The sequence below is a fragment of the Papaver somniferum genome, chromosome 7, assembly GCF_003573695.1.
Source record: "Papaver somniferum cultivar HN1 chromosome 7, ASM357369v1, whole genome shotgun sequence".
Taxonomy (NCBI): domain Eukaryota; kingdom Viridiplantae; phylum Streptophyta; class Magnoliopsida; order Ranunculales; family Papaveraceae; genus Papaver; species Papaver somniferum.
Genome location: NC_039364.1, coordinates 249,438,102 through 249,510,190, shown reverse-complemented (window position 1 = coordinate 249,510,190; position 72,089 = coordinate 249,438,102). Strand labels below are relative to the sequence as shown.

At 36.9% G+C, this 72,089-nt stretch overlaps 1 protein-coding gene and 1 long non-coding RNA gene across 8 annotated transcripts; both read left to right on the top strand.

The window, feature by feature from the left end:
- The first annotated feature begins 23,789 nt into the window (after nt 1-23,789).
- Nucleotides 23,790-30,950, top strand: LOC113300104 (serine/threonine-protein kinase BLUS1-like). Of its 5 annotated transcripts, none has more exons than XM_026549282.1 (22): nt 23,790-24,150; nt 24,703-24,797; nt 24,912-25,117; nt 25,451-25,705; nt 25,912-26,036; nt 26,410-26,454; nt 26,557-26,638; nt 26,746-26,814; nt 26,892-27,062; nt 27,161-27,226; nt 28,298-28,366; nt 28,492-28,560; nt 28,643-28,713; nt 28,805-29,080; nt 29,279-29,364; nt 29,453-29,529; nt 29,659-29,769; nt 29,851-29,893; nt 29,987-30,054; nt 30,143-30,204; nt 30,301-30,352; nt 30,522-30,950. In XM_026549282.1, exons 3-22 carry the CDS (start codon nt 24,950-24,952, stop codon nt 30,582-30,584), a joined length of 2,028 nt encoding a protein of 675 aa, XP_026405067.1. In that variant the 5' UTR covers nt 23,790-24,150; nt 24,703-24,797; nt 24,912-24,949; the 3' UTR covers nt 30,585-30,950. The 5 variants fall into 5 exon arrangements, with proteins under 5 accessions (XP_026405067.1, XP_026405066.1, XP_026405069.1 ...); XM_026549281.1 differs by having other exon boundaries at nt 23,791-24,150; nt 24,915-25,117; XM_026549284.1 differs by having other exon boundaries at nt 23,791-24,150; nt 24,703-25,117; nt 30,005-30,054.
- Nucleotides 30,951-56,193: 25,243 nt separating this feature from the next.
- Nucleotides 56,194-59,522, top strand: LOC113293621. 3 transcript variants are annotated; one of them, XR_003332405.1, is made up of 9 exons: nt 56,194-56,577; nt 56,785-56,989; nt 57,073-57,212; nt 57,509-57,612; nt 57,983-58,047; nt 58,165-58,368; nt 58,770-58,965; nt 59,107-59,213; nt 59,373-59,522. It is a non-coding gene; the product is annotated as an uncharacterized LOC113293621 (long non-coding RNA). The 3 variants fall into 3 exon arrangements; XR_003332404.1 differs by having other exon boundaries at nt 59,365-59,522; XR_003332403.1 differs by having other exon boundaries at nt 59,107-59,522.
- Nucleotides 59,523-72,089: the final 12,567 nt, after the last annotated feature.

Sequence of the window (72,089 nt, the reverse complement as noted above, 5' to 3'; positions counted from 1 at the left end):
TAAACAAATCTGTCTCCTACAAATAAGTTTATTCTGATAGATAAATCTGTCTCCCACAAAAGTACATATGAATTTTTGTTCCGTCTTTTGATAAATCAAGGTGAACAAGAACCAATTGATAATCCGATCATATATTCCCGAAGAACAGCCTAGAAATATCAATCACCTCACAATAACTTAACTATATGGTAGTAGAAGAAGTTATTGTGGAATCACAAAGAATTAGACGGAAAAGCTTTCTGATTACTTTTTATATCTTACCCATCGGAGATAAATCTCGAGCAAATATTAGATAAGATAATATTCAATACGATAGAACAAGTAAGATCAGAAAACGCAACTACATAGAAAATAGTTGGGTCTGGCTTTACGAATCCCAAATGAAGTCTTCAAGTCGTTAACATATAATGGTTTTGGAAAAACCTAGGTTAAAGGAGAATCGGCTCTAGTCGCAACTAGTATCACTCAGAAGTGTGGGGATTAAATTTTCCATTTGCTAGAGTTCTCCCTTATATAGTCTTCCAATCAGGGTTTGATAGCTTAGGAAAAAACAACCAAGATTCACTGTTAGATGAAAATCTGATTTAAGATTCAAGCTAAATTTACTTAAAACCAACGCAATATCTCTCCACCGTTAGATGGTCTTAGCTTGTTACACAAATGAAATATACCTTCATTTAGATATGAGTAACCGTACCCTAAACGTGTATATTGAGTTGGCTCAACAATAGTTAACCGAAAAGTTAGCCATATGAACACTTTTGTCTTAACCACATTCATCTAAAACTTCTAGATCAAATATGATGATCAATAAAACATGAAAGATAATCAAATGAATCTAATTGTGTTACTCATAGAGTTGTTCAATTGTTTATATTCTCATAAAAGTATGCAATACACAATTGAAACAAAATCGGATTTGATTCATGATTGTACAAAGTACTTTTTCAAGAATCAATTCATGAACATTAAGCCATGGTTTGCAAATATTTCTTTCCTTAATTTATAAGTGTATTTGTTCATGAGTATGAAGTCATACTTAACCGATTTTAGAACTTTAACCACTAAGTTTGCAAACGGGCACGCAAACTTTAGTTCCAGAATTTGGTCTTGTACAACAGTTTGCGAATGGGTACGCATACTACTGTTCCGGATCATAACTCAGGTAGAACCGTCCGCATACTGGTATGCAAACTTGGTTCCCGGACTTTAACAGTTAAAATTGTTCGCATACTGGTATGCAAACTTGGTTTCCGGACCTAAATCATACCACAACAGTTTGCATAATGGTATGTATACTGTAGACAAAGGTTAATTGTTTTAAACTCCCATTTCAATCATTGAAACATCCTTAGAAGACGACAATAGCTGTCTCACACAAAGTATTAGCTTATAAGTAATTTTTAAGTGATCGAATGATCAATACGAAACATTCTGAGTCGACATCAAATGACTGTCTCACACAAATCATGTAAGATGTTTCAAGAAAATTCTCACATGATCATCTTTTGACTTATTATTTAGTTTCAAACAAATAAATTGTTTCCAACTAAACTCGTCAAGAATAATGATGAACGTAGCTAAAGCAAAAAGCTTCCAACACATATATCGAGAAATAGATAACCAAGTTAAACTCAGCTCGAAATATCAAATGTGTATAATCTAAAAGTCTATATAACTATACGACTTAGTCTAATTAGGAGATAGAATAAAATAGACTTCTGAGTGATAGATAAGTTTTAGTCTCCACATACCTTTTGTTGATGAAGTTCCTCCAAGCTCTCCTCAGTAGATCTTCGTCTTCAATCGATGAACGTCGTGAAGTTTAAAGCTCAACTACACATTCTATCCTAATCCGAGACATAGCTATAAGTAGACTAGAAATCAAGACTTATAGTTTTGATCACCTAAACTCGACAAACAAGCTTGAGATAGCAATGCTTGCGAGTTCGACCGAGCCTCTAACATAAACGAGTTGAAAGCTAACGATATAGAAATGGAAACAAGTGAAGTCATGTATTACTAACCTTAATTGGAAGTATGATGTTATCGTCGTTGTTGATATGTCTTCGGAATCTTCAGGTCTTCAGAGTAATACTTGTATGTCTCAATATTTCTAGACTTCATAGTCTAACCTAACGAAGTTGACTCTAGTAATCTAATCAGGCGACTTATGAGTTTTGATAGTAAAATATGACAACCAACCTTGACATACTAACACTTGGTGGGTTCAATCGAGCAGTGCTCTAACACATTCTTATCTTCACCGTCACTGCCAACCAACCATCGTTCATCACTAAGATACCATCAATCTCTGTTAATATTCACTACCAATTATATAGAATTTCATCATTATTAACCAAAGTCTCACCATCAACACCGAGTAACTCTGCCATCAATCAATTACTAACTAAACAACGACAACAACTCTAGTTTAGTTCATTATACTCTAATTTATCTCAAATCTCCCTATTTGTGATAGTTGAGTAGAATCCAACAACATTAAACACTTCAGCTTCATCACTCACAATAAGTTGCTGCAACTACCATCGATTTCACAATAGAAAGTCACCATTATAACTCATTGTTAATAGCATCAGCCTCCACCATTCTCTGAACTCATCCACAAACTCAAGATCCATCACCTCCTTACTTCTCAAACTGTAGCTGCTAGTCATCATCTCCCCCAATCACCTATCATCATTGATAGTCAATGATCACCATCATTTCAATATTTTTCTTTCGCAAGAAGTACATCTTAGAAAACCAAAACTTATGTTTGCTTCTCGAGCTTAATGATTTCTTCATTCTTCTTCGAACAGGGTAATCGACAACAATAGTACCAAATTTGGTTTTATGAAAATGATGAGAAGATGGTACTCGTAACACAAATGTAATTGTACAACGTTCTTCCTAACTTGGTTCCATGCATCCTGATTTATAGTTTTGGTTACATGGCAGTTGAATTTCTCACAAAGAACGGTTTGAAAATTTAAAATATCGAGTAAGGAAGAAGATGTTGGAAGCCAAAAATTGTTCCATGGGTGCCTTAAACATGAGGCTTCCCTGGGTAAAAATGTCATGCCTTGGTGGTTTCTCTTAGTAAAAACATCTTTTGTAGACTTTTCACTTCTTCTCTTGGTCTCGGGTCCTTCGGCACTTGTAGTACCTCAGTCCCTTGACACTTTAAGAGCCCTTTTTATTTCTATTCTAAGATGTAATAATATGATGAAACTTAAAACGACGTCTACAATGTAGAGGCGGCAAATACAAATTGAACCCATAGGGAACGATGGAAAATACAATATCTAATATTCTTAATAAACTAACTAAAGACGATATTTTGGAATATTTAGGTATCAAATACGAAAGACTTAATTAAAGTAAATTAAATAACTTTAATATAAATAATATAATACGGTCGGTAATTATGGTTTACGGATTCCGCCATTGTGTCAACTAAAGAGTAGAATGAAATCATACATTTTAACTATGTTTGTTCCATGTTCTATACTAGGATATAACTCATGCCGTAACGACACGGGATTTGTTTGTTGTCCGATACTTCGCAATGTGATGATCACTTCTCAAAGTATTCGTCGTTTGTCTTAATAATTTTGTTTTTGGCATTCTTATGCTATATGTCCAAAGGTATAGTTGTATATAGCTAATCCCTCCTTTTGTTTTTGGTATTCTTATTCTTATGCAATATGTCCAAGGCCTGCCTTACGTGACCACCTACCCTTTAAATTACTAAAACCAATACACCATGGGTATCTATCGTATGAAGTACTCCTGCAAATTTTGATACTCACACTAAGCCAGTGAGGTAGCTTTCTGGACTTGCAAATGCTGATCCTCATGCAAACTTGCCAAGGGGTAAAAGGATGGGGAACGGTAATCCATAAATGCTGGTTTAAAATTGCTAAATATTAGAGATCCAATCCGATGACCTCATACAGTTTGTAATAAGACAAACAAATTAGCCTAGTAGTATTATAGTCTATGGAAGGTCTAAGAAACCATTAAAAGCATGCAGATCAACCCATGAACTTGAGCTCAAACCAAAAGAGGGCAAAAAAAGAACAGTATATTACACTCACTGTAAAGAAATATGGCGAACTTACAGAAGTATAACGAACTTACAGATTAACATTATATTTGATTGACCTTTACTATGAATGAGTTTAATCAAAAGATTGGTAAAAATAGTCAATTTGGAGGTCTCTGTGGTGGGGAAAACTCATTCATTCATTGATTCCAACTACCAAGAGTTACAGCATAACATTAACTCAAGTAATATGTAAAAATCAAACTTAACCCAAGAAAATATCTAGAATAGAAAAAAAATAAAAATAAAAAACTATCAAGAATAACTTAATTTCATCTCTTTCTTTTCCCTAAAAATGATTGACTATAGTGACACCAACTGATCATAGTTTTTTCCATTAAATGCAAAAATGAGTTCTGTGACCTGCAAACATAAACACATGGTCTATCCCATTAAATTGACATACAAACACATTGTCCATCCAGTTTTTATTGCCTTTGTTCAGTTTATCTGTGTCCTTTGCTATTGCCAGTTGATCACCTAAGAAATCACCATTGCCTATCGGTAATAAGAATACAAAAAACTTTAATTTCGTAAAATAATAGTATAATTATGAAGACAATTACTGCCTTGATAGTGGCAAGTCGACTGAGAAATAGTGGATCAAATGAGGAAAGTAAATAACAATGCAAATAGTTCTGATAAGAAGCTTTAATCATGAGTAATGTGGCTCCCTACAAATATTTACTTCAATTGAACATGCAGTAAAAAATACTTCTATTAGAGAGCCTCAACGGCGATCATTTTAACATTCACACCAAGGTTATGAGTTCTTCATATTGTCTAATCACTGTTATGTTGAGAAGGATGGAATGAGGCAAGAGACCGATGGATTGTCATGGACCTCCAAGGCTCTCCTGCCATTTTACTGCAAAAATGGATCGCAAAAGAACGCGAGTACTAAATGCCAAAAAAAAAGAATCAAGTAACGTGAAGATGAATTTGAGATACAGTAGTTTGGACACAATAACCAATTGAGATATTTGGGACAATGGTCTAAACCATTGGTGTTTAGGACTATGGTCTTCACCTTATCCATCTATGAAACTGAGATGCAAAAATCCTAGTACTATCTTCCCCAACACCCATTTTAATATGCGAGGATGCAAACCCTTATTTATAACAAATTGAGACAAAAAGCTAACAAATTGTAGCAATCCACCATTCAGCTAAAAATAGCTTTCCTCTTGATAACAATGCTTATTGCATACCTTTGATCATGAGATCTTCAATAGCTCGCATGTTCCTTCATTTCCTTTCCCGTGCAATGGATATAAGATTCATCATCTGTCGAAGTACAGTCTTGATATGCTAAATTCATATCTGCAGATAAAATAATTACAAAATAGAATCATTTAAAGTAGAAAACATGGGGAAAAGTATATTTATAAGCAACAGAAGATACAACTGTGCCAAAAATTAACAATAAAAGCATTAAAGATATGTATATTTGTTAAAGAGGAAAGCAATAGCAAAGCGATACACAATTGAGGAAAGCATATGTATACGGTTAAGAAGGAAAGCAATAGCTACGATCAAGAGGAAATCCAACCATTACAACAACCAAGTTCAACAACAGTTTAAAATGGAAACATAGTTTCAGGATGTCCATTTCAATGCTTCATAAAGAGTGAAAGCTTAACCTTCTAATATGAAATTTTCACCACCATGTCTACTTAATTTCTCAAAAATTGAAGATGCCAAAGAAACCTGATTAGTCTCTTAGAACTATGCACTTCTAATTTGAGACTATACATATTAATTTGCTCAAATTATTAGTCTATGCACTTCTCTTAGAACTATGCACTTCAAGTTAACCAATATGTTTATTCACCTTGCCGGCGTCAGAAATATTAGCTGAAAACCCGTGCAAGGCAATCATAGTTTTACGCAAACAAATATATCTGCATCCTTGTTCTCTTAATGGACCATTGGTCATTTGCTCTCTTAATTTCTTGTAGAGTCGTTAGGCTTGTCAGAACACCGACCACATCTGCTCCACCACAATAAGTATTAAGTGTAAATAATTTAAAAAATTAGGAATATCACTAATGCTATGCATAAGGTGAAGTTTCAAAGTGCTTACCTGTAAGGTATGTGTTTGCAGTACATGATTCTAGTTCTTCAAAAGCAGTAAATGAGAATTTGTGGCGTGATAGTTTCACAGCGGTGGAATCCAGTGCTTGGACCTCAGTGTTCCACTCGAAAAATGCACGGGAGTCATTTCTAGCTGGGCGAATTTTTTTTTTCCGCCGCGAGATTCAACTTGCTAAGTGAATAAGCTGCTCCCTCGTGCAGTAGCGGCTCAAATTTCCATATAATTTTTTTCGGAACAACTCCATGAAGCTGATCTCCCTGTGACAGTAAAAATGATAGGTAAATAGTTGGAGGAAGGGACTGACAAAGTTGTCATGGTGTAGAGAACATTTAATTGGCGTTACTTACATTTTTGTCTATCATCAAGAGGTCCAAGCTTTGGACCTCATTGGTTCCCAAAAAATCCACTTCGTTCCATGTTCGGGAAATCATGACTCTCGTCATCCAGTTTTCCCCTTCCGCCATATCACGCAGTTGCTTGAAGCTCTTGTAGGTGCTTCTTGGAGGGGCTACATGTGATTTGGCTCGCCATTAGTGTGTTCTGCATGGATTGAATGAGAAAACAGGATTAGCAAGACATATTTTTTCTTGGTCAAAACAGACTGAACCAAAGTGGAATACAATACCTGGTGTCTGAGCAATAAAAGTATAACAGTAGGAGTGGGCACCAAAGAAAACAGTGGTACCACAAAGTGTAAAGTTTGCTCTGGACTTGGGAAACGAATGTGAACAGAGGGGAGATTATCGTGAACTTTACACAGGACAAACCCTGGGTATCACAAATAAATGGAAATTTTGTTATATATAGAAGTTTAAATTATTTTCAGCAGCAAATCTTGGGAATATGGGTATAGGGTTTGAATGATTATAGCAATCAAATAATGGAAGGATTATCGCAATCTTGAATAGGAAGGATTGCCATCAGATATTGAATAATTTTTTTTTAACTAATGTCGATTGATCCAAATAAGGGAGGTCATACCCCGAACCAAAAATCAACAGAAATTAGGAAAAATAATAACTACTTTATATTGAAAATCAGCGAAAAGAAGTTAGATATCCATTGTCAATTATTGATGAGATTCATTAATCGCTCCAAAGAGTAACGCCTTTGATTGATGAGATTCATTAATCGCTCCGAAGCGTAACGCCTTCTACATTAAATTGTAAAATTATCAGGCGAACGTTTCAAGGAGAGATTCGGGGCCTAGTTAGTAAGTGAATCATTCGCGAATTTTTCCGTATCACGAATTTTACCGTCTTATTCGCGTACGTTTGCAACTCCGAACCCAAGTCGTGTATTATGTGGCATTCCCGTATTATTCGCGAACCGTTCACGAATTTTACGTATTCCGAATGATACGTCCGCTTAATTCGCCATAAATTCTTTAGGTTTTACTTTTCAAAGACTCCATTTTTTGGGCTTTACTGCCTTCCGAGCATACACTACCGAATATTAGACGTGTTGTAATTTTTATGAAACAAAAACGACTGAAGAGATTTGAAGGTGAAGGTGAGAGAGATCTCAACTCACTAACCAAGCATCTAAACCACCATACGACGTCCTCTTGGATAACTAATGTTGTATATATTATTAATATCATCATATTAAGTTTATTTTTTCTTTAAATAACTCACAAATATGCATAAAAATTGGTCTATGACCTTATAAATACAAATTATTTGTTATATATAGATACCGAATTTTCAGAGCCAACTCACATTTATAAATCGAATTATACACGTACGTATGCCGTTCCGAATTACTGACGAATCACGTCCCGTTGACCGAATTTTGGACCGAATCTGGATTTTTCAAAACCGTATAATACTCGTACGTTTGCCGTTCCGTAAGTTTGCCGAATCCCGAATTGCTAACTAGGATTCGGGGTGTCTTATATCAAAGAAAATTTTATTGGAGGTTCTTTATATCAGTGGTTAGATCGTGGCCGTCCTTTAAACGTCTAAATTGTATATCTCAAAACACTTTTAAATGCTCATTCTGGACTATCCTTTATGTGTCTCAACTATAGAGAGCCGTCGATGTAAGAAAACACCACTGTCCTTTATAATATAGATAGATGGCGACACCTATCAAATGTATAACTTCTCAAATATTACTAGTACCCATTAGCATAACTCATCAATAAAGTCCTAAATATGAATTATCAATAATAAACAAATAGTGTGGTGAGCCGATTAAATGAATTTAAGATTGTGTTTTTGTTTTATGCAAAACGATGAAGCAACAACATACATTCTATATAAAATCGATGGACAAAATTAGAAAAAACATAACTTTAATTTATGAAAATCAATGGCCAAATATTCATTTTGTTATGGCTTATTGCAAAATCACGGTTTCTTGTGTAAAGCCCTAACTACAAAACTAGCATATCAACATGCATTTCTAAAACTCATAAAAATAATAATAAGAGACTGAAAAACTAAAAATTATTTACGTATCTCCCGTAAGACAATTCACATTTTCTCCCCCTCCTCCTCCTAATTGACTCAGCTCCAAAACCTTCACCACAAACACCGCCCTCCCCTCTCTCTTTGGTCATCACCCATAAGAGATGATAGTTCAAAACTCCACCCAGAAAAACCCAAATTCCCCGCTTTCTATTGATCCTAGTTTAAAAAACCTCATCTCCCCTTTGATCAGCATACTTTCAGTCTACCCTCACCGTAAATACGGTCCATATAATGCTCCATCTGTTTTAAAAAGGTAGACTTGTTTGGTTTTGCACAAGAATTAAGAAAACCAATCATTTGAACAATTCCAATTCTATGTTTTTTCCTAATATATCCTCGAGAAAAAAAGTGGTCTCCTTTATATTTTAAAGAGAAAACAGGAGAGAGAAATGATCCCCAAATTTTGTTAAAATGAGAGATGTGGTCCTTTATATGGGCAACATAGTATTCCTAGAATATTTGACTTTCCTTTTACGGAAACAAATTAGTACTCGTGTACGAGGGTTTTCATACATAGTAAATATATGACTCCATAACTAATAAACTATGTTCAATAGTAGAGACGTTTGACCCTTAAAAAATCTCATGTGATGAAATCTCAACCGGTTTAATTGTATTTTAATTAATTACAAAAAGTCAAAAATATGACATGGAGGTCATTTCGAAGGTCTATATAAGACTTTCTTTAAAACCTTCAAAATTTATATTTCATCCCACTTGTTTTATAGGATATACTGTTGGAGATGAATTTAGTTAAAATGAAGGTTTAAAATCCTACGTGTCATTAAAAAATAAATCTTCCACCTTTTATTGGAGATGCTCTAAGAATGCAAACTCTACTCAGATAGTCATTGACCTTTCCCATATTTGATGTGAAATGGCTCATGATGCTCATAATCTATCAAATTCAATTGCACGAATAAACTAGAAGATGGATATGGAGATAATGAAGTGTGTACATATTGGCTAAGGTGAATATTAATGAAGTGTGTACATATTGGCTAAGTGTGTTTTCCAAAGTATATATATGAATATTAATGCGAGGGTGACTCCTAATAGATTGAAGCCCGCTCTCATTTTTCTTAATAATTCTATAATAAACTCATCTTATTAAGCGATTGAATATGCAGTCGATTTTATTTATTTATTTCTTTGTGCTAAAATTAAATTATTTTATACTGATTCTGTTTATAAAAAAGAAGTTAGTTTAGTTATTAAGATTCGTACAAAACCTTGGTTGGTAGCCTAGCAACAAGCTGAGTTCCAACACCTTATTTTTATGACTTTTTTTTTTTGAAGTGAAATAAAATACTAGTGGGATTTGATCTTTTCTTTTTATTCGATCAATTAAAATAACCAAATTATTAGGATTACAAGATGTTTCAGAAACATAAATGCAATATATTTCATCAGACTGTTCAACTAACAAAGATCGCCTAATAATTTCTGGAATTTACACCCACGTTTGTCGAGAAAAGCTAGACAGTCTAGCCTCCTTCGCGAGAAAATAGTGGGATTTGATCTCAATCACTCTGATTCATCTGGCTGCGACAGTAAGATAATATTAGGGCCAACTTAAAGAAACCTATAAATCCTATAACTAAAAACAAAAAGTGACGGGGTTGCGCAGTTGCAAAACAAATTCATAACCCAAACTATGTATTGTTAAACCTGGCCAAATTGGGGTATATCCAGATTAATTGGGGTATATCCATTTTGTTCCCAATCATAATAGAGGGTTAAGGGGTGTTTAATATGTGTAAAGTTACCTAATTACCCTTTTCCTAATAATAACCAAAATCACCCCTTTTGGGTTTTAGATCAAAACCTTATTAATTTATTTCCTTCTCCGTAATCATCAATCTAATGATCAATTCCTTTCTCCTACTCTATATTTCATCGTTTTCAAATGGAAAAATATCGTTGATTATGATTTTTTTTTATTGTCGATTAATCCTTTCAAACTCATTCTAGTACTTTGTTTTGTTATTTGAATGACAAATTAGATCAGAAATTTTGAAATTGTTGAATTGTAGTTACACAGTCGGCATGGTATTTGTTTGTCGAGCATGCCGACTTTTCATATTTATTTTTAGTCGGCAAGCTTATAGGATGAATAGCATGCCGACTTTTCATATTTATTTTTAGCCGGCAAGGTTATAAGATGAATAGCATGCCGACTTTTCAAAGAGTTTTGTTTCCGAAAGTAATATTTACAGGGTTGACACGGTATTCATCCTTATACCTTGCCGACTAAAAATTTGAAAATTTGAACCTTGCCGACTATAGTTTAGTCGGCAAGGTTATGAAATTAAAACCTTGCCGACTAATTATGCATTTGTAACACCTTTCTCTGTATGTCAAAAATCTTATAGTCGGCAAGGTTTTTTTTGTCGACCTTGCCGACTATAAGATAGCCGGCAAGGTAAAAAATCAATAAGATGCCGACTAGTGAAACATTTACAACAGTCTCCTGTGTGTCAAAAATAATAAAGTCGGCATATTCTTCATTCGCCGACCTTGCCGGCCGGATATAGTCGGCATGTTATTCATCTGTAGACCTTGCCGGCCAGATATAGTCGGCATGTTCTTCATTCTTCGACCCTGCCGACTTTTCATAGTTTCAGAACTGAAAGTGTTGATTTCTTCTTTAATTTTGAGTATGATTTCACACATCAGCTTTGCAATACCCTTTTTAGAAGTGTTTGGGTAGTATGTTTTCATTTCCATTGCAAAAAAAAGTTCTCAAAACAAAATTTTTTTCATCAAAAATCTTCCCACATGAGTTCAATCAAAACAAAATTTGATAACTTAAATTCATAAGTTTTAATCTACTTAATTAATTCATCTAAACTCAATTAATTAACCTAATTAGAATTTTTGTGTTAATTAAACAAGGATATATTAGCCATTTAGAAAATACAAGGTTAAGGGGTGGCCTGTTTTACTTCAAAATGACCTGGCTTTTGGCTCATTAGATATGCCCCAATTAATTTGGGTATACCCCAATCAAGCCAGGTTGTTAAAGGGGAAACATATTTGACATGAATACAAAAAATCATGATGAGTACATGTGAACATGTTATAAAGACAGCTAGACAGACGACTTAATATTCCACCAGTTTTACTACTAGTGTGCATATTCAATCAACATATACCTATTTAAGTAGTACATGATATAGCTAAGCTATGTAAAAGGAGGGTATGGTTTGGCTTATCAAATGTGGAACAAATGAACTCAAGCGAGTAAAAATGAACTCAAACATCAATTAAACTTTGTATTCTTGTGCAAGTTTAGTCTTCTATTTTGCTGATAATTTTGGTTTTTCATCGACAAATAAAAAGGCTTACATAGCTTGAAAACACAGTTTTCTACAATACCTACTTTTAATAATTACATCAAAGTTTTTCTTAAATTTCGCTAGATCTATCGTAACATAGTTTTTTTCTTCTTATTTTTAATCGAATTACTATATAACACAATTTTTTGCAATAACTTTTTGATTAATAATTTCATCACTCGATAAATTGGATTCATGTGATCCTCTTCTATATCTTGTTTTCATACAATAAAAACTCCATATATTAGAGCATCTCTAATGGAATATGGGTCTCTGAAAATATTGAAGCCACCTAGGATTTTAGAAACTCTCAATAAAAAAAACCTCTCCAGTGGTGGTTGGATAGTAAAAATTTAATATGATGTGGAAGTTTGAGTTTGGAAGAGAGTATGGGTTTTTAAAGATTCTCATCCATACACACGTCATCACTATTTGTTTTTATTTTATTTATTTTGTTAGATTTTGTGGATTAACTTTCTACAAATAAGTGACAAGTGTTTCAAAATAGGTATGGATACAACTACCACTGGAAATGCTTATCAAAATTCAAAAAATTATTTGACTCTATGTTGTTAAATATCTCTTTTATAGGTCTCCACATAGGATAAATATTCATACACCATTGGATATGCTCTTAATAAAGACTTTTGTTAAAGGGAAAGCTGATTTATTTAGGGGGAAAACTAAAATAATTTGACTATGGTGTATGTCATTTATCTTTGGGTCAAATAAGGGGAAGGAGTAGAATATTGTCTTTCCCCTTAACAAAATGCCGATGTTTACAACTCTGCCCTCAACTTAATATGAATCCATGATGAACCCTAAATCACTTTCGTGATTAAACCCCATTGTTCATCCCTTTTTTCAGAACAAACAATATAGACGATGAAGATGGCGATTGGAATGAGTGATGAAATTCGAATCCAGTAGCCTACAATATTTAAAATTAGTTTCTTCGATTTGCTTGTCTCTTAACTGACTTGCATTATTTTTATTCTTATGAAATGAGAACAACAAATTTCTTTATGTTCTTTAGAACTAAGCGTGAATAAGCCGAGAATGCTTAAGCCATTTGAACTTCCAGACTTGTGGGTTATATTGGAGGATCTGAACACCACCGTACAAGTACTATTCATCTGATCATTTTTAATCATGGTGATAGAGGATTTGATCAAGCAAGGCCGTCGATCAAATAACTCTCATAAACATCTCAAGTTTATATAATGTGCTTTCTTAAATCTCTGTATGCTCTTAAAAGACTTTGAACGCTCCGCTCATGCAAGTAAAACGAACGAAACTAATGATTATTTATCTAGTTTTTCCACAATATATGAAAATTCATTTGGATAATACAAATGAAACTGTTAAAAACATTCAATCACCTTCAGTATACTATTTGGTATTGTACGAACATTAATAACTCATCAAGTTTGCCGCTAAAATCTGATAATGTTTAAATCCTTGCAATTTCATACCTCTTTTTCTTAGCCTTTAATCCACAAAGGACGGGTAACCAGGTATTGATGGTGAAGATTCCATTGAGATGGTATTAGATGCGATGTTGACCAGAGGGTAATTTGGCCATATAAGTAGTTCGTAAAACCTAAATTACACTAAATAGTTCCTCTTATACATAGCTCTAAAATATAGGCTTTTCCCTTAAAATTCTTTCCCTCTAAACAAATCAGCTTTCCCTATAACAAAAATCTTAATAAACTCTATATATTAATAAAAAATCATAGTCCCAACATGGGCCAGTTATAAATAGTAATAACCTCCACATTTTAATATTAATAGATTTTTTTAGTTCCGTTATAGGGAATTTACCTCCATATATTAATATAATTGACATTGTATTGGGAATTTATAGATCTTGTTACATCAAAATATAAGGTAAAATAAAATACTTATATATTGTTCTTTTATACAAGATGTAACTTGTTGAATTGTCATCGCATCTTTTAATTTGAGGATGTGTAAGATCTTATTACTATTGACAAATTTTGTTGAAGCCAAAACATTTCCAACTGTTTGAGCATGTTTAAAGCTTTTTGGCAGGAAGCTTTTAGTATCTCCGTACTATCATCATCAGGATTATCTCCCTATACTTCTTATATAATTACATCAATAATTTATTGTTCGGTTAAAACAAGTTCATTACAATTCCATTAATAACAGATATCTTTGATGTTCCCAAAACATGCTCTTCAATTCGTTTCAAAAATATCTTTTACATACATTGAATTGGCTAGAAAAGTATCGAAAAATTCTTAAAGGTCTTATAAGTTCATACATAGATATATGTATTTGTGTATTGAGACTGCAAATATAATACACATTATCCAATATCATTTATATATTTTGAATTAGCAAAAAAAATTATTTCTTTCGGTATACCTCCTTATATTAATAAACTTCATATATTAATAATTTGGTGAAGTCCCAAGGCTATTAATATATGGAGTTTTTACTGTATTTGTTTCACTAGTTCGTGCTTTTGTTCATTTTCAAGTATGATTTTGAGGAAAATTTAGAACAAATCAAAGTAGGCATGATTAGTTACAAAATCTAGGAATGCTTAAAAAAATACAATTAATAATATGATTTCAGATAATTTTCCTTTGCTGTGGTTAAAAGCTGAATCAAACTCTCTTCCTAGAGCTTCTGGCCTCACCAGATACTATTTTGACCAATAGGAGCCTTTTATTTTTTTCACACCACCGCTTGGGTCCTAATGTTGGGTATAGATTTCCTGTTTTGCTATTTTAGCTAAGCACGTATTGTATGTCGGTCAGGACTACCAGTGGCCGATGTATAAGATTAGCTGCACACGTATTGTACGTCGGTCAGGACTACCAGTGGTCGATGTATAAGAGCTTCTTTCCAAACCCCATTCTCAGTTGTTTTTTTGTTTCGCCGCATCTCTTATCTCCCTATTTTGGTTCTCTTTTTCTTTCTGCCTCTTCTGCTTCTCATTATTGATTTATTAAAATTACTGATTTGATTTTTTTTTGTGCAGTTGTTATTTTACTTTGTCGCGATTTTTACATGCATTCATACTCTGATTAGGTAATTATATTAAAAAAAAGAAAAAGAAAAAAAGGGAATAACTCGATTTGATTTTGTATCTTGCGGTGATGATTAACTGATGTTTAGTTCCTCATACTCTAATAGAAACCTGAAACCCTATTGAATAAAAAAGAAACGCTTAAACCTAATACAAGGTGCCCAAGAACAACTTGCTTACCATTAAAATAAGATAATCCTTTATCTCCTTTGATTACGGTTATCATTTTTCACTTTCGCGCGATTTTACTAACCATCTTTTTCTGTTCTATTGAAAACGGCTCTGGAACGACTTTTGTAGGTTCTATTGGCAGGGTTTGTAAAAAAAATACAAACAATATCTTCTTCTGATTTTTCACTAACGTTTTCTTCGTATCGGTGTTGTGTCTTCTAACAAGACGACTAAATGTTAGGTCATGCCAGATTGTCTTTGAGGAGACCGTTCTTACCCTTTTCATGCTTATTATTTATGTATCTATTTTTTCCATTTAGTCCCAGCCAGAAGCCTGGTAAAAAAAATTTAATCAAATTCGGATCCTATTTGGTTTGAGTTCAGTTTATTTTTTGATCTAAAGCTTAATATATTTTCAAGGTTATAGTCAGAACCATTACATTTTTGTTTCCTGTAGAAACACTCTCAGAGAAAACTAACTATCAGAACCATGCACTTAATGTGAATTTTGTTTGTGCAATTAGATTGAAGACAGACGAGTTCCGCAGTGGAAGAATGAAAGACTAACAAGTTTTTTTCTTTCTTCTTCTTCTGTTGTGTGGTGGTTTACTACTAGGTTGGACTAAAAAAACACGGGAAATGTGGTTTCTTACGCGATTTGTATACATACGAATCAGAGAAGGGACCAATGAAGCGAAAAAGATCTAGTGAGTTTATGATTCAAACTATTACCTATTACAGATGAGTTTATGACTAGTGAGTTTATGTTCCAATTCATATATCATTTCAAATACACTTTCCGTCGACAGTGGAATTATGCATTTCTTTCGGAATATGGTGGTGGTAACATTGATATAAATGAGGTACGCGAACTGAAGGTGAATCATGATATCGGTATTTTGTAATTTCTTAGCAACCAATTAAGCTTTTTCCTCCGTTGAGGAAATGTGACTATGATTAGGTAATGCTGCTGCTTTGTGGGCACAATAAGCTGGGAAGCTTGATGAGATTCATGTTGCAGAGAGGAGAACACCACTCCCAAGTCCTACATTTAATCTCTATATGTCAACTTTGGAAGCATTCGAGGATGTTGGAATATTTTCAACGCCGCTAACCAAAGGGGGGTCCTGGGGGGCATCGCCCCCCAGGCTGTGGTCGACCTGACAGGGGAGACCGCCCCTGGTGGGGGTTTCAAGGGGGCAACGCCCCCGGAAGAATTTTTTGAACTGACGGTTTTATTTGGCCGATAAAAGCCTGTTCGAAAATTTCGAATCCAAAAGACACCATTGATGTCTGTTGATGAAGGAACCTGACGTTTCGTGAATAGAAACCTGTTGGCGAATAAAAACCTATTCCCAACAGGTGCAAAACCCTTTATAAATAGCTTCTCCCAGTTTCGTTTAACATATAAGAAAAATCAATCTATTTTCTCTGTTTCAAAAAGCATCATCAGAAATCAGAAATCTCTTTGTGTGTTCTTGATTGAATCAAGGGGTACAAACCTTGAATTCAGTTTTCGTTGCAGGGCTTTCATTGTATCCTGAAGGCAATATTTCGCATACCTGTTGTAATCGCCAATTGTTATTGGGAGGGTAGAAATATTTGTCTAAAAGAAATTTATACAAGCCTTGAAAGTTTTGGAGTGCAACACTTTCTTCTCTGATTCATTCATCCTTTGTGAAACCCAATTTTTTTCCAACAGTTTTTAGACAAATAGTTTTCTGGCAATGGAGGGTGAATCTTCGAATTCGAATGCTACTGCTCAATCTCTGCAAGTGATGAACCAAACCTTTACTCGATTGGAACGTTTTGATGGTGAAGGTTTTACCCGTTGGCAAGAGACTGTGAAGTTTTTCCTGATCACCATCAAGTTGTGGTACATACTTGAAGATGGATTGGAGGAAATTCCTGCTGCAACTGACAATGACACTGAGGAATTGAAGGCTAGACGAAAGCAGCGTCAGGAAGATGATTTCATGTGTCGTGGTCATATTTTGAATGCTCTGGACAAACATGTGTACAATGCACATCGGAGTATTGGGACTGCAAAGGGATTGTGGACTGCGCTTGACAACAAATACAAGATTTCTGAAGCAAGCAACAAGAAATTCCTGATTTGCAATTTCATGGATTTTAAGATGGTTGACAGTAAGTCAATCATTGCCCAGGTCAGTGAACTTTTACTCATAGTTAATCATCTTAAGGATGCTGGAATTGATCTTATTTCTGCGTTTGTTGTTGGGGTTATTATTTCTCGTCTCCCCCCTTCTTGGAATGGTTATAAGAAGAAACTTAAGCATGCTGAGACTGACTATGATTTAGAGGCCTTACAACGTCATCTTCGCATAGAAGAGGACTCTCGTAAGCGAGAACTTAAGGATAGTCCACATTCTGAAAACCATTCTAAGGTGAATAGCGTAGAAGAATCTAAAACACCGAATTCCTTGAAACCTAAGAATGATACTCAGTTTAAGAAGCATCCCAACAAGAAGAGTAAGAAGAAGGGCGCTGTCGGCCCTTGCTACTTCTGTGACAAACCCGGCCATTTTGCTCGTGACTGTCGTCTCAAAAAGAAACAACAGCAGAACCAGAAAAAGGAGGCAAATATGGTCGATGACAAACTTGTGATCGTGGTGCAAGCCGCCAATGCTGTTGCTGAAACTGGGGGTGGATGGTGGTACGACAATGGTGCAACCATCCATATCTGTAAGGATAGAAATCTTTACAAGACATACGAACCGGTTAGTGGAGAAGGAAACGATGTTGTCTCCGCAAACGGTCAACGCAGCAAAGTTATTGGGAAAGGCACTGTTGAACTCTCGTTTACTTCGGGAAAGACTGTGACTCTTACTAATGTTTTACATGTCCCTGACATCGTGAAGAACCTTGTTTCCGGCGACCTTGTTATGAAGGCTGGATTCAAGACGACCTATGAGTCTAATAAGTTTGTGTTGTCCAAAAATGGTGTGTTTGTTGGACAAGGATATGCTTGTAATGGGATGATTAAGCTTAATTTAATAAATAATGGTTCTGCTTATATTGTTGACTCTGTTAATTTATGGCATGGTAGATTAGGGCATGTGAATTATGGTTCTCTTAGAAACATGAATCGATTAGGCTTGATTTCTGATTGCAATTTTGATCATGCTTCTAAATGTGAAATATGTGTGCAAGCAAAGATAACTAGAATTTCCCATAAGTCTGTAGTACGAAATTCTTCCTTACTTGAATTAGTACATAGTGATGTGGGTGATTTGCATGGTTCTGCCACTCGTGGTGGAAATAAGTATTATGTCACTTTTATAGAAGATAGTACTAGATATGCTTATACATATTTAATGAAATCTAAGGATGAAGTCTTTGATAAATTTAGGATTTATAAAGCAGAAGTAGAGACACAATTAGAGCACAAAATTAAGATTTTACGTTCTGATCGTGGTGGTGAATACTTTCCTACTGAATTTAATTCCTTTTGTCAAGAGCATGGTTTAGTTCATCAACGTACTGCACCTTACACACCTCAACAAAATGGTATGGCTGAAAGGAAAAATAGAACTTTGATTGATATGGTTAATTGCATGCTTATAAGTTCTGGTTTGCCTAATTCTTTGTGGGGTGAAGCTATGTTGTCTGCATGTTATATTTTGAATAGAATTCCTTTGAAAAAGAAGAGTGTTTCTCCTTATGAGTTGTGGTTTAAGAGGAAACCAAACTTGAGAAGACTTAAAGTCTGGGGTTGTTTAGCATATGTTCGAAAGCCTGATCCCAAAAGACCAAAGTTGGGAAACAGGGCTTATAAATGTGCTTTTGTGGGATACTCTCTTAATAGTATCACCTACAGATTTATAAACCTTGACACTTTTGAGATTATAGAATCTGTAGATGTGGAATTCTTTGAGAACTTAAATAGGAACAGTTCTCAAATGCAACCCATGGAGAATCCATTGTTACCTGATCTAGAACCTATGGAGATTGATAACAATGATGAAAATCCCTCTCCTACTCATGACAATGATATTTCAGTGCCTACTGAAGATATCGAACCTAGAAGGAGTAAGAGAGGAAGGATTGAGAAAAAGCCTGATCCAAACTTTATTTATTACCTTGTAGAGGCAAATAAGAATAGAATTCTTAGTGTTAACCAGTATGTTATGCATACTGATGATGACCCTAAAACTTATGCTGAAGCCATGAGTTCTAGAGATGCAAATTTCTGGAAAGAAGCCATCAATGATGAAAAGCATTCGCTTTTGACTAACGGGACTTGGGTATTAGTAAATTTACCTCCTGGTGCTAAAGCAATAGGAAGTAAATGGATATTCAAGAGAAAGTTGAGAGCTGATGGTGAAGTTGATAAGTTTAAGGCAAGGCTAGTTGCCAAGGGTTATAAACAAAGACATGGTATTGATTACTTTGATACATATGCTCCTGTTGCCCGCATCTCATCCATTCGTTGCTTGATTGCACTTGCTTCTATTCATAAGTTGGTTGTGCATCAAATGGATGTCAAAACTGCTTTTCTAAATGGGGATTTAGAAGAAGAGATATATATGGAACAACCTGAAGGTTTCATATCACCAGGCCAAGAGAAGAAAGTTTGCAAGTTAGTGAAATCTCTCTATGGTTTGAAGCAAGCCCCTATGCAATGGCATGAGAAGTTTGATAAAGTAGTTTTGTCATATGGTTTTGTGGTGAATGATGCGGACAAATGTATCTATAGTAAGCATGATAGTTCTGGTTGTGTGATTCTCTGTTTGTATGTTGATGATATGTTAATCTTTGGGTCTGACATATCTGTTGTGGAAGAAACAAAGAAGTTTCTTAGTTCTAACTTTGATATGAAGGATTTAGGAGAGGCTGATGTAATCTTGGGAATTAAGATCCTAAGAAAGGGAGATGAGTTGGTTTTAACTCAATCTCATTATATTGAGAAATTTCTCAAGAAATATGGTCACTTTGATGACAATCCAGCACCTACTCCTTTAGACCATACTATCAAGTTAATGAAGAACACCGGCCGTACTCATGCTCAACTTGAGTATTCTAGTGTTATTGGGAGTCTTATGTACGCTATGCATTGCACAAGACCGGACATAGCCCAAGCCGTGGGAATATTATGTCGTTTCTCAAGTAATCCAGGATATGAACACTGGAAAGCAGTTTCAAGAGTTATGGCTTACTTGAAAGGAACAATAAATTTTGGTTTGCATTACCAAGGCTATCCCGCTGCACTAGAGGGGTACAGCGATGCTAACTGGAACAATGTAGAATCAAATTCCAAGTCAACTTCTGGATGGATTTTTACATTAGGGGGTGCTGCTGTGTCTTGGAGTTCCAAGAAGCAGACTTGTATTCTGATTCAACAATGTTGTCAGAATTGATAGCTTTAACTGATGCATGTAAGGAGGCAGATTGGCTTAGAAACCTACTTATGGAAATTCCTTTTTGGAAGAAGCCAACTCCGGCGGTCTTGATTAATTGTGATAATCAAGCTACAATCTATAATGTCTCTAATAAGACTTATAATGGAAAGTCTAGACATGCAAGTCTTAGACACTACATGGTTAGGCAACTACTCAAGAGGGGAGTAGTTACGGTTAACTTTATTGAATCAAAGAGAATTTGGCAGACCCATTTACGAAAAGTCTACCAAGTTCAGTGGTTTCAATAAAAAGGAAAGAAATGGGACTAAGGTCTGTGAAGGAAGTTTGATCTCCCATAGCAGAAACCCAACCTATGTTTTGAAAAGGATAAACAAGGTTCAATGTGGTACCAACAAGTTATGGATGTGGATTATGGAGCACTAATATAAAAACTTCCTATTTCTTATTAGTGCTGGTTTCTGCAAGAAAATAGGATGGATGTAAATCCTTAATGAGTCTATGATTAGTAAAAGGTGTATCGCAGAAACACCTTCGAGACTTACCTATATGAGTATGGAAATAAGGCCGTTTCCTAAGAGAAGAAGACCGTTCTCTAAAGAAGACTCATGAACAAGGATATAAGCACATGGCCATTAACGTGCTTGGCTACAGAACACATGATTTTATGAAATCAATATGTGTGGAGACTCCGGTTTTATCATAAGGGGTACTTGGTTCAAGACTGGTTTCACCATAGAACCTCGATAAGGCTTTGAGTTTCTTACACTAAGTGAAGGTTCAAATCCAAAAGATACCTATCATTTATGTGTTGATTTCAACGATGATGCTTAGTCTCAATTGTGCTTGAACTACGTTGGCTTGATCCCACTCGGGTACGTAGGCAGTCACTTCGGTGATGCAGTCACTCTGATTTAAAAGTTTTAACTTTGTTTTATGGTTTTTGAAAATAGGGGGAGAATGTTGGAATATTTTCAACGCCGCTAACCAAAGGGGGGTCCTGGGGGGCATCGCCCCCCAGGCTGTGGTCGACCTGACAGGGGAGACCGCCCCTGGTGGGGGTTTCAAGGGGGCAACGCTCCCGGAAGAATTTTTTGAACTGACGGTTTTATTTGGCCGATAAAAGCCTGTTCGAAAATTTCGAATCCAAAAGACACCATTGATGTCTGTTGATGAAGGAACCTGACGTTTCGTGAATAGAAACCTGTTGGCGAATAAAAACCTATTCCCAACAGGTGCAAAACCCTTTATAAATAGCTTCTCCCAGTTTCGTTTAACATATAAGAAAAATCAATCTATTTTCTCTGTTTCAAAAAGCATCATCAGAAATCAGAAATCTCTTTGTGTGTTCTTGATTGAATCAAGGGGTACAAACCTTGAATTCAGTTTTCGTTGCAGGGCTTTCATTGTATCCTGAAGGCAATATTTCGCATACCTGTTGTAATCGCCAATTGTTATTGGGAGGGTAGAAATATTTGTCTAAAAGAAATTTATACAAGCCTTGAAAGTTTTGGAGTGCAACACTTTCTTCTCTGATTCATTCATCCTTTGTGAAACCCAATTTTTTTCCAACAGAGGATAGAAGTATAAATACTTACCAAATTAGTTAGAAACAGAAGGTCATCCTGGTACTATAAGGTAGGGGTGTAAATTCGGGCAGGCCAGGCCGCCCAGCCCAAAAACTAAGACAGACCGGGCAGGCCAGGCTTAACATTTGTGAGTCCGTAAACAAATTCAGGCTGGGCAGGCCGGATAAAAGTAGATAATTTGCTATCCAAAGACCGTCCAAAGTCCGTCTTTTATACGGGCAGGCCAGATCGGGCCGGACAAGTCACTATTTTGAATTTTTTTTCTTTTATTTTAAGTTTAAATTTTCAAATGAATGGTATTAAATGTATTTATTTTTAATACAATATCCTTTCCTTTCTAACATTGCATACCGTAAATAATAGTATTATTTTATATTTAAATTACAATGACAAACTTTTAATTTTAGCCTACAATAAATAATTAATTAGAGTATAATAAACTTTCTAATAAGAAAATTTATTACCATTAATGTTTTTAAAAGGCTAATTATAAGTAAAAACAACTATATATTTTATTTTTCTTGACAGAAAATTGACAATTATAAAATGGTAACTTTTAAGTCTTTTTAAGAGGATATTAAATAATTAACGTCACATAGAAGGCTTTCAGGACGGGCACCAGGCCGGGTATCAGGTCGGGCATCATAATTAATTGCAAAGCCCGAGACCGCCCAATAAATTAATCCAGGCCAGGCCGGGTGGCCCATGATGGGCCATAACAGACTTTGGGCTATTTCGGATACATGCGGAGTCAGGCGGGTACAGACAGACCGAGTATTTTCGGGTATTATTTACACCCCTACTATAAGGTTGTAAACTGATGGTTTACAAAAGTAGTGAGTTGTTAGTGCAACCTGCAAGAAATGATTGTCAAGTGATCATAACATGTATTAGTATTATTATTGGGTGGTCCAACATCATAATGCATTAAACTAGACCAAATTTTTACAGTAATTATTAGCAATTGAATATTTTCACTGCCGATTTCTTCTGTTTTATGCTTCAAATTTTGAATTCCTAAAAATTTACTAGCACCAAAAGGTCCAAAACATAATTTTTTGTACAAAATATTTAGGCCCGTGCAACGCACGGGCGCAAAACCTAGTAAGATTAAATGATGGTTTGTTGCCTAAACCGCCGCTCCAAGTTTTAGAAATCTAGTTGACAAAGTGACAGCTAAGATAATATCCCACCCAACCGTCTTGCCAACTCAGCGACACTCTAAATCTCATCCAACCACGTGACATACACAAAACAAAGTTATTTGGTTTGTACATGCACGGTAGAGTACGGACATAACGTGGATTACGAGCTGATTGGATGTCGTACTGTCGTTTGTGTGGATAAATCTTCTCACTCAAATTTAACGAAACCTAGAAATCTCAGCCGCACATATATGAATGAGATATCTTCGTTGAAATTCTGACATTGCAGTAAATATATAAAATGTGTCACTCCAGAAAACTGTAGACTGATTGAGAAGAATTTACAGAGACTCTTTCTGGCTGTCTGATTGTTTGATTAAGATGGAATTCATAACCCACCACCTACTTACTACTACTACTACTACTAAAACCCTTGTTGGTGGTGTGGGTCCTCCTCTCTCCTTGGTCTTCCATCCATTTGCAGCTAGCTACACAAACTGGTTTTCTTACAATATTCCCTATTATTATTATTCACAGAAGTTTCAAGGGAGAGAAAGGAGAAAGAATACTAGGAGTTAGCTTTTCCATCAATGGTGGAAAAAGCAGCTGTTGATTATATATATATATATATATAGGCTGACAAGTTTGAAGATGCATAGTGCATAGATAGAGATGCATCACGAACTATACCGTTCGTGACGAAAATTGCTTGGACTTGATCTTGGGGTATTAATAGGAAATGATGCTTCTTGAGAAAATTCAGACATTGGGTTAGTACACTTTATTGTTTGATTAGATGGGTAAAACATTGATTTTATCTTTTTCTATGGCTGCTTGTTTGGATGGAATTCTGAATGATTGTTTGTTTTATGTGTTTTCATGAAGAGATTTGATTTTGTTTTAGTTTGGGACTAGTGGTTTAGCAGTGCTTGTTTAGATTGTAAATAATTGAGTAACTGCATTGGTTGTGTATTGCTGAAAATTTTACAATGTCTAAATAATGATTTAGTCAAATGCTCATGTGTTCTCAATCGTTTTTGGTCTAAATTTAGTCGTTGAACCATGTTAGCTCTTCTGCAGTCGAGGGTCGATAGTTATGATTGAACATCCTTTATGTAAACCATGGTTTTGTTGATTGTCTATACATAGTTTAGATGGAATTGAATTGCTGCTACACTAACTCATTTTGATGAATTGATCGGTGTTATGAAAGATCCTCTTTGTGTTTAGTAAGATTTATGAGCCATAATTTAATGTCAGAGATAAAATGGAGGAGTAATATGTTTTACCTGAACTTCTCTTAAATTTTATGTTTGCGGCAGGATAAGGGGATTTCTAATTTTCAGACACAGTTGTTTCAATCACTTAAAACACGTCGCAAAAGTCGAAAAGTTATTGATGTAAAGGATACTTTAAGGTACTATAATTTGATTTTTAAAGCTGAAAGAGTGTTAATTGATTGGAAAAGAGTCGCGTGCTTGGTTGACGTAAATTTAAAGACAAGTGTTTGAATTTGCCAAAAATTATAAAGTAGATGGGGTGCTAGACTATTTTACTGAAGACAAAACTATGGACCAAATAGCTGAGAAGAAATTCCCACTTGACGCAAAAGATTACAAGCTGTACGAGGAAGTCGGCGATGGTGTTAGTGCTACTGTGTACAGAGCTCTCTGCGTTCCACTTAATGAAGTAGTTGCTATTAAGGTTCTGGACTTGGAAAAGTGCAACAATGATTTGGTATGTTTCTTTATGTAATTTGAGTAGTCAAAATTCTATCATATTCTTTGGTCTTACTTATAATTAGGTGTATTATTAACAGTTTGGAATTTGTTATTCCGTCCTCTTTAACATCTTCAACTTGGATCCCCTTATGAGGAATGCATGCACATAATCAGCATTTTAGAACAGCTACACTTTAAACTAGCCATATATTATTCTTGTTCTCAACTGCTTGAAAGTTGTAAACCATGTTGAGAATTCAATTTTCCAGTTAACATTCTGAAAATAATGCAGTGTGGATTGCTGGAGTTTTAGTCATAACTTTCTCTTTCTATTTTCTGAAATTTTCAGGATGGTATTCGCCGTGAGGTACAAACCATGACTATGATTAGCCATCCGAATGTATTACAAGCACATTGCTCATTCTCAGCTGGCCATCACCTTTGGGTTGTGATGCCCTACATGGCTGGGGGTTCTTGCCTAGGCATAATGAAGTCCGCATTTCCAGAGGGCTTTGAAGAGCCAGTTATAGCAGCAGTTTTGCGTGAGGTTCTTAAAGCGCTTATTTATCTCCATTTTCAAGGGCACATCCATAGAGATGTTAAGGTATCACATTATGATGACCTGTATCATTGCTTATTTTCGAGGCTAATGGGTAATGGCCCTTATTAAGACATTATCTGAAAGCTGATGGTGGCCACATGGTGGGCTTTATCAAGAATCTAAGTGAATATGATTATCCACTTTCTTCCTTTCTGCAATTTCATTAAGTTCATATTCACAATAACATTTGGTTCCCTGACGTTTTGCAGTCCGGAAATATCTTGGTCGATACAAATGGTGCAGTCAAGTTAGCAGACTTTGGTGTATCCGCATGTATGTTTGATTCTGGGGATAGACAGCGTTCAAGAAACACGTTCGTCGGAACTCCCTGCTGGTAATGTTTGATGGTCATGAACTAAATCTCAGTTTACAGAGAAAATTAGCATTACCATAATTGAACCAAAAGAAATAGTTCAGCACATGGCTTCTTTGACCTGTATAGATGAAACTCCCTATAGTTCAAACTAAGATTAAGCAGTGTATGTTGAGGACTTGACGAAACTTTAGTGAATGTGCGTGTACTAACTGGTAGACCGTAGATCTAAGAAGAAAAGATGAGCTTTTATGTTAGATTTACATTACAGTAAAAATTATTTGCTATTCAAGTCCGGTTCTCTGCCTACATACCTTTCTAGTTGATTATTTAACAATCTAGCTTAGAAATTTATGTTACTTATCACTTACTTTTTAACTATGTCTTGCAACAGGATGGCCCCTGAAGTTATGCAGCAATTGCATGGATATGACTTCAAGTAAGTCCATGACGCCCCATCTATTGCTTTTTGTCTAATTTTAAATGTATGGAATTTTTGTAGATCTAATCTATGTTCTTAAGATTGGTTTTGTTTAATCAGGGCGGACATATGGTCATTCGGAATAACAGCTTTAGAACTGGCTCATGGACATGCCCCTTTTTCAAAATATCCACCAATGAAGGTGAATTTGTTATAAGTTCCATGGAATTTCAGCACTTATCTGTATCGGAAGTGTTACTTTCACTATGGAATACAATACCGTATAATTCTTTTCATTTGTTTTTCCAGGTTTTGCTGATGACCTTACAAAATGCACCTCCAGGTCTTGACTATGAAAGGGACAAAAGATTTTCAAAGGTTTGTCTGTGTGCCATTCATTGCCCTATGAAAATTTTCTATTGAGTACTGCCATGACAGTGCTTTTTTTGTTATAGTCTTTTAAGGAAATGGTAGCTACGTGCTTGGTAAAGGATCCAAAAAAGCGTCCATCTTCAGAGAAGCTTTTGAAGCACAGTTTCTTTAAAAGTACACGTGCAAATGAATATGTTTCTAAAATCATTCTTCGTGATCTTTCTCCGCTGGGTGATCGTTATAGGACACTGAAGGTCAGCCTCATTTTAAGATGTTTGGTTAATCTTATTTTGGAGTGTAGTGGTGGCATATATTTTGCAATTCAGCTTCTGATATTGTTGTCTTCTTTCAGGAAAAAGAGGCCGAGCTTCTTCTGCAAAATAAAGATATATATGGGGATAAAGAGCAACTGTCACAGGTAAAATAATGGTTATACACTCTATTGTATTTTTCTTCGTTACTTTTAGGATTTTCTTAGTATTTGTCATCTAAAATTGTTTGCACGATGACTAAGAATCATTGTTATGTATTTTTTTCACGGTTAGCTAGTGGACCATGTTCAGTGTATTGTCACGCCTCCCCTTAAGAGTTTGAGCTTTTAGAGTTAGTCGATACAAACAGTGCTGTATATAGTCTCCCTGAACCTTTTTCCAACACCTCTCTCAAACATAGAATCTAACCAGATGCATATTCTTGGAAATCACTGCAAGATGATAATCAAAAGATAAGATGCGTTTGTATTTACCTCCGTTTGATTAATCTCGGGTTTAGTAGTTTTAAGATAAATGCCAATTTGTTTCCTCCTCACTGTTTCCAGTAATTAAAAGAAGAAAGTAGCCACCAATTTTTTTATGCGCCTCCATACGTAGTCCAAGAAGGCAAAAACCATTCCTGGTAACAGTGTAAGACCCATCAAATTCCAAATCAGAAAGATTTGCAAGCCCGTGTTGCATACAAATTAACACAGGAGCATGTTGAACACACAATTCTCGTCCGATTTATGGGGAACTCACCTTTTGTCATGTGGAAGCCTGTATTATCACTTTTGGTTGGTGGTTTAAGGTGAAAATCTGCGGAGCTCTTGAAACCTAACACCCTTACATGGGATGAAAGTCTGGTGCCAAACCATAGTGCTAGAGAACGAACTCTACTCAATACACTGGCACTCTTGGATAGGATTAAAGTGCAAGTGTCAACACTTACCTTTGTCCATGCGAGTGGTATAGAAGTGTAATTCTTACTTCATCATAATAGATTGTTTTCAGAAGCAGTAAGCTCCACAACCAACTTATTTGAATAGTGTACATGCTGATGATGCTCTCCTTTATCAATTCTTCACATTTTCTTGCATTGATATTAATGTGATCAAAAGACATGGTAGGTACATATCAAAATGATCTGTTACATACTTATAGACACAGCTTAGAATTATGTACTTCGGAGTTTAGTAAAATGCGATTAGTGTACTGAAGATCTGAAAGTCTTGCAGAAAGAGTACATGCGAGGGATCAGTGCGTGGAATTTCAATCTGGACGATCTGAAAAATCAAGCTGCCCTTGTAAGATATTTATGTCTCTAGTAGAAGGTCTATATAGTCCACTCATAGGAAATGCGTCAAAATGATGGTAAATGAAACCCTCACCTTTCTTTTAATCCCTTCAAGGATGCCTTTTGCTTGTGCAGATCCAGGATTATGTTGAAACATCAAACTCTGAAGATCTAGATGCCTGTAACAAGCAGGACACTGAATATGTAGGTTTTCCCCCTAAAGAAGCATTTTAGTGCTGTCCCTTGACTGTTTTTGATAGTTCTGCCATTGACATTTATGTTTCAGGATGAATTAAATGAACAGAATCTGGAGGATTCATTTTCTTCATTTCCTATTCGTCCTTTACAAGCACTTAAGTATGCCCCATCCCTCCCTCCCTCGTGCGTATATATATGCAATTAAGAAATGAAAAATTATAGTTCCTGCAACTACATTTACTTTATGCAGGGGTCTTTTTGATGTTGGTGAAGATGATATCAACGCCAGCATCAACCCCAACTCTAAAGACGGTAAAGAATCAAATCCTGAACCACAATTGCAGATGCAACTGTCACCAACAGCTGAAGAGCAGGAAACTAAATTAACTGATGACGAGAGTTCAGTAGGAGGTTGCTCTTTCCGAAAATTTGTTATTTCTGGTCAACATAAACAAGTCTACAGTGGTTCACTTGTTCCGGACAATGTTATCCCCCATTCGAGAAGAGTAAATCACAATGGGGACAGGTAATAATACTGGAACATTCATTTTAGGCTCTAAAGGTCTCTGTTTGCATTTATCATATGTATATGCATATCAACTTTATTTTTGTTGACTTCTTGACTCATTCTTTAAGATTTTTTTTTGACAATATAATTCATGGTTCAGTTCATTTTATTTTTTTTAATTTGCATTTTGAGATATTTTCCTGTTGTGTTTTGTAGTGAACAATTTCAATCAAATCAAGATAGAAACTATAGTGGTTCACTGTCTTATCGTAACAAAAGAGATGCCAAAAGCCCAATATTTGGTATGTCACACCTAAATTCTTTGACTTAAAGGCTACTTAATTTCTTTTCACTAGAAATCTTATACCCACTACTACATATGATATGCAGGTGAGGATACAATGGATGGGACAATAGTTGAGCAGAAAGGACGCTTCAAGATCACATCAGCAGAGCTTAATCCGATGGTGAAGTGCACATCACCTCTCAGTTTTAAGCTAATACATGCGTTTTATGCCGAGTGACATGCTGATCCTTATATTTGTGATTATATTTTTCTTGGGCATGGGTTTGCTAACATCAACATTTAATATCAGGATGCTCATACAAATTGCTTACAAAACCAGTTTCCAACAGCTACCAATGTTACTCCTGCATCAGTTCTTCCAATGTTGCATTATATTTTGCAAACAAACGCAATCCAGAGCGTAACCTCTCTCCCTCTCTATGTCTCCCTCTCTCTGTCTCTCTCTGCCATTCCTAATATGGTTATGCTGGAACTTTGACAGGAACAAATACTTAAATTGATCCAGTATCTAGGACAAACTCCTGGTAATGTCCATCATGATTTAGTGTTTGAGCTTCCAATAATATATCATTTTCTTTATCATATATGTTTAACGAAATAAAGTACTAATTATGTAGGGTTGGCTCTAGTTACAGGTAGTCACGTGGAGTATCCTGATGCAATCGCTAATGCAAGTTTGTTACAGGTATTGAAATCGATTTTCCAGGAATGCCACTGAATATTAAGTTATCAAGAAGCCTATGTCTGTGATCTTACATCTGTCAATGGTGCAGTCATTTGCCGTTCCTGCAAAGGAGAGAGAACTACAAACTCAAGTGGTTCATCTGCAGCAAACGTATGGCAATGGAACTTTTACATTTTTAATCATTTGTAACACGTTTGGTCATTGAATTCCCTAAGACCGATATTTTTTATTATGTGTCATTGTCAGCATTGGAAGTTATGTTGAGGAACTGCAAAGATTGAAGATGAGAAATGCTCAGGTATGCATGTTTCCATAAAGGACTTAATATTATATACACTTGCGACATAGGTTAAGTTCTATCTATTTATAGACCGCAAACACCCAGCTACGGGCTACCCACCTCTCTCCCCCTCTCTCTGAACTTTTGTAACGTCATCCTAACATATCTACTTGCCTTTTTTTTGCAGTTAGAGAGACACTTCAAGGCATACAAGGAAGGGGAGAAAATACCGGAGGAGATTGAGTTATGAGTTGATCATCATCATGTCGTATCAGAGAAAGGCTCTTAACGAGAGATGGAAGTATATCAAACAGGAGGCAGAAACTACTCCAGGACATTGAGAGAAGTCGTGAGTTCGATCATCATGTCACATCGATTTATCAGAGAACTAAGCGACAGATGAAAGCATAGCAGTAACAAGAGCTATAATTGCGTGTATTTGGTTGTAAATCAATTTATATGTTTTGATGTACAAATACTTATTGCAGAATATTCGGTGAGCAATTGGCCAACCCAATTTTGAAATTTGTATCCTGAAAAAAGACTCATTACTCATAGTATAATATACCTATACGATACGATATTTGTTGCTGTAACATCACTCCAATGCAATCATGAAATCACCACCACATCTTTCTTCTGCAATATATTTCCTCTCTCACTTTCATCTGTGTTGGTTTTGAAAGTCGTCTAGGATTTGGGAACGGCGACAGGACAAAGGAATGGAATCTTATTTGTCGAAATCTTGATTTGCCAAACCTGCTCTTGCATTCTCGAACTAGACTTGCTCTTTGACAATTTTTCATATAAGGTGATGTCATTATAGTAAAGTGGTAAGGTTATATCGTAAGGTTTACTAGACATAACCCGTGCCGTAACGGCACGGCATGCGAAGGTACAAATTTTATGATAATAATTTTAATAATTATCACACATCATCCTAAGACTTAAGTCGACTCGTAAGATCTCATCGCTACGAAAATTTTGGGTTCAGATCGTCTGTGCCCGGACTTCTCTGTACCCTCTGTACCAACCAATGTGTGCGCGACATCTGTCTTGCCTGGTTGACGTTAACTAACCGCTTATATTCTACCGTATTTAAACCTCACTAATTACGGAAAGTAATTATATGTTAGATCCTGTATATATTCTTTGCTATTCATCTTCTAGCTCTTCCATATTTTGATTGTTAAGGAGCTAGCTTGATATTCTAAGTACATTATTGGATCAATATCAATCAATTGCTAAATGTATATACTCTATCAGTCGATCATTACAGAGCATGATCTTCATAAGTACTGTTATGATATGTTTCATTCATCATCCTCCACAATTCACTAACTTATGTAATTTAATTCCGTGATGTAAAATGTGTTTCAAAACGAATATATTTAGTAACTAGAAATCAGGAGGGTTGATTCAAACATAAATGTGTCGTAAATATCCAACATGCATCTTGAATGTTACTGCAGTATTATGATCCCAATCATCGATGGGAATAAGGGTGAGAACTTGCTACTGTTTTTATTTTTCTGATCAAATGTGGTTAAGTTGTTTTGTTTCTCCCCGTGATTATCCTTAATTATGGTAAGTCTTTATGTTTGTATATATTCTTCCCTTAATTAAGCATCAATTACGGGAGAAACAAACCGTTAGTTACCGGGAACTAATAAAAAACAAATGTCGGAATATCATTGGCCGGGCACATAGGGTACAGGGGATTTTGGGCACAGAGGATCTGGACCCGAAAATTTTATAAACATTTTTCATCAGAATAATTAAGAAATGAAAACATTTTTATTTAATTTATAGTTCTTTAAAAAAATATGAATTAAATGATATTTTTTGACTAAAGATCACGTAACTGTCTTATTTTTGCATTAGATAATTCTTTTTTTTTTTGTGATCCCCAATGGTTACATATCTTTGATGAAATCGTTATGCGAAATCCTCATCTGATGAGCAATAAATGCAATTACATCCTCCGAGAAATTCTTCCTCGATCGCAGGGACTATTGTCCTGTGTTCATCCTCCATATGCTCCGGTGATTCCATTCCGGTACTATCCCATGTCCTTTCCATTGCATAGTTTCGCCGCAACCTCAAATCCATCCTCTCATTCTCTTCCCGAATCATCAGTAGTTCTGCGTATAAGTGATGCATGAACAATGGCTTTTCCTTCATCTTCCTCTTTAAAGGAACATCAATATTCTCTCTTCAACATCATCGTCTTAATTCCTCACGGCGTTCTTCATCGGTCTCGATAAGTTGTATTATCCCCTTGTTGGCTTTAGACTTAAACCTCCTCAACGGGTGTACTGGTCTAAATTATGGGAGTAGAATCATTCGTTTCGCCTCACATCTACTCAAGGTCTCCAAGTGTTTGTATGCCTAGTTGTTCATTGCATACTCAAGGTTGTATATTTGTCGTCGACGCGGTTTCTTATTTGGTTTTTTCGAACTTCCTTCCCTCATCCTGGACATTTGGATTATTTGAGTTTCAGAACTTCCGGTGCGATCCATCTGTGAAACCATTTGGATTATTTGGTTTCTCAAACTTGTCAGTACTCCAACAACATCTGTGAAAAAGAACAAACAAAAATTAGGCTAAAAGGAAAGCACAAACACAAATTCAACAAAGAACAATACATTTGGTAGGAGTATGGCTAAAAGGAAAAAACAATGAATACCCGTAATGTAGATATTATTTATGCTAGACTCCAAGTCATCAAATTCAACAAAGGAAAAGGTATGCATGGGAATGCTTCCGGTATCTCCCAACAAATAGTCAACCTCGGTATCCCATTTGAAGAATAACCGATGATCATTCTTCGATGGACGAAATCTGGATTTCTCCGTCGTGGTGTTGAACTTGGCGAGTGTATAGAGCCCTCCCTCGTGGAGCAATGGCCCGAACTTCCATATCAATTTCTTAGGGACGATGCCGTGCATGGTATCTCCCTGTGAAGGATGTAAAGATGGATTAGAATACATGACTAATATTCTATTGTATTTTTTTTTAAAAAAAACATTAGTTTAATTCAGATCGCAATAACAATATACTCACGTTTTCATCAATCATGAGTAAATCCAAAGTAGTTACTTCGTTGATGGCCATGAAATCAATCTCTTCCCATTTTCTTGCAATGCGAAACTTGAGCACCGAAGGTTTGTTCTCATCGCAATCATACATTCTTGAAAAGGAAGCAAACACGTTTTGGGTAACGTTTTTCTTGGGGCTGCAACTAATCATGTTTGACATGTTGATACTCTTAAGCTAAAAATTTCACCAAAAAATAAGCTGGGAATAAGTGAATGAGTCGAAAATGTGTGAATGAGTGGATGGGTGTGATTGAAGAAATACATTCATTTATTTATATACACGCTTTTAATTGTAATGTGGGAATATAATTGTAATAAGTGTAACCTTTAATTGTTTGGACATTTTTCTTTTTTCTGCCTATTATGGGAGGATAATGAGGAAAGCAATTATACAAATGAAAGAATCACATGCGAAAATTTTTGGTAAGTATTCCTATTCAAAACGTTTAATCCATAATTAGCCAAGCATGTCCCCAATATAACGTTTGCCGAATTCATAATTAACGTTTGCAACTTAGGTAAGTATTTCTAATATTAGCCCATTTGAGATTTAATCTTTATTTATTTGTGCATGTCCTAAATATATGCACGGGTTATTTATCATGCATCGTTATTAAAAAGAGAAATTACTTCCTTTTTTTAATAACGTAAACTTTTAGTCTCTCCTATCTTTATTATTCTAACAAAACCTGTTCTCAAAAAAAAAAAAAAATTCTAACCAAACCATCTTCATCCATCACCGCGAGAAAGGGGTTTTTGAAGATTCTAACAAAACAAAACAAAACAATCTCTCATATTCTTATTATTCTAACAAAAAATATAAGAGTTTTTGTAAAAGTTTCTCGTTTGTCCATAACCCGCCACATAAAGATCATCCATTCTTCCTCTTTATATATGGCAACTCTAATATTATTTGTGTTTTGCAGGTTGATTAAGGTTGGCTTATTCGATTGTCATTTTTTTTTGGGTTCTACATATTTCAACTCCCCGGGTATTGCACTCCACGTAACTTTCCTCGCCGTACTCGATTGTTTCATTTGTTCAATGAGTACAATGGAAATTATGTTATGTATTTTTGAATTTTTATTTAGTAGAATGAAAATTATTTCTATTATTTTAAAAAAGAATACATTGTTTGTGTTTTGCAGATTGTTGAAGATTGAAGACATGGTTGAAAGTTTTTTTTTTTTTGTAAGGATACCATTTAAATGTTGTAATGTTTTAATTGAAGAAGAAATAATTAAGAGGGCTAAAGGGGGGTTACAAACACCACAACCGCTAGATGTCTTTTGCTAGGATGAGACTGGGGTGGTCGGATCACATGTTTGTCTCTCAAAATGTTATCCGTCCGTCCAAGGCTCAAAAACCTATGATGTTTTGTATTATAGATAAGCTTTTATATACAGGTTACATAGATGCATAACCATCAAATTGTAATTTGGGTATTATATACCCTTATGTAACAGTTCCTTAATAGTCTAATAAATTTCATGCTTCAAAAATAAAATAAAAAAATATACAAGTTACAAGGTAACGTTTGGTTATATTTATATGGTCCCCACACACCTAAGCCCAATGCCTTGCACCGTTCCCCTATTGTGCTACCCAATAATAGTACTTGATATGTAGTGCTTCACAGATAGTACTTCGAATATAATTACTCAGATGTAGTTCTTTCCCTGATGACCATTGTGTCTAAGTTAATTGCCTCATTAAACCTCGTCAGGACATCTAAGAGGAACAAAATCTAAACTAAAGAAAAAGAGTAAAATATTAATGAATCTTAGAACAGAGTTGACCTCATATGTGTTGCCTCGTTAAAACCATGACAAGAATAATCAGTGGGACAAAACCTTGGCGAAGGAAAAAAAGAGTACATCGTGATAAATCCATATGTATGCCTTTGCAGAATATCCCACATATCATCTTCTTTTTTTTATATTTTAAAGGTAATTGATGAAAACCCAGTATTGATGCAAAATAATAATAGTATTAATACTACTAGTTGACATGTGCTGAAAATTATAGCGATGGAATCATTGTTTCGTTGTGCTGAAAAATTATCGCGTTTCATTTCTTTGATATCAATATTGTTCAGCAATATTAATGCGATCTCCAACATTTAACATATACCTAGTGTAGTTATCGTTGTCTCGCTAAAAACCTTTTCGAGTAAAAAAAACCATGTGGGACAAATTAATCTCGATCGAAGGAACAAAGAGTACAACACAACTTCACATTTCGAAGTAAACTATGTCTGACATCACATCCTTGGATCCTTCGCCGGATGTCGGCATCTTTCCCTGATTCCATTTAGGGGAATGTCCAGGCAATTCCTTTAGTCATTTACTTTTCGAAACTCAATATAGGGAGTGACTTAGTTGTTAGAGCATTGCTCGGTTGAACCCACCATGCGTTGATATGTCAAATTTGATTGTCATATTTTAGCTCCAAAACTCGAGACTGCTTGATTTGGTTACTAGAATCAACTTTGTCAGGTTAAACTAGGAACAATAGAAATGTTGAGACTCGCTAGTGTTACTCTGAGGAACCTGAAGACGTATCGACATCAACGAACACATCGCCCTTCCTTTCGAAGTTAGTAACACCGACTTGACTTGTTTCATATCTATTTACGGTTCTTTCAAGTCGTCTAAATAAAAAACATAACATACAAATTTATTTTATATATCTCTAGTACTGGTAACTTGATCATTTCATTATGGTCAAAGTGTCAAGAAAGCATATACTAGTTGTTTTATACGACTTTGGTATATTGGGGTTACAAAGTATAGTTTACATATTTGGACTTCATAGATTCGACATAACACTATTTGGTAATTCGTTATTAATTAGTGTGATGAGCTTCAAAGCCATGTTTAATTGCATATTTTAAGGATGTAGACTTCTGCGAAACTTGTTTCGTAGTTAAAAATGAGTCAAAGGATCTTTATAAGGATCAATCCTAGGATATCGATTAGGATTGATCTAAGGATCCATATTAGGACCGATCTAAGGATTACTACTAGGACCGATCATAAAACCCTAGTAGAACCGTTTATTTATTAACCAGATTTCCGTTTTCGGTTTGTCTATTACTTTAGGGTTTGTGTAGATACCAGAAATATAATTATTTAATATGGTGTAGATGGGGAAAAACGAGTTGCTGGTTTTCACGGAATTGAGGAGACGACCGTGCGGAGGAGACTCCTTGAACCGAGCGAAATGCTTAACCTCACACAGATGCGCTGCAAGAAGGGAGTGCTTTGAATTCGAGAGATCAATATGTAGGACTCCAGCCTAAACTAAGACAATGGCCGTTCCAGAGTCAATTCGGTCACAAGAGAGGATGGGTCGATCTGTAGGAGGGAAGCTGAGAAATGTGTGAGATCAATGGTGATCGAAGATTGTGGGTATGTTGTGTATTCTGCATAAAGGAATAAGATAAGCTCTGATTGATTGAATTCGTTCTGTTGAGAGTAATTTCTCAGACGTTGAGTTGTTAATCTCGTATTGTTTGTTTTACGAAAGATTGTCTTGTTTTCAATCATGATTCAGAGACTTATTTATATTGATAGAATTGTAAACACCTTGATCCCATGAAGTGTGACAGTTGCTGGAGTCAAAGAGTGGGGAAGTGGAAATCGTGTTAAAACTAGTTGCTCATCATGCGAAGACTTGGTTGGTTTTCTACCCACTACTTTGCTAACTCCTTCAACTGATTGCACGACTTGCTGACATTCTCATCATGTGTATGAACACGCGTGCCGTAGACCGCCAGACCAAAACCCTAGTTAATATCCCCCCATGTAACACGATTGATGTCTCGTGATTGTGGAGTCTGCAAGCCAGACGTGTATTTAGTTAGTCAGTTGCTGACTTCAAGGGACGATGAGTCCTTGTATTGCTGAGTCGATCGTGATTTACAAATGTTCTGAGACTCATGAATTGAACGTGTCTGTTGAGACAGAGGTATGATTCTCAAGTAAATGTTGATAGTTAAAGTGAGCAAATATTGCTCATTCGATGGATTGTTAAATATTGATAGTTGAACCAATATTCTTTGGTCTGAGCAAATATTGCTTATTTGGGAAAACGTTGCTCGTTTGATGAATTATTGGTAGCAGGACCCAATAAAATATTAATTTAAAATAATGGAACCGAGTATTAGAATGTTGATCACGGGATCAACGCAAAATTATTAGTGTTTGAATCTGGAATTATGAACCTTGGACTCGAAACCCTAATTCGATCAATTGATGATTTATTGAAAATCAACTACGGAGTGAAGGAGGGACCGGCTACATGGGATGATGGATCGACCATGTAGCGCCAAGATGCTCGAGTGAACAAAATACCAAAGTCTCTTGAAGATCAGTTGGTGAAAAGATGATTAAATGCTGGTTTAATCATTTATTCAAACAATGTTCGTCTGAACCTTAGGTGATAAAACCTAATAAATTATGAAGATATGAAGGACCGACCAAGGGGTCATGAAAGCGGCCCTGGTTGGTCATGGGATCGACCGACGATCGTTTTATGAAATTCCAAAATTGTTTGGAAGAGTTTGAACCTAATGTGAACAAATTAGGCCAAATGATGAAAAGTATGGGACCGGCCTCTTGCAAGTCGAAGAGCCAACCTTGGTCGGTCAACGTAACATGCTCACGTTGCCAAAGTGTCCGCGTCTCAGTCCTGAGAATTTTGATATTTTCTAATGTGTGTTTGAACAACATTTTGAGAAAATATGAAGAAATCAAGGATTTTGCTGAAACTGAGGAAACTTTATAAGATGAAGGAAATAATAATAATAAATTAAGGAATCATGAAGTATGGGACCGGCTATGGACAAGGCATGGCCGGTCGGCCAATGAGCCCTGTCCCATGACACTTTTCCTAATTTTATATTATTTTCATGATTTTAGGGATATCATGAAATCAAGGAGTTTGTTGAAATAAATGAGTTTTCCTTAAAGTGAAGGAGTTTCCATGAGATAAGGAAAACAAATAAAACTAATAATAATAATAAAATAAGGGTGTGTGGGACCGGACGATTAGGGCATGGCCGGCTAGGGCCTGATCCCGTGAGTTTTCCCTAATTTTATGTATTAGTTCCATGATTTGAAGGAAACATCATGAAATCAAGGAATTTCATGCGATGAAGGAAATAATAATAGAATAATAAGGAATGCAAAGTTTGGGACCGGACGGCTAGTAGGATTGGTCCCGCACACCTTTTCTAATTATTTATTATTTCCTTGATGTGAAGGAAACACCATAAAAGTGAGGAGTTTCCTTGAAACGAAGGAATTTTGTTCAAATGAGGGAATTTTCATGAGATCAAGGAAAATAATAAAAATATGATAAAATATAGAATTTGGCGTGGGACTGGCCACGGCACGACCGGCCGGCTGGTGGGCCCAGTCCCCCAGCGCCTTGATTAATATTCTATTATTTATTATTTTCTTCCTGTTTTTGCATAGGTTCATCGTTCCTTCGTGTTTTGGAATGCTCGTTCGCGCATTCAGGTGCTTGTTAGTGCATTATTGCTGAGTACACTTGCACCATTTTGGTCGAGGCTTACTCAATAGTGTCTCAGATGCTCGTACGTTGAATATCTATTACTAACCCATGGAATTCTGCTGGTAAAAACCATGAATTGAAGTAACGAAATATTATGAACAATGTAGAATATTTTCCAGGAATTCAGTTAATGAATCTGATAATTTATGAATAATTAATTGATGACTCTATGATAGACGCATTTATGTGTCTAATATATCTCAATTGTATATAGTGTTAGCACCCATTTTTGTACTTATTTGGTTATTTTATATATTTGTAGGTGTTTTCAGAAGAATAAGGATTTGCGGCGAAATTGGATGAAAATGCGGCGTTTGAACCTCCATTGATAGAGTGCCGGAAGCGCCCCAGAAGTGTACCGGAAGTACCCCAGAAATACCCCGGAGGAACCCCGAAAAAAGTGCGGAAAATGCCCCAGCGGAAACTTGCTATATGGACCCTTGATTTTGGATAAGGGGTAACCTAATTACTAAGGGGTGACCCATTTCCAAGCAGCTGCTAAAGGGACACCAGGTCTGGTTAAGGGGACACCACATTCAAAGTTCAAATAATGGAATTTGGCGGGAAAACTAAGTTCACGTCTGATAATTCTCTGTTGGATTTCTGGGCAGTTTTGAGGGAGATTAAATCCCTGAAATCAATTGGGCTAGGCCTGTTAAGAATAAACAGATCGTATGCAAGTGATTTTATCGATCAACTTGGGCTGGAATGGCTGGGAGAAGCGATCAAAGTCCAAACAGAATACGTGTTCTCTGTGAAGTTTTCAAATATATTTTTAGAGATTCTGGGAGAGTTTTACGTTGAAGTAAAGTGTATCTAGTCTTGTTTAAGGATTAGGAGAAGTTTGGAGCGTAAGAAATTGCCAGAAGACGCGTACAAAGCAACAGAAAAGAGATTTCTCTCTCAACTGCACGTGAAGAAAAAAGGGAGATAAACTCGGATTTAATCGAGTTATTTGGACCCTATTGGTATATAAAGGCTGGTGGGAAGTGAGAGAAAGTTTTATCAAGAAGTTTGGGGAAGTTTAGAGACCACAGAGACGCAGCAGAGAGGCTGGAAGACGAAGAACAGGAAGCTGCAGGAAAGCTTCCTGCTGCTGCTCGAGGAGGAAGAAGAAGACGAAGAACGGACCCTCCAGGACCGTCGTTCTTCAACAGTGCTAGCAGCAGTAGACCTGCGTCGTTCTTCAACAGCAGAATAAAAGCGTCGCTTATCAACAGCAGCACTGAGGTATCGTTCTTTTATGGACGCTTATAGAGGGTCGTAGTTTCACTGTATTATATTTTTCACTCTTTTAATCATATTTTGAGCATCAAGTATGTATTTTGAGAACATGATTATCATGAGTAGCTAAACCCCAATACTGGGATGATGGAGGAAGTTGTTTTTCAGCCATGTGGTTATTTAAATAATTCTTAATTCACTTTTTGCACCGATTTTAATTGATTTATGATTTCAATTAATTACTTGTGATTTTTTTTGATGGAACATGCTTAGTCCTAGGGATTCTTGATGTGCCATGCTTATAATATACAAGTAATATTTTATGGAATCTAATTTGGCAAAGATAGAGTTAATACTTGTTTTATTTTGAGCTATAATCGCCTAGGATTATTTTCTGAGCCACTTGAATATGAAACACATTGGAATCCTGAGTCCTGGTTCCTCTTGATCTTGTGACAATTTTGTACATATTTTTGTTTTTTAAATCTTTTCAAGTCTGAGCAACGAATCCGTATTTACCGCAATCTTAATATTACAACAAAAATGGCGCCGCCGACGCGGACTTGTATATAGATTTGTTTTTAGGTTTAATTTTTTTATTTATTTATTATTATTTGTTCCTTTTTACGTTTCTTTTTGTGTCTTTGATTTACAGGTTCGAAGTGGAATACTAAGGACTTGGGAACAAAAAGCTTAAAGTTAAAAGCTAAAAGCTAAAAGAGAAGAAAAAAAAAGACATAATTTTTTTTTTTAGGATTTAATTTAATTTTTTTATTTTTATTATTTTTTTTTTTTTTTGTATATAGCTTTTATATATTTTTAGAATTTGTAAATAGGCTTTATTTTTCATAATTTTTGTAATTTTTGGACTTTTTATTTGGACTTTATTCTGGACTTTGGACATTATTTTTAAAAACCCTACGGAAGGGTTATAAATTAAAAAAAAATTAAATACAAACTGTTTGCAGGGAAGGACGACGATTACTATATCGTCTCGGCCCCTCGGGTTCGCACACGGCATAGGAGTCGTGGCCCGAGTCGACAACAACGGTTCATCGCCCGTCTGGTACGGGAGGTAAGTCCAACCGAAACACCCGCGAATCTCCTGCAAGCGGGTTACTGTCTGCCTTAAGGTGATAATTGTTTGAGGACGAACCGGACTGTTTTTAATTTCCTAGTAAAGGGCAAGGCCTGGCCAAATCAAGATAAGGACTCGGATTTCATCACCGTTTCCTTCTTGCCCGCCTTAGGAAAACGAAACCAAACGCGAACCTAAGCCTAAAATTTTGAATAGAACGAGACCAATAGGGTAACGAGCTTAATAGGAAACTCGTTCGAAAAATATTGGTTGCTCTTTAAGCACATTTCAAAGTTCATGATGGTTTCTGTGAGTTGAATGCGTGACTGCGCCGCCTTGTGATAGCGGTGAGGCCTTGGGTATCAAAGCTCCACTGAGCTTCCCTCGCCTCGATTCAACTTACATTAGCTCGGATTGATTCCAGAGGGGTGTGCTCAAATTGTAACGAATTCCTTTTCGAAGGAATAGAAGCTGGTCTAGAAAACAATCTAAGTGGAGCCATCATGCTTTTTGTTTGCTAGAAATATTTAGGTTTGTTTTGGTGGAGTCGAGTCGGCCTTGTTTGTGATTGTGTAGAATTCCCCTGCAATTAAGAATGTCGAACTGGTATGATAGAAGCCAATACAATGAATATCGACCTGAATTTGAATATGGACATCATCAGTATTATGACCATAGTGAGAATAGTGGTTGGGGACGCCAACCTTTTCAAGGTTATGGTTCATACCATGGTGATCCCAATTACTATCCGCACGCGCATCAGTCATACGAGCAAGAAGATTATAGTACTAGTTCTTCGTCTCTAGAGGATACAATCAAACTATTGAAAAGTAGTCCTTATTATGATCCTTCAGTTCCTATTCCTTCTCTAGAAGAGACTCTTAGGAATTTAGCTGAGTCATCACGTCAGTTAGCTGAATCGACGTATAAATTAGATGAGGTGAATAACGTAGATATGGACGAAAGAACTGCAACAACAACTGAATCTGTAGAAGATATCCTCAATAGATTAACTCAAAACTTAGATCCTACACTAAGGGAACTTTCTTTGGAAGAGACCCTTGAGAGGATAGCTGAGTCGACACGTAGACTTGAGTTAGAGACGAAAAAGTATTGCTCGAAATAACTTGAATTGCCAATATAGTGTATCCAATAATACCCTTGAGAATGAAGATACTTTTTCACATAATCAAGATAACGAGGTTATAATTGGTAACACTACTTATTTAGATAAGGTTCAATCATCTTCGTACTATTATGATGATGAGGATAGTAGTGATGAAGAATCTGAAATATGTAGGCATAGTAATCAGGAATCTAGTAATCCAATTGAGCTTTATAATGATTATATTATTTCTAGTTCAAATCCAAATAATTATTATGATTATTCACCTATTCAAAAGGACGAGGATTTGATTAGGGATTCCACCGTTTTAGACGATGTAGTATGTCCTGTTTACGAATCCGATAAAGGTTTAGAGGAACCGGTTTATCTTGAGACTACTGTTTTCGAGTCGAACGATTTAGAAACTGTAATCGATGATGGTTTCGAGGAACGGTTTTACCCTGAGAATACTGTTTCAGAGTCGTACGATTTAGAAACAATAGTCTTAGATGAACTCGTAGAGATTAATGAGGATACACTGCAATATTACAACTTAGAAGAATCAATTGCCCATTTTCAGGAATCTGATGACCTAGAAATTAGGGAGATTGTGGCTAGTCTAACTAGAGACACTGAAAACTCTAAGTTTGGGGGTGATTATCACTTTCCTAGTGCTTTACCTTTAACTCTCAGAAAGTCCCCTCACATAGGACGTGATATCCATGCCTCAACCATCTTACAAGATTATCTTCATACTAGGTTTCCCGAACCTAATGATGTCATGAAAAAAGTTCAGTCGTTAGAAACCCATCCTCTGGTTGATGTGGTTTGCCCAGGCTATGATACCCAGATTGACTTTGTTTTCCCACCAAATAGTTTTCTTCCAATTGTGGGAACGTATAGATTTCAAATGTGTTACTTATTAAGTTCTGAGACTAAGCCTAAGTACTTTAGGAAATTAGAATCGACACATTTGTTTCAGAATGACCACTACTCTGACTGTGGTCAACTATGTAAGTCATACCTAATTGACTTAGAGGATCCTAAATTATTTAGGTTATTTTGTGATTCCAGGTTCTTATCTGAGTTTTTCCAGACTCTAGGACCTAATAATTTGAATCCTACCTATGAGGAAATGCATCCGAGGAAAATAGTCTATTTAGACCCCTTCATAGAACCTGAACCTGAACCGCAATTAGCGATAGTTATCCAGAAACTAGGTAAGGGCATGCTAGTCTTGTACATTTTCTTGGTTCACTGCAGTTTCCTTTTGTCAGCTCTTTTTGGTTTTAAAGACCCACAGTTATTCCGGCTATTGTTATACGGTTCGAGTTGACTAAACCTTTTCTATGTCTGGCTGAAGACTTTAAACTTAGCACTTCTTGGGAGGTAACCCAAACTCATGCAACCAGGTAATATCTTTCCTTAACTCTTTTCTTCGAATGGTAATAGTTTCTCCTTGTTCATGTTTTTAATTTTATCTTTAGAACATTGAGGACAATGTTAGGTTTAAGTTTGGGGGTATGGGAGAAACTTTTTAGTTGCAATAAATAAACTCCAGAGCCTAGAAATTTATGCCTATTGAGGATTGCACTAACTAATCTAAGTGGATGGAAGCATTTTGATTGTAGGAGTTTGAGGAACCAATCTGATTAGATGGAAACATCTAAAGAGTCTATTCATAAAAGCACAGAGCTCAGGTGTTAGAAATAACATGATAGTTTCACCATATCTCGTTGAGTCCTTTTCACTTCTATTTTTATTTTATTTTGTTTTTAAACTATGTTTCTCTAAGTAATAGGTGGGGCCCACGATTCAAGTTGTTACCAATGCTATGGTGAATTAGAGTGATTGAGAACCTTCAGCCAAAAAAAAAAAAAAAAAAAAAAAGTTGAAAAAAAGAAAGTTGAAAAAGAAAAAGAAAGATGAAAAAAAAATGGTAGTTACCAAAAAGAAAAAAGAAAAAAAAAAAAAAAAAAAAAAAATGAAAGAAGAAAGAAATTGAGACCAGACCATTTGACCAAAAGGAATAAATCAATAAAGTCGACCACTGGTACCCTTGTATATGCCAGTTGTGTTGACCTAGAGTTAGGTTATCGACCACTGGTACCCTTGTATATGCCAATGTGTTGATATTAGTCAGACTAGTATCTCAATCCATTAGGATAGGTTCATTTTGGCGGAGGCCTTCAGACAGATATGGGAAACGTCGTTCACTTAGTAAACATCAAAACCATCTATGTTTTTCTATATCCATCTTCTTGATCTAACCATGTGATTAGTTTTGACTCCGAATATGATGTCCATAGTGCAACTATCTGAGTAGAGCTCTGTCACTTTATATGAATTTTAGTATGCTTGAGTGAAACTCGTGTACAGCAATTGGAATTTCGCATCAGGGTACTTCTTCCTGTAGTCAATAAGTATGCCAACCAAGGAGATTCTTTAGTGCCTTCCAAGGTTCTGCGTAGATAGCTAAGGTCTGGAGTACAGGTTTTGTGGGTATATCTCTGGTAAGCCCTCCCGAGACTATAACTCGGCCACTAGGGCCACCTAGGGGTTTAAAGGCTTATTGCATACGCTAAATGCAATCGACGATGCCTGCGACAGTGAGTTAGGATTTTATTTTGTAGTTTTGATTTGCTCGGGACTAGCAAATAATAAGTTTGGGGGTATTTGATAGACGCATTTATGTGTCTAATATATCTCAATTGTATATAGTGTTAGCACCCATTTTTGTACTTATTTGGTTATTTTATATATTTGTAGGTGTTTTCAGAAGAATAAGGATTTGCGGCGAAATTGGATGAAAATGCGGCGTTTGAACCTCCATTGATAGAGTGCCGGAAGCGCCCCAGAAGTGTACCGGAAGTACCCCAGAAATACCCCGGAGGAACCCCGAAAAAAGTGCGGAAAATGCCCCAGCGGAAACTTGCTATATGGACCCTTGATTTTGGATAAGGGGTAACCTAATTACTAAGGGGTGACCCATTTCCAAGCAGCTGCTAAAGGGACACCAGGTCTGGTTAAGGGGACACCACATTCAAAGTTCAAATAATGGAATTTGGCGGGAAAACTAAGTTCACGTCTGATAATTCTCTGTTGGATTTCTGGGCAGTTTTGAGGGAGATTAAATCCCTGAAATCAATTGGGCTAGGCCTGTTAAGAATAAACAGATCGTATGCAAGTGATTTTATCGATCAACTTGGGCTGGAATGGCTGGGAGAAGCGATCAAAGTCCAAACAGAATACGTGTTCTCTGTGAAGTTTTCAAATATTTTTAGAGATTCTGGGAGAGTTTTACGTTGAAGTAAAGTGTATCTAGTCTTGTTTAAGGATTAGGAGAAGTTTGGAGCGTAAGAAATTGCCAGAAGACGCGTACAAAGCAACAGAAAAGAGATTCTCTCTCAACTGCACGTGAAGAAAAAAGGGAGATAAACTCGGATTTAATCGAGTTATTTGGACCCTATTGGTATAAAGGCTGGTGGGAAGTGAGAGAAAGTTTTATCAAGAAGTTTGGGGAAGTTTAGAGACCACAGAGACGCAGCAGAGAGGCTGGAAGACGAAGAACAGGAAGCTGCAGGAAAGCTTCCTGCTGCTGCTCGAGGAGGAAGAAGAAGACGAAGAACGGACCCTCCAGGACCGTCGTTCTTCAACAGTGCTAGCAGCAGTAGACCTGCGTCGTTCTTCAACAGCAGAATAAAAGCGTCGCTTATCAACAGCAGCACTGAGGTATCGTTCTTTTATGGACGCTTATAGAGGGTCGTAGTTTCACTGTATTATATTTTTCACTCTTTTAATCATATTTTGAGCATCAAGTATGTATTTTGAGAACATGATTATCATGAGTAGCTAAACCCCAATACTGGGATGATGGAGGAAGTTGTTTTTCAGCCATGTGGTTATTTAAATAATTCTTAATTCACTTTTTGCACCGATTTTAATTGATTTATGATTTCAATTAATTACTTGTGATTTTTTTTGATGGAACATGCTTAGTCCTAGGGATTCTTGATGTGCCATGCTTATAATATACAAGTAATATTTTATGGAATCTAATTTGGCAAAGATAGAGTTAATACTTGTTTTATTTTGAGCTATAATCGCCTAGGATTATTTTCTGAGCCACTTGAATATGAAACACATTGGAATCCTGAGTCCTGGTTCCTCTTGATCTTGTGACAATTTTGTACATATTTTTGTTTTTTAAATCTTTTCAAGTCCGAGCAACGAATCCGTATTTACCGCAATCTTAATATTACAACACTCTATACTAGTACGGAATTGAGTGATGTGAGCTTGTTGAAGCGTCATATTTCTTCTATATAGTCAGGGAAAACATTGTTACATGATGAAGACGTTATTACTCTATACTAGCAGGCAAGCTGTCTAGGAGTCGTCTAATCTTGCGGTTCTATATAAAATAACTTACTGAAATTGCTCAGTATTCATGAGATATGCCGTTGCCTCAGCTGAGAGACTACACATCTACATATACTCCGAGAGACAGTATTCTCAGTCAGAGATTATTGTGGCATGAGATTTCATGCTTCAATGAGAGACATGAGCCTCAATACTCATCTGATTGCTGGATCAGGAGCATGTATAATTATGGTTTTACGATTTTAGCCCTTGTCGAAAATCCACCATCTACATTAAGTCCCCTTCTTAATGAGGGACAGTCATGTTCCTCAGTCAGCACTGAATGGTGATTTTCCATTTACAAACAAAATAAGTAATTGAACTTAGTCGTAAGATAAGACGTTACCGGATATTCTATTGCACGAGCAAACTACGGTTTGAACGAAGATTCCAGTGGCATGATAGAGCGTCATCTGACGAGCATAAAATGGTGCATCACAGCTGATTTGGTGATGAAACCTTGGTCGGTTTAGGATTCGCGGGTCCGGGCCCAAAAAGGAAATCATTGTGGAATTAGGTTTTGGAAATAAAATTTGATATAAATGGGATTAATCCCTTTTTTTTTAATTTCACCTACACACGACCACCACCTTCATCTCTTCATCACCTTCACGCCATCAGGGAGGAGCAAAGTTTTCGCCGGAGCTTTAACGCCGCCGACCTACGCGTTTTTTTTTTGCTGTTTTCATGAGTTGTTCATGTTTTGTTCACGCTGAAGTTATATACATATGCATGTATGAGTGTGAGTTTTATAGAAAACCCTTGTTTTTTAGAAAACGTATGTTCGTTCAATCGTTAGTTTGAGAAACTAGTAATAATCCCTAACTTATGAGAGATTTTTATATATATATAGACCCGTGTCTAGTGATAATTTTTTTTTTATGAGCTTTCATGAAAACCAAAACTTTATCTTAAAAGTATGAATTTTCACAAAACCGAAATAAACCTTCGTTTCGAAGACGGACGATCGTTCGAAGGAAAAGTTTTTTTTTTTTTTTTATGAAACCGCGGAATATTCACGATTTTTTTTGTATGTAAAACCGTGACGTGTTCACGGATTTTTTTTTTACGTGAGTTTTTACTCACATTAACATAACAAAATTTAACAAAATTTATTTTTTACGTGAATAATTCCTGTTTTATATATATACTAGGTCTTAACCCGTGCCGTAACGGCACGGGATGTTTTGTCTCTAATACGATATTGTTCACATTCCTCTTGCTTCATTTTTTTCATGAGTAATTATTTTGATATTCAAATAGGTTTTGGGCAGAAAAGTAATGGGTTACCTGATCTTTTTATTTTGCTTAAGCATGTTATTTCAATTTATTATCTGGACTGAGTAATAATGTTGTGCCAGCATGAAAAAAAAAAAGAAGAAGATATTTCCCCATTTATTGTTCCATCAGACCATAATCTTAAATTTCAAAAAGAATATTTCTTATAACAGTACATATACTCAAATTGGCAATCCAACTACATGATGTTTATGACTACATTGGTTCCGAAATTATTGATAACTAAGGCTCTAAGGAGTGTAGCAAAAACCGATAATATTTTCCCTACTATAGATAAAAACTATTTATTTATTTTTTTGCAAAATGGGAGAGTTATAAAAATGAAGAACCCTTGGCCATTGGAAGGCTGAGATATACACATGTGAGCTGAAAAATAAACTTATAAAAGTAAATCAAAACATGTGTAAGATTCTTTCTCAATCATATTGATAAAATAAAATTGAAGAAATTCGTGGATAAAAAGATTTCACACCAACTATGCTAAGTAGTGCATAAATGACGTTCTCACATCTAGTGTTACTCAAGTAATTTGGAGCAATAAAGAGCATAGTAATATTGATATTTGTATCTACATAAATTCAACTAACCTTCTGAAAAAAATTTATTAGTTTCAAGGTAGAGCAAACACAATCTTCTTTCGCCTTCAATGTGTAGAACACACACTGGGTTTAATCTCCTTGAGATTAAACAAATACCCAATCATTAGTCAAATAATGTCTACACATACAGGATCGAAACAAAGTGCTAACGGGAAAAATGAGAGACTAACATCAGTGTTACAAATAAAAATCAAATTTTGTTAACCAAACATGTATTCAAATTAAAAAGTCATCAACTTAATACGAAAATATAAAAGAACCCAAGTTAAATCAATACTTGCATAAACAAAACTTATAAGAGAATTTCGTAATTATTAAATACCTTTAAAATCACTATTAGAGATTTAATTGCATATCTCGTTAAAAATTACGGTAGGACGAAATCACCAAATTAATATGTAGAAATTTCACTGGATATGTAGCGATTCAGAGAAGTTTACATTGGTTGTGATGCGCTCCATCTAAGTGTTGTTCGATTGATTATTTGTTTTTAGGAGGTTTCGGTTTTCATTGGAGAAACCGAGAGGGAGTGTTTCATTATATTCATTTTTATTTAAAAACCCAAGACCAACTCGCGCTCTACTTACGGGATCTCAATACAACTGTAGATTTATCTATTGGAGGGAGAAACCTTGATACTAAATATGTAGTTTTTAGTATTTATTATATAACGTGATATCCAAATGTTTTTTCTTCTTCTTAATTTTCATGTATTTTAACCGAGTTTATATTAGCATTAATATGATCAACCACATTTATACTTTATAGTGTTACCCCCTTTTAAAAGCGGCACATAATTAATTAACATAGTCAATTACTACTCATCAATACCCGTCAGCACCACAAAACCACCAGATATCAATTTCTTTCTCCACTACCACTGCCCATCCCTCGTAGAATATTGGGCACACTTATAACTTTTAATCCCAGACGTCATGTATAAAGTTTAGGTTTAACAAACTTAGATCGTCAATTAATTTATTCAACTATACATTTTTTGTCAATACTGAAAATCATGCGTACGAACGGTTATCAAAGATAGCAGTGGTACCAAAAACAACTGTTTTGTCTTATATGACTTGGTATCATCCCAAAAATATTTGTTACCCGCTTTTATTGATTGTGTCAAAAACAACCAACTATATTTTTCACGATACAATGTTACCCGTCATGTAAAAAAAATTATTATTATTTTTGATTCAAAAAGAAAAATCCAATACCACCACCATTAAAACCATCCAGCGCCACTATTTCTTCCACCAAAACTAATGTTACCGCCTCCACCACTTAGTAACACCTGCCACCGCTTCCACCACCTACTTCTTCTTCTGCTACCACCACCACCACTAATATCTATTGAAATAACTTTTGTCAAAATTATTTATTGATGGAAATATGTATTCATATTAATTAAGGAACATTTATGATGTAAAATTAATAAATCATTTATCATGAGAAATTAATGAGACACCAATTATTAAAACACTTATACTAATTAATATTTAAGTTGAACAGACCATGAGCATAGATTTATCTTCTCTCTAGACAAATCTGGACTACCACTTACATAGGCAAACTTAGCCAAGCTTTGTTTTGTAGATTCAAAAAAAAAACACCAATACCACCACCATTAAAACCATCCAGCGTGCGCCACTATTTCTTCCACTAAATCTAATGTTACCGTCTCCACCACTTAGTAACACCTGCCACCGCTTCCACTACCTACTTCTTCTTCTATTACCACCGCCACCACTAGTATCTATTGAAATAATTTTTGTCAAAATTATTTATTGATGGAAATATGTATTAATATTAACTAAGCAACATTTATGATGTAAAATTAATAAAGCATCTATCATGAGAAATTAATGAGACACCAATTAATAAAATACTTATACTAATTAATATTTTAGTTGAACAAACCATGACAATAGATTTATCTTTTCTCTAAACAAATCTGGATCACCACTTACATAGGCAAACTTAGCCAAGCTTTGTTTTGTATCTTAGATATATGAATATATATATTTTTTTTGAAAACCAAAATCTGATTTTTGAATAGTGTTTAAAGGTAAACAATTATTTATGATGAAATATTATTTAGTTTTCATGATTCTATGGTGATTGTTCACACAATAGAAGTGTTCATGATTTTATGAAAACCTGAGTTTCGCTCGTTTTTTGTAGATTTCGAAGAAACGAATGAGTTTTGAAATGTTAACTCTTGCATCACAATCACTACTGTTAGTGGAACCATAAAAAGGTAAGAGTTAAGAATTACCATTTTCGTAGATGTTTTTCCATGTGCATAATTCCATCATCTTGTCGAAGTTTTCATTTCGTATGGATGATATGCTGAAGTAGAATGTTATGTGAACTTTACAACTATTTCGCAAGGATGTCTGATTCCCAAGCTAATGATGCCTCCAGAGATGATACATGCATAGATAATGATGCCTCCAGGGATGATACATGCATGGATGAGATTTCCATTGGCGAAGAAGAAGATGAAACACCTGGAATCAAGAATGTTCCAAACATAGAGGATGTGTTCTTTGTGGATCAAGGGCCTGATAAGCGTCTTAGAAATCCAGCATTTCGTCTTCTGATAAATCCTAGAGAGGTTACTCAGAAAAAGTTGGTGACTCCTCAGGCATCCATTCGGTTCCGTCTTGAACGAGGATATTTTTCGGCGTCAATCATTGAATTCAAGCTTTCTCGACGGCCTTTAGAAAAGTTTTCTGGATGGGCGAGGTTTATGCTGGGTTTTCCTCGTGTTCGAGCCAAGCTGCATGATGCACAAATAATACGGGCTGTCCAAGCTTCTGGAGACTTGTTCATTTTTCATGATGCACGAGGTATGGTAGATCTACTTGCTCGTTGGTGTATTCCAACTCACTCCTTCATATGCAGATGGGGAGAGTTTACCATTACCTTAGAAGATGTAGTTGCTTTGTTACATCTTCCAATCACGGGTAACCTTCCTGAAGGTCTTTCTTCCTTAAAGGAAACTGAAATCTCTAACATCTTGACAGCCGCAATGGAGGAGATCAATAAGGCATCCGGCATCAAAGGTTGTTATGCTCATTGGTTAATACATTGGTGGCCGAGAGATACTCCTCTGGAGTGGCTTGTTGACGGCACGTTATCTATTGCTGCTTTCTTGTGTTTATGGTTGTCCAGAGATGTATTTGAAGATACTGGAAATTTGTTGAAGCCGTTCGTGATTCCTTTTGCAATTAAGATGGCTCAGGGTGAGCAACTCCCAATAGGTAGTCTGTTCTTGGGTTCTTTGTACTCTAACTTAGACTCCTTGATTATAGACTCCAGCATCTCGAATGGTTTTATGAAGATTGAATGCTATGCCAATACAATGTTTTATCAAGATTTGATGTGGGAATGTTTCAAGAATTATGCACCCATTCCACGTACCATCTTGCAAGGATTGAATGCTGATGCTCGCCATGTTTTCTATGAGAAGATCAATGCCAGGATCATGCGCTGGTCCACAAAACAACCTCAACTCAAGACTCGCTTCATTGATGTGTTAGACCGTGAATCTGAATTCAACTTTCGCCCATGGGTGTCAGTTCCTTCTTATATTTCTCAGTTGACAACTTTCAATGCTGAAGAGGGTATGACTTTGAAATCTGGTGCTGATTTGAGTGACGACGAGAGGTCTTTTATGTTGAGTTGCACTCCTGGTCAGCTGATATCAATAATACATGGCGAATTCTTGGTGGAAGAATACAATATTGATAGAGCATCTCGGCAAATGGGTATGGATCAGTGTGTTCCGACTTTTTGAAGAAGGAAACCATCGGTTGAACAACTCATGACCCGTTTAGACCGCACACATGTGGAAGGAAGTGAATACTGGTTCCCTAGCTCTGAGCGAATTACATATGTAACTTCAGGTTACATAAACTTTTGGATCAACAACTCGGGCATTTACTCGATTTCGTGAAGGTTGATCAACCTTTGGTGAAGGAGCCTCCTTCTGCTAAGATGATTGCTACTCGACTAAGACTGAAGCATTTCCCTGGTGGTGGTAAACGGAAAACATCTCCAGGATGTTCACAAGTAAGTATTCTTTGTGTAATTTTCATAAAATTATGATAATTTTGTTTTGATTATTGCATCAAAATTTTCCACAGGACGGTTGTAACGTAAGACCTCGAATCGATGTAGACCTCTCAGAAACTGAAGCAACTATTCATGGTGGAGAAGGCAGGAATAAGAATTATAAGATGTTACCTAACACCATAAAGTCCCCGGTGATTTCTTTGGTGAGTTGTCAATATTTCTTTCACCATGACTTCTTCTCATCCGTGTAATTAGGATCGCAAAACCAATGTTTGTTACTTTGTTACAAAATTTTACTTCATCAAGTATTGACGGTCTTCAGTTCTCTGCTGTTGGGCAAACAGTTTCTGGCTTGAGTGAAGAAGAGGCCGTAAGTACTTCTTCGTATAACCAATTATGATGCTTTGTAGACATAAATGTTAATTGTTGACAATATATCCAGGAGGATGTCGTCATGGAAGTGGATGGTACTGGTGATGTTCTTTCATCTTCGGAAAATGGCGATAAAGAAAATTCCCAGAGCTCAAAACCGAATGAAAGCAATGGTGCTCTTGATATTGATACGGGCAATCCAGGGTCCTTGAACACTTCAGAGTCCACCCAAGTAAGTATTTATCTTGCATCTTATCCATAGAAGCATAAATTTCTTGATTTATAAATGAATGAATGAGAATTCATGTGAATACACAGAAAGTTTTGTCGAAATGCGTCACCAGAAATTTCAAAATTATGCCCTTTAGCAAAAACGATGTAGAATCTTCATACGATGTCGGATTTTCGCAATCTACCCATGCATCCTTATGACCAGGAAATTTCCAAGCTTTAGCAAAGAATCTTTTAGAGTTTTGAGCACGTTTAGGGGCTGAAATCAGCGAAACAATAAACTTCCAGGAGACTTCCAGAAAATTTTCAGCTGTCATGTAGTCCAATGTTTTGACCACATATTTTTGCTTGTTCATCCGATTATTATGGAATTTTGGTATGTTGTAGATAACATCCATACGAAGAGAATGGTATATAATGCAGCCTTAGATTATTCACCAATTTCTCCCAGTTTGTTGTTTTGTACATGGCAGTGTAAATGTTGTAAAATGTGTTTTTGTGACTTTCACATTATTTGCTGATGTATAGCATGTAAAATGAAGAAATTAAGTATCATTAGTTCACTTCCATGCCAAATTTTATGATTTCATTTGGTTTCATGCTTGGATGATCCTAATCTCATGTAATCTTCGTATTAGGTGTCAAATACCGAAGTTGAGAATGAAGGAGCTAATAATGATAACTCGAGCAACCCTGGGGTTATTGATGAAGAGACAACCATCTATGCACTTCAAGTCCATGAGAGGGTTATCACTGATGTTGAGACTTCAATAGTTGTTGCTTCAGTGGCGGAAGAAGCTGAACCACGAGTGGAAGAAACTGTTGCTATGACCGTGGAAGTTGCTCCAGTAATCGAGAAATTAATGCATGAATACCCGAGTGAAGGGATTTCTTTTGACCCTCCATTTGATGCATCACTCCCATATCATGAACTGGTTGGTGGATTCAGCGTTCCTATTGGATATGCCGGCTTGTACGAGAAGATATGGAAGAAATTTGGTCACATCATCGTTATCCGAGATCCCAAGCGTGTTTATTCTTTAACAATGCAAGTAAGTGTTATCTTGCGTGTTGTTAGTGATATGTGCGCTAGGGCCAGAAATACTGTCACTCCAGATGTACTCTTTGATTGGGAGTTCAACTTGGAGAATTCTGAGAGACTTGGCTTCAACGTGAAGTGGCTTCGTAAGAAGATAAATGCTATTAAGGGCTCATGTGAGAATAACATACCCTTTCCAAATGACTCTATGATGGAGAAGGAAGACAAGATTTCCAGGCTGACTGAATAGTTGAACATGGAGAAGGCGGCTTTACAAGTCTTGAAGGATGCAGAGGAGCAAAAGTCTTTCTTTGCTGATTTTCTTTGATTTATTTTCCTAAACTCTTGAACTTCTGAATTTATGAGAGATGTGAGATTTTAATTCTGGTTTTGATTGGTTTTGTATAAGTAGATGATTGAGGATTTTCTTTGGGTTTGATAGAGATTTTCTTTAAGTAAACCGAATTTTGATAAATTGCTGAATTTAAATTACTGAATGCAAGTATTACAAACATTTTGGAGGAATTGAAATACAATGAAAGAAAATTCTAAACGCCAAATATTTGGGGTGTTCGTGCCTTGAACATCCAATACCTCGAATATCCAAAACCTTAAACGTCAAAGGCCTTGAGCCAATTCTCGTGTATTACGGCCACAGTGTCCTTGCTGTCCATGTTGATTAATTTGCAGTTTACACAAGCAACAGACTTAGAGATCATAAAAGGTCCTTCCCAGTTGGAGTTCTTTGTAGAATAAAAGTTACGCTTAGTTGCTTTGAGAACTAAATCTCCTTCCTGGAACTTGTTAGGCTTGATCGTTCGTGCCCTGAATATCTTCTGATGGTTTGGAATTCTTCATGCGGTGGAATTCTGTGCTGTTGAAGTCTTCCAACCTTGCGGAACATGTGGATACTCGTGCAAAGGAGAATATTTGGGATATTTTTTGTCGAATTCAGCCATTATCTTAGCAATGACTGTATTAGTGAGGTGCTCGATTCGGAGAGGTTCCGCGTCTAGCCACTTAGTGAAATATTGCTGAGGCGAGTTTATTCATTCATAGCATCTTGCAATAGCTAAGTTGTTGGTAGAGTAAAGCCCTCAGACTAGATAAGCATGTTTGAAAACCGACAATATGGAAACACGAGGAGGAATAAGACTTGCCTGAGTACGAAATCTTTTAATGAAAGCATTTGCATTTTCTTCAGGCCTTTGTGCCAGCTCCGTCAAGGCTTTGACTTCCTTCAGATACTCAAATGGTGAAATATCCTTTTTTCTTCTTATGAATCAGAGGTTTCTTCAACAGAGAAGTGTGCAATTGAAGGTGTTGGGGTTACCTTTCCAGCATGAATCCACGTACGTCCAAGGATCATATCATATCCTGGATCTTCTCGGATTATGTAAAATTTTGTTTCTGTCCAGGCTGAGTTTATGTTCACCTTGAGAGTACACCAAATTCTGGATTTAGCAACCCAAATTAGCAGCAGCTCTAAAGCTGTTGTAATTCGCAACAAAAAATATCAGTTGCCAAATTTTAGCAACATCTTATTTCTGTTGCGAAACTTGCAACTGCCTATGTTCTGTTTCGATTAGCAACTGCGAGGATCATAAGCATGCGATTCACATGCTTCTTGGTAACACTTCGGAACTCTTTTTCCGCCCATATTTTTGATATCCTGTAAGCGTATTGATATACTTCCGCCCATTTGACTCATTGACCCCTTGACTTTAGACGATCGTGATTTTTTTTATTATACTTATATCGAAGAGATAAGATTTTCTTCTCCCTCTTTCTTCTTCTTCCTTTCTCTCGCAACAAAATACTTGAACTAAAAAAAAAAAAAACTCAGACCAAAACCCTTTCTTCCCGGACTCTCTTTCGTCTTTTTTTCCTATATCTGCAGTTTCTCTATCGCTACTCTTCTTTTTCATCTCAGTCTCTCACTCCTTATTCTTGATTTCTTCTTGTCATCCTGTTTTAGATTTAGATTTTGTTTCTGATTCATGTTATTATTGGAAGCGATGAAGAACAGCTAAAACCCAAAACACAGACTCTTCTCTAAACATCATCATTGGTTGGAGAAGATCTGGATCTGGGTGATATGGGGTAACTCTCTCTTCTCTATTATTTATATCGATTTACCCTAAATTTTTTAATCAGGGTTTCCAATTTTCTGTAGTTTTGAGCTTTTGAACTGGTTTGTGAACTGTAATTTCAATTACGGTTTCATTTATAGTTAGCTTTTTTTATCTGCTTTAGTGGTTTTGAGATCTGTTTTACATTATTTTATTTCTCTGTTTTGTGGTTCCGCAGGTTTACTACCATCTGTAAATGATGTATCATCAGTTTTGTGATGAGCCAATTGTTGTGGTTGGTACTAACTGGGGTTTTGGTGATTGTAATCCAACTAAAGCTGTTGATGAATATGTTATTATAAAACCAAAAATGCAGAGTCCAACCAAGAAGCAGAGAAGGTGGATCCAAGATTGAAGGCTATTGTGGAGAGGATGCTAAGGAAGTATGTGAAATGTTTATTTCATTTTTAAGTATGTCTTTAATTTTACAAGGAATAGACATTATAACCATTTTGGTTTCGTGCAGGTGCATCTTGGACCAAAAATTCAGTTGAATTTGAGAAGATGACACTGGGGAGTGGTCTGTTGTCTGTTTGAGACAATTCAGTGAATTTATGCTAGAGCAGGCGAGCCGCAAAAACTGCAGTAAAAAGATAGATGGTAAAGGTAAACATCTGATTGCTTAGGTTCAATTCTGTATTAGGTTTAGTTTTACTTATTAACTGATCTACTCTCAATATGCAAACTTTTTTGCTTCTTATGTTATGTTATGATGTTATTTTGATGTTTTTACATGATTGACGTTCTGATGTTTCTGTCTTAATAAATATAAGGCGTCTTTGATTTACTACACATCTCTAAAGAGCGCTTTCAAAATTCGTAGCCTTATTAATTTGGACCTAATTGTAGTCATGTAACCATTGAATATTGTTTCTTATTTTTGATTCCCTGCTTTTGTGCAGTTGAAAGGAAAGGTTCTGAAGATGAAGCAAATGGCAGAAGGGGAAATACTTGTGTCATATCTATGACAAGAACAAGCTTATAAACATTCAGCTAAATCATAACGGTAGTTGATGCATTACTTATTTTTCTGTTGTCATCCCTTGTTTTGGTCTCTGTTCTTAGTGTTTTTGGAATGAAGTAACTTGGATCCTCATTCTGATATGTAGAACTATATATATTGACTCAAAAATGTCTATCGACGAAACCAAATCCATGCACTTTATAGATATAGGAATGCCTATACAATTGGTTACGGTCCTAAAGATTCACACTATATGGTTGAGCTCACTTATAGCAAGCAGTCTAATCCAGTAGCTTACCTCAACATTATTTCCAAACTCTACCAAATGCTAGAACCAAGTGACTAACATTTTTATAGTTTTCGAATGTCAACGGTGTCTTGCTGTCCTAATCATTTTTATACTATTTTGTAGATTATGGGGTCGACAAGTATGATATCAGAAATAGTTTTGGTCATTTCGGTATAGCAGTTGAGAATGTAAGTTTATCTTGCATAAATGACATTGTTTCTCAGTTATTTGCACATTGTCTACGGCATGTGCTGCAAAGGTTTCTTATTTATTTACCTTGACACTTCCGTTATTCTAAAATTCAGTTAACACTTACGAAAGAAGCACTTAGGTTTACTGAAGTGATGGGAAAAGCTGGTCCTGTCAAAGGTGGCAGTACTGTAATTGTGTTTATTGAAGATCCAGATGGTTACAGGTTTGACTTTTAGAGAGGGACCTACATCAGAGCCCCTATGCCAAGTAATGCTTCGTTAGGTGATCCTGACCGCGCCCTAAATTACTATGAGAAGGTAAGGTTTGTTCGTTAAGGACATTCTACCATTTTGAAGTTATGGTTTGACCGCGTCATAATCTCTTAGTACATATGTATGCATCTTTTAATAAGGGTGCATATTCATCCCCTTCACTTTGACTTCAATGTCTATAATTTCTCTCTCATATCCTGTATATATAGTACAAATGTACGTATCCTATTTTGTCTTATGTACATATGTACTTTGATGGTATTGCTTGTTGATCGCAAGTTTGTGACCCATAAGTGTCGTGGATGAGAAACTTGCTACAATGTATGTGCTGGCGTTTCTCTTAGATGGCATCCTTGGTTGCTTTAACTATCTGCTTGATCAGAATTCAGTTTTAACTATCTTATTTAAGTTAGTAATGGCTGTGAAATTTTTGGCATGTGTTTCAGTACAACACTTCGGTGGAGGGATGGTCTACAATTTGAGTCATGGGAGGCTCAAAGGCCTGCATTACAAGCAGCTATTAAGCTACCAACACGCAAACTTATTAATGGTACATTGCTGCTTTAACCAAAAGCTTGATATTGTGATTTCAGAAGACATGGACTATTAGTGGGCGTCCTTAATTGAAAGATGCTTGCTAAGGTGATAATATTACAACCTGTTATAATTATGGAAAATCTCCCCTTTTCAGTTCTTATTATAATATGCTATTAGGTCTTGTTAAATACTCGATTAAATGAGATTCATGCTTTTTCCTTGATACTTGTTCTTATACTTCCGCAGAAATCCAACTCTTTACCTCTAGCCAAGGCCCAAATGAGTGAAGCTTTCACCTGCGTACACAAAGCACAGGGCATACGTCTTTCTTCCTTCCATTCCATGAGCACGAGGTACGATTACTGAAAATCTAATGTCAATACATACACTCCATTTCAGTTGTATTAGACCTTCAAATGTTAAATAATCTGAGATTATTACCAGATACATCATTCATTTCGTGACTCAAGTTCATGGCCTCATAGCCTTATCCTTAAACTTTAGTCTTGCAGTACTAGGCGTCCCTGGTATGGAAGAACTAAAGTTAATTGGAACAGAGGTATTCATACTTGCCCTCTTTTCATCTGTGCAATGAAAGAGTTAATGTATTTCAGCTTAATTAGACAGTATGGGCAGGTATTCATGTATTTGTATTCCATTCCCCCCCCCCCCCCCCTAGAGACGTCCAAAAATGTGGAGTTCATTTTCCCTTTAAAACACTTTGTAAGATTCGTTGATGTTAAGTTAATAGATATATCGAAATGAAGTTCTTGTTGTGTCAACTTTTGTGTTTGTGTTTCATAGTTCTATTACAATTTTATATGTTGAATGTGAGGGTTCTTTGATTGAGTTATTAGAACAGGAACAAATAGGGGTGACATCGATTTTGACCAGGTCAACAGACTAGACCTTTTTTTTTCCTTGTTGCAAAAATTTAGCAACGCCGATAAACTGTTCTACATCTGAACCAGAACAATTATATCCTGTTCTGAAGAAAAATATCCCGGAATAACTCAAACAGTAGCAACAGAGTAACAAAAGCTTGTTTCTGTTACTAAATTTTTATTTCGCAACAGTTTGTTTTGCGACTGCCGTTGCTGACCGAATTTAGCAATAGAGCTAGAGCGGTTGCGAAAATCTGCAACATAGTGTTTAGCAACGCCTAATCTGTTGCAAGCCCAGTCAGCAACAGATCAGAACTGTTGCTAAACGTTAAATTTGGTGTAGACCATAAGCTTCTCTGGGCATCCCTTCATGATCCATAATAGATGCTGGAGCATGAATAACTTCTTGTCGTGTGATACCGGTGGCTCTGAGAGTCTTCAGAGGGATAACATTGATAGAAGTGCCGACATCTATCAATGCTCGTTTGAATTCGTTTCCTTTGAGATGGACTGTGGTGAGAAGTCCCCAATCGTACATTTCTTTGTCTGCTGATGAAGGCTCATGAGGCGTCTCCTGAATCAATAAGCGCTTTCCTGACACGATGTGGTTCAATGCAGTAAACGTGTCTCCCCTTTGAGCTTTTGATAAATATAGCAATTCGCAAACATGCTCGATTAAGGATTGAACTGCTTCCTTGACAGGTGGTTCAGAAAGAGTGCAAGTTCTGACTGGGAGAGGATCTCTGTGGACTCCTTCAGTCCCTGAGTTAAGCTCTCCTGATTCCATCTTTTCCTTAAATATGCGTTTTAAGGTTCTGCAATCACTTGTGGGATGGTTGACGAACCTATGAAAGCGACAGTAACGAGGATTTTCCATGGCTTCTTCAGTTGGTTCTTTCTTGACATACGACAACTTGATTGCGCCGTCTTGAACCCAGGCATCTAGCAGTTCAATAACTTCTTCAATGGAAAAGGGGAAGTCAGGTGCCTCTGGATCAGCTTCTGTGTGTTGAGCAGGAACTTGCGTATTATCCTTCCTTTGCGCCTTTGAAGGAGAGGAAGTATGCTTGCGTTGCGTCTCGGCTTTTCATTTGCCCCCTTCTGCAACAACATTTGTGGAAGGTTGGAGGTTGTACTGTTTGTTGATCAAACGTTTGCTACCTCGAGTCTCCCGTGGTTCTTTGGTTTTTGTAGTTTTATCCATCTTCAGTAAAGCAGGTGGAGTAGTTGCCGACCTCTTAGCCGCTTCATGAAGTTCGGAGAAAGTCTGGAACCTAAGATTTTCCAGTAAAGCTCTGTAAACTGGAATCATTCCGTTGATGCACAAGTCCACAAGTTGTTGCTTTATAACATTTGGATCATGGCAGTCCAAAGCTTGAACTCTGAACCTTTTCACATAATCGTTAGGATGTTCGTTACTCCTTTGAAACATCCTTCCGAGATCAGAAAGGGTGATTTGCTCTGAAACGAAGAAATACTTTCTGTAGAAAGCATTAACCATTTCTCCCCAACTTTTGATACTTCCTGGTGCGATGTTGTTGTACCAGGTATATGCCCTGCCTTTCAGAGACTTTAAAAATTCCTTCAATCGGACAGTATAGTTGTGCTCATGTTCACCCAATTCTTCCAAGAATCGAGAGACATGTTCTCGGCCGTTGCCTGTTCCATCATAAAGGGTGAATGTTGGAGAGGCGTAACCTTTTGGAAGAGGAATCCTTTGCGTAGCAGCAGGGTATGGAGGTTGGTGACGGTGGACAGAAGACGTCTTGTATTTTCCACGATCCTCGAAAAGGCGTTCCAGGTCTTCACGAGTGATAAAACTGGATGGTTCTTTCGCTGGTGGATTGTCTGCAGCCTTAGGAACTTCCTCATCATCTACTATATGGATCAGAGTGACTTAGGGATCAGCGTCTGAAGATGTTTCTTTAGATTTTCCTTTCTCCTGAGTTTTCTCTGACATCTTGTCTGTAAGAGTCTTGAGATAATTAAATAATTCCTTCTGAGTAGTAGCCATGTCAGTCTGATTTTTGGCAAGAGTCTCTTACACCTTCATGAGATCGCCTATGGTAGGCGGATTTTCTCTGATTTCTTCAGGAGACCGACCAAAAAGTGGATTGTTGGTGGCTCCAATGCCGTCACTTGTAGGGGTGATCACCGGAGCACCAGTGTTTGGAGGAGTAGTGGTGGCAGGCTGCGCCGGAGGAGTGGTAGTGGCAGGTTGCGCCGGAGGAGTGGTAGTGGCAGGTTGCGACGGAGGAGTAGTGTTGGCAGTATCACTAGAGCTTGCGATATTGGGGTCGGGTGTTGAACCCCGATTGGTAACTGAACCAGACCTAAGACCGACCATCTTTGTGAGAATTGAGATTACAACCGAGAGAATGATCTCCCACTGTGGTCGCCAATCTGTAGATAAAGAAAAACGATTTGCTGGTTTTCACGGAATTGAGGAGACGACCATGCGGAGGAGACTCCTTGAACCGAGCGAAATGCTTAACCTCACACAGATGCGCTGCAAGAAGGGAGTGCTTTGAATTCGAGAGATCAATCTGTAGGACTCCGGCCTAAACCAAGACAATGGTTGTCCCAGAGTCAATTCGATCACAAGAGAGGATGGGTCGATCTGTAGGAGGGAAGCTGAGAAATGTGTGAGATCAATGGTGATCGAAGATTGTGGGTGTGTTGTGTATTCTGCGTAAAGGAATAAGATAAGCTCTGATTGATTGAATTCGCTCTGTTGAGAGTATTTGCTCAGACTTTGAGTTGTTAATCTCGTATTGTCTGTTTTACGAAAGATTGTCTTGTTTTCAATCATGATTCAGAGACTTATTTATATTGATAGAATTGTAAACACCTTGATCCCATGAAGTGTGACAGTTGCTGGAGTCAAAGAGTGGGGAAGTGGAAATCGTGTTAAAACCAGTTGCTCATCGTGCGGAGACTTGGTTGATTTTCTACCCACTACTTTTCTAACTCCTTCAACTGATTGCACGACTTGCTCACATTCTAATCGTGTGTGTGAACACACGTGCCGTAGACCGCCAGACCAAAACCCTAGTTAATATCCCCCCATGTAACACAATTGATGTCTCGTGATTGTGGAGTCTGCAAGGCAGGCGTGTATTTAGTTAGTCAGTTGCTGACTTCATGGGACGATGAGTCCTTTTATTGCTGAGTCGAATGTGATTTGCAAATGTTCTGAGCCTCATGAATTGAACGTGTCTGTTGAGACAGAGGTATGATTCTCAGATAGTTAAGGTGAGCAAATATTTCTAATTCGATGGATTGTTGAATATTGATAGTTGAACCAATATTCTTTAGTCTGAGCAACTATTGCTTATTTGAGCAAATATTGCTCATTTGAGCAAATTTTGCTCGTTTGATGAATTATTGGTAGCAGGACCCAATAAAATATTAATTTAAAAAACTGGAACCGAGTATTAGAATTTTGATCACGGGATCAACGTAAAATTATTAGTGTTTGAATCTGGAATTATGAACCTTGGACTCGAAACCCTAATTCGATCAATTGATGATTTATTGAAAATCAACTACGAAGTGAAGGAGGGACTGGCTACATGGAATGATGGATCGACCATGTAGCGCCCAGATACTCGAGTGAACAAAATACCAAAGTCTCTTGAAGACCAGTTGGTGAAAAGATGAATAAATGCTGGTTTAATCATTTATTCAAACAATGTTCGTCTAAACCTTAGGTGATAAAACCTAATAAATTATGAAGAGATGAAGGACCGACCAAGGGGTCATGAAACCGGCCCTGGTTGGTCACGGGATCGACTGACGATCGTTTTATGAAATTCCAAAATCGTTTGGAAGAGTTTGAACCTAATGTGAACAAATTAGGTTAAATGATGAAAAAGTATGGGACCGGCCTCTTGCAAGCCGAAGAGCCAACCTTGGTCGGTCAAGGTAACATGCTCGCGTCGCCAAAGTATCCGCGTCTCAGTCCTGAGAATTTTGATATTTTCTAATGTGCGTTTGAACAACATTTTGAGAAAATATGAAGAAATCAAGGATTTTGTTGAAGTTGAGGAAACTTCATAAGATGAAGGAACTAATAATAATAAATTAAGGAATCATGAAGTGTGGGACCGGCTATGGACAAGGCATGGCCGGCCGGCCAATGAGCCCGGTCCCATGGCGCTTTTCCTAATTTTATATTATTTTCACGATTTTAGGGAAATATCATGAAATCAATGAGTTTGTTGAAATAAAGGAGTTTTCCTTAAAGTGAAGGAGTTTCCATGAGATGAGGGAAACAAATAAAAATAATAAAAATAAAATAAGGGCGTGTGGGACCGGCCGACTAGGGCATGGGCGGCTAGGGCCCGATCCCGTGAGTTTTCCCTAATTTTATGTATTAGTTCCATGATTTGAAGGAAACATCATGAAATCAAGGAATTTCATGGGATGAAGGAAATAATAATAGAATAATAAGGAATGCAAGGTGTGGGACCGGCCACAACTAGGGCATGACCGGCCGGCTAGTAGGCTTGGTTCCGCACACCTTTCCTAATTATTTATTATTTCCTTGATGTAAAGGAAACACCATAAAACTGAGGAGTTTCCTTGAAACGAAGGAATTTTGTTAAAATGAGGGAATTTTCATGAGATCAAGGAAAATAATAAAAATATGATAAAATATAGAATTGGGCGTGGGACTGGCCACGACACGACCGGCCGACCGGTGGGCCCAATCCCCCGGCGCCTTGATTAATATTCTATTATTTATTATTTTCTTCCTATTTTTGCATAGGTTCATCGTTCCTTCGTGTTTTGGAATGCTCGTTCGCGCATTCAGGTGCTCGTTAGTGCATTATTGCCGAGTACACTTGCACCATTTTGGTCGGGGCTTATTCGATAGTGGCTCAGATGCCCGTACGTTGAATATTTATTACTAACCCATGGAATTTTGCTGGGAAAAACCATGAATTGAAGTAACAAAATATTATGAATAATGTAGAATATTTTCCAGGAATTCAGTTAATGAATCTGATAATTTAGGAATAATTAATTGATGACTCTATACTAGTACGATCGTCTAGGAGCATTAATTATTCAGGAATTGAGTGATATAAGCTTGTTGAAGCGTCATATTTCTTCTATATAGTCAGGGAAAACATTGTTACATGCTGAAGACGTTATTGCTCTATACTAGCAGGCAAGCTGTCTAGGAACCGTCTAATCTTGCGGTTCTATATAGAATAACTTACTGAAATTGCTCAGTATTCATGAGATATGATGTTGCCTCATATGAGAGACTACACATCTACATATACTCTGAGAGACAGTATTCTCAGTCAGAGATTTGTTGTGGCATGAGCTTTCATGCTTCAATTAGATACATGAGCCTCAATACTCATCTGATTGTTGGATCAGGAGCATGTATAATTATGGTTTTACGATTTTAGCCCTTGTCGAAAATCCACCATCTACATATGGAAAGTTCAAGATGTTGACATCTCTATTATTGAGATCGGTAGAGAGGTTAGCGAATACAAATTAGTCCTTTACTATTTCGGAATACGATCCAAAGGAATTGAGTGTTAGAAGTCTTCACAGCGGGAGAAACAACTTAAGATAGTGAACTCTATCTTAGGATTCACGTGCATTGACCAAATTGGTAGCAGGCGCAGGATATGGATACTGAAGGAACTGAGTAAATTAGAGTTAGTTTTCTTGGTCTCAACTATACGAAGTTGGTAGTAGTCTTTTTTATAGCGGCTTAATTCTGAGAGTATTCAAAATTGGACTAGGTTCCATGGTTTTTATGCATTTGCGGTTTCCTCGTTAACAAAACCTAGTTGTGTGTTTTTACTTTACTTTACTTTATGCATTATAATTATTGTTTTAGCTATAATGAAATAATTGCAATGTATGTTAATCAAACACTTCCTCAATACTCATCATAGTATTGACGGCTCCACTGCCTCAACACATCGTGTTCTCGGCACCATCGCATCAACAGTCACTTTAGTGTTCTGACGCACTTCTCCCCCAAAAGTTATCGTGATTCGTGCTCTTCTGACGATGTTTTTCTCGTCCCTCTCAACCAAGCATTGCTCCTTGGACGATTACTTGACATCACTACGCCGAGAGTATCAAGGCAAGTCAACTACAGAGCATCTGGTAAAAATCTCGCAACTAAGTTAAATAACTTGTTTTTGCTCCTATTTATAAAATCACCATCTAGTGCTTTACCATGCAATAATGTTACTGTTCCGCGCTACGCATGGGACTTAATGTTGAAGGTGGTTTTTTGACAAAGGGTAAAACAATCATTTTGGGTGAATTTCCAGACCAGGGGTATAGTAGTAATTTTATACATCAAGGTAAAAATTGTCATTTTATAATTCAAAGTGAAAACTCATATTCATCCAGTTTTGGACCAGGGGAAAAACTGTCATTTTATCAAAATTTGACCTAAAAGGGCATAACGGTCATTTTAGGATTTTTCCCACAATACTTGATTGTCAAAATTTTTTAGTGCTACGTTCCATGGGTGAACTCCAAAAGCTTACATAACATCCATGTTCATTCTCAGCTGAACAACATGGGTTCACTGAAGTATGTGATCAAGCTCTGCATGAGGGACCTGATTAAGAGTGTCACAACTATAGTAAGAAGACCAGGTAGTTGCCATGCTAGATGATAAGTGATTAATTCTTACATATTTATTACTCAAATTTATATTTATTAGTTCTTTATTTTGTACATACTAATAATTTTATTTGATTTTTCAGAATTTAATAAATAAAGCTCGGTTGCACTAAAGTATAGTACTTTGCCCGTAAAATGGATGAATATTCAAATGCCTCGGGTAAGCAGTTGGAATTGGAGTTAATTCTCAAAATAGCAACATATATTTTGGGGTCCACTAGTGTCGACAACATATAATGGGAATTCCCATATTTGGAAAATATAATTTGTCTTGACTACAAGATTTGGAGGATTAATATAATATCTCTCACCTAGGGAAAAGAAAATGAGGAAACCTTTTTGTTGATGGTGGTTTTTAGCTTAGGGTTAAAATCGTAAAACCTTGCATCGGATGTGACGTCACTCTGCAAGGAAACGGTGCTGCGAGTACTAACCTCTCCACCGACACATTTATTGAGCCGCTCAATACACTTTTATCCATAACACTCTGTAAATTTTGGCACCTCGCCAATACGAAACTCAGTGAGTACTTTCCTGTGCTATGTTCCCCAGCAGAACCCTTAATCGGTATGGCATGACGGATTTATGTTCACTCGCAGCGGAGTAGCATGAACCTCCAAGTACCAAAGTTAAGGCCATTGCACGAAATGCTCAGACAGAAAGCACACTGCATTCTGTAGATAAAGATTTTTGTATGGCAGCATACAAAATCCAGCTAATTATTGTGATAACTCGCAAAGAACTCATAAACCCGACTAATTTGCAAATTAGGGTTTCGCGCCCCGCGCAATATACTGGACCCCGTTGGTCGAAACCATGCTTAAACAAGCTACGCAACCGAATACGTCGCAGCGCGCTAAAAGTTCGGCCGCGCCCTAGCATGCCGACCCTCTTTCCGTCGACCAATCAGGTCGCTTCAAATCCACCACCGCGCGTTGGAAGTATGGCCATGCCCTAGCATGCTGGCCCCACTTCCCGTCAACCAATCGGGTTGCTCCAAAACTTGCCACGGCCTCAAAAAGGTCGCCATACTAAGTTGGCTTCCCAAAACACGCCAGCTTCCCAAAAAACACGCTAGCTTCCCAAAACACGCCAGCTTCCCAAAAACGCGCTAGCTTCCCAAAAAACGCCAGCATGCCGCACGCACATGCCATACATGCTAGGCGCGCATGCCAAACGCGCTTGCCAGACGCGCTTACCAGACGGGCATACCAGACGCACACGCCATACGCGCTTACCAGACGCGCTTCCAAGACACGCATGCCAGGCACACATGCCTCAAGCGCATGCCAAAAAGCATGCGCAAGCCATGCCAGCCACACTACTGTAGATGCGGAAAACGATTTGCTGGTTTTTACGGAATTGAGGAGACGTCCGTGCGGAGACTCCTTGAACCGAGCGAAATGTTGAACCTCACACAGATGCACTGCAAGAAGGGAGTGCTTTAAGTTCGAGAGATCAATCTGTAGGATTCCGGCCTAAACCAAGAACAATGGTCGTTCCAGAGTCAATTCGGTCACAAGAGAGGATGGGTTGATCTATAGGAGGGAAGCTGAGACATGCGTGAGATCAATGGTGATCTGAGATTGTCGGTGCGTTGTGAATTCATCGTAAGAACGCTCTGAATGATTGAATTTTTCTCAATTGAGTGACTGCTCAGACGATGAGTTCGTGTAGACGAAAGATTGTCTGTATGAACTTGCTGAGAATTCCTTTAGACGAATGTTCGAGTGTTCGAATCTTGTCTTTTCAGTCAGGATTCACAGACATTTTATAATATCGGAGTTGAAAACACCATGATCCCATGAAGTGTGGCAGTTGCTGGAATCAGAGAGTGGGGAAGTGGGAAATCGTGCTAAAACTAGTTGCTCATCGTGCGGAGACTTGGTTAATTTTTCACCCACTACTTTGCTGACTCTTCCAACTGATTGCACGACTTGCTCACATTCTCGTCGTGGGTGAACACACGTGTCGTAGACCGCCAAACGAAAACCCTAGTTAATATTCCCCCATGTGACACGATTGATATCTCGTGATTGTGGAGTCAGTTGCTGACTTTATGGGACAATGAGTCCATGTATTGCTGAGTTGAACATGATTTGCAAATGTTCTGAAACTCATGAATTAAATATGTCTGCTGAGACGAGGTATTATTATGTTGATTACCTAAGACGAGCAAACTGTGTTGCTGAATTTTCGAATATTGATAGTTGAACCAATATTCTTGAATCTGAGAAAATATTGTTGGTTCGAGCAAATGTTGTCGGTTTGAGCGAATATTGCTCATTTGATGAATTATTGGTAGCAGGACCAAATAAAATATTAATTTAAGATACTGACTGCTGGTTCGAGCATAATAAATAAAAATGTTGATCATGGAATCAACATAAAATTATCAGTTTTTTAATCTGCTCAGAATCATGTTTTTGCAGAGCCCTGGATTCAAAAACCCTAATTTTAATGAAATGATGATTTATTCAAAATCAACCGCAGAGTGAAGCAGGGATCGGCCACATGGGATGATGAGTCCACCATGTAAAGCCCAGATGCTCGAATGAGAAAAATACCAAAGTCTCTTGAGACCAGTTGGTGAAAGAATGATTAAATGGTGGTTTAATCATTTATTAAAATAATGCTCGTGTGAGCGACGGATAACAAAACCTAGCCATGAAAAGATGAGGTACCGACTAAGAGGTCATGTGACCGTCTCTTGGTGACCGTGGGACCAATTGATGGTCGTTTTAGCAAACCCCCAATTGTTTGGAAAGAGTTTGAACCTAATATGAGAAATTGAGCAAATTAGGTTAAAATCATTAAAACGTGTGGGACCGGATGTTTGCAAGCCTTAGGGTCACCCTTGGTCTGTCAAGGGGATGTTTCCGTGTCATCATAGTGTCCGTGTCTCAGTCCTGAGAGTTTCAATATTTTCCGATGCGTGTTTGAGCAACATTTTGAGAAAATATGCAGAATCCATGGTTTTGCTGAAACTAGGAAAAATACATAGGATGATGAAAAATAATAAATAAAACATGGAATTGCAAGGTGTGGGACCAGCCACAGATAGGGCATGGCCGGCCTGCTGACAAGCACGGTCCAACATTTTTCCCAGTTTTATGTAATTTTGCGTATTTTCTCTGAATTGAAGGAAATCCCATGAAACCGGAGAGTTTTATGAAATTAGGGAACTTCCATGAGATGAGAGAAATAAAATAATAATAAATGATGGACTGTGGGACCGACAATGGCCAAGGCATGGACGGCCGGCCAACGGGCACGGTCCCATGGCACTCTTCCCAATTTTATGTAATTTTCATGATTTTAGAGAATTTTCATAAAATCAGAGAGATTTGTTGAAACCAAGGTATTTTGTTGAAATCAGGGAGTTTTCATGGAATGAGGAAAACAAAACAAATAACAATAATAGAAGAAGAGGCGCGTGGGACCGACTAGGACATGAATGTCCGGCTATGGTCCGGTCCCACGAGTTTTCTTAATTTTATAATATTTTTCATGGGTTTAGGGAAAATTCATGAAATCAGGGAATTTTCATGGTTTTAGGGAAAATTCATGAAATCAGGGAATTTTCATGGATTGAGAGAAATAATAAAATAATAGAGACGTGAGGTGTGGGACCGGCCACGGCTAGGGCATGGCCGGCCGGCTTGTGCTCGGTCCCGTGACACTTTCCCTAATTTTATTATTTTCTTGACATAAAGAAATATCATGAGATTAAAGAATTTTCTTGAATCGAAGGAGATTTGCTCGAACGAGAGAATTTTCATGAGATTAGGGAAAATTAATAAAATATGATAAAATATAAAATTGGGCGTGGGACTGGTCACGGCATGACCGGCCGGATGGTAAGCCCAGTCCCTAGCGCCTTTGCTAATATTTTATTATTATTATTTTTCCTTCCTATTTTGCATAGGTTCATCGTTCATTTGTATTTTTGAAATGCTCGTTTGCGCATTCAAATGGTGGTCTGTGCATTATTGCTAAGTACACTTGCACCATTTTAGTCAGGGCTTATTCGATGCTCAGATGCCTGTTTGTTGAATATTTATCACTAACCCGTGGAATTCTGCTGGGATGAACCACGAATAGAAGTGAAGAAATATAATGAAGAATCGTAGAATATTGCTGGATATTCAGGCGATTAGAGATAATTAACTGATGGCTCTATACTAGCAGGGCTTCCTATCTAGGAGCATTAATTATCTGAGAGCAATATGAACTTGCTGGAGTATCATATTTCTCCTATATAGTCAGGGAAAACCTGGTTACATCCTGAAGACGTTGTCGCTCTATACTAGAAGGCATGTTGTCTAGGAGTCGTCCAATCTTTCGATTCTATATAGAAATAATTACTAAAATTGCTCAGTATTCATGAGATGTGCCGTGGCCTCAGCTGGGAGACTACACATCTACATATACTTTGAGAGACAGCCTTCTCAGTCAGAGGTTTTATGGCATGAGCTTTCATGCGAGACATGAGTCTCAATACTCATCCGATTGCCGGATCCGGAGTATAAATAATTGCTGAAATTGCTCAGTATTCATGAGACGTGTCGTGGCCTCAGCTGGGAGACTACACATCCACATATACTCTGAGAGATAGCCTTCTCAATCAGAGGTTTGATGGTATGAGCTTTCATGCGAGACATGAGTCTCAATACTCGTCCGATTGCCGGATCAGGAGCATGTATAATTACTGAAATTGCTCAGTATTCATGAGATGTGTCGTGGTCTCAGTTGGGAGACTACACATCTACATATACTCTGAGAGACAACCTTCTCAGTCAGAGATTTATAGCATGAGCTTTCATGCTTTAAATAAGAGACATGAGTCTCAATACTCATCTGATTGCCGGATCTGGAGTGTGGTCTTACAATTTTACCCTTGTCGAAAATCCACCATCTACAGCTACCATGCCTCTGGCCACCAACGGAAGGTAGCCATAATCAATGGCTACCCTTCCTCCTGAGGTGCAGATCTCAGCCGTACAAGTTCGCCACCAAGCATGTGGCAACTTCTAGCCGCAAGGACAAATTCCACGGTTTGTCTCAAACCCTAATTTGTCCACGCCAAAGGCATGCGCAAGCCATGTCAGCACCACGGCCATGCCACTGGCCGCCAAACGGAAGGTAGCCGCGATCAACGGCTATCCTTCCTCCTGAGATGCAAAATATCGGCCGTCGAAGGTCGTCACTGAACCGGCAAGCCTCTCTATCTTAACTTGCCGCAGATAGCAACATGCTACACGTTTTCCAAAAACAATCGAGACATCAAAACATGTCACAAACTGGGGGATGCTCATCAGGATATTGGTCTGGCGGTTTACAGCGTGCGGCGTGCAATACGCCCGTTACAAGAAAGTATCATAAGAGTGAGGCGGTTAGTAATGGCAAGAAATAGGTGGTGAAACGCATCTTCATTATGGAAACATCAATTCCAGGCGTTAACTATTACCACTTTTCCACCATTCAACCTCTTCCACTTCTTACGAGGCTAGGATACGTTTTATTACGACTTGTATAAATAGGTTTCACCTATTTCCACCAAACGATAAGTTTTGGTCAGGAGAACAATACACATCCAGAAATCACCTGGTAGCTTTCCATTCAGCTCGCCAGTTCAACTTTCGGATACAAGTCGCAAAACACCCA

What these genes read in the sequence shown, in the direction of transcription:
- LOC113300104 (XM_026549282.1), top strand. Translation starts at nt 24,950, where the DNA reads ATGGACCAAATAGCTGAGAAGAAATTCCCACTTGACGCAAAAGATTAC. An exon ending in ACATCCATAGAGATGTTAAG is followed by an intron (nt 25,706 to 25,911) that starts GTATCACATTAT and finishes GACGTTTTGCAG; the next exon opens with TCCGGAAATATCTTGGTCGA. An exon ending in AAACAAACGCAATCCAGAGC is followed by an intron (nt 29,770 to 29,850) that starts GTAACCTCTCTC and finishes GAACTTTGACAG; the next exon opens with GAACAAATACTTAAATTGAT.